Source organism: Cyprinodon tularosa, unplaced genomic scaffold (assembly GCF_016077235.1).
Source record: "Cyprinodon tularosa strain WSP-4 unplaced genomic scaffold, ASM1607723v1 ctg144, whole genome shotgun sequence".
In the NCBI taxonomy this organism is placed as follows: domain Eukaryota; kingdom Metazoa; phylum Chordata; class Actinopteri; order Cyprinodontiformes; family Cyprinodontidae; genus Cyprinodon; species Cyprinodon tularosa.
This window is the reverse complement of record NW_024038265.1, coordinates 143,496-195,555: the sequence shown is the minus strand read 5'-3', so window position 1 is coordinate 195,555 and position 52,060 is coordinate 143,496. Positions and strand designations below refer to the sequence as shown.

Sequence of the window (52,060 nt, the reverse complement as noted above, 5' to 3'; positions counted from 1 at the left end):
ACTGGTCTCCTCCCTGGAGCCAGGCTTACTTTGATAAAAACTGAACTCCCCCCCATAATGAGCCAAAAACCCAGAGGACTCCGGGGGGGAGGAACAATGGACGATCAGGAGACAAGACAAACACTAAAACCCTCTTTCCACTGGCAGCTAGGATCCAGGACATGAACCAAATAAAACTGAAAAGACAGACTAACAAAAAGACAAGCAATGATCTGGCACTGAATGCTCAGGCTGAACTGAATATAAACCAGAGGAAACAGGTGAGGGGAATAAATTATAATTGAGGCAGGGAAGGAAGAGGGCAGGTGAGAGGAATTACTAATTAAGGGAGAGCAAACAGGCCAGATCATGACAATTTGCTGTTTTTAGGGACTGCGGGAAAACGCCTGATAGAAGGGACGTGTTTATTATCTGAGTCAAATCAGACGCTATGACAGGCAAAATTTTCTTAAAGAAAGCTGTGAGTAGAACATTAAGGCAGCAGGCGGATGAACTTAGCTGCTGAATGATTTCCTCTAAGCTTTTGTAGTTTATTCGGCTGAATTGGGACATTTGGTCCAGATCAATTCCAGTTGTAGACAACTTTGGTACTGAACTTGATATGGATGTATAAACTGATCCTCTGATCTTTAGGAAGAAATTGGCAAATTCATTGCAGGCCCTGGTGGAGTGGAGTTCAGGAGCCACGGGCACAGGAGGATTTGTTAACTTGTTGACCGTGGCAAATAATGCGAGAAGAAAGATTCTCTTGCATTTTTCAGTTGTATATCTGTGAAATCTCTCTTTATAGATGTCCTAGTGAACCTGTAGTCTCGTCTTTCTCCACCTGCGTTCAGCTTTTCGACACTCCCTTTTTTCACTTCTAACTGCTGGAGCACTTCTCCAAGGAGATTTTTTCTTTCCAGAAAAGACTTTCACTTTAATTGGAGCAATGCAGATAATGATGTGTGAGACTTTAGACTGAAAGTTATCTACTAGCTCATCTCAGGGGCGGATTAAGAAATTTTGGCCCCCTGGGCCTGACATGGTCTTGGCCCCTCAACCCCCCGCGCGTGCGGGCGCACACACACGCACGCACTATGCAAGAAATACTGTATACTGTGAACAGACATGCACACTGTCCTTTACAGAAGAGTGCACATACTGCACACACACTATTAGGTATACCACACAGACACTGACAAGCACAGGTTTCACACAGACACAGGGGGAGGGGATAAATGGCCTAAAAATAAACATTTTGGAAAATGATTATGCCCACTTCAGTGATGGTGCATTGGGTCATTTGAGAGATATTATGTATTCGAAGTTGGTAGCTATCATGAAATAAACCCCCCACCCCACCCAAAAAACTAAATCGGACATGATTTTTGCCCCCTTTTCCTCCCTTCTATCATTAAAAATAAAATAATATCTTAGGAAAACACTTTGGCATAACGGCAGCTGTGCAGCAAATTGAGGCTCAAAGTCTGTATCTATTTGTGGTTAAGCTTGAGGAGAAGGAGAAAGGTAAAATGATAACATGCATCGGAGAGCACCACAAAGAAAGGTGTAGGCCAGTTCATGGTACAAGGGCTGCATGCAGGTCAAGATAGCCCATTTCCAAGAATGCTATAGTGGCTGGACAGGCACTGGACATGTGTCAGTGTCAGACGTGGCTGCCGAATACTTGGATGAAGTGAAGCAGCTGACAGATCTCATGCTGCCCCATCCGAAGACTGTCCTGGCCAGGCAGAGGATGGATGAGGAGACCTTCCCAATGGACCCCGTCAGTGAACAGGCTAGTAACATTGATGGCACCCCTGAGCACAACATTGGGATGGAGAGACAATGTGGCAAGGTGGACTACAAACTGAAGAAGTTGGGCACACTGAACGCAGTCAATAGGTCAATAATTTTACAGAAGTGCCAGGAGCTTCAGAGGTTTCAAGGCAGCAGCACAAGCAAAAAGGGAGGTTGAACTCAACTGGAGTAAATTCATGAAGGCAAAATTCGAGAGTAGGGCAGATGAGAAACAAGAGATGGCTCAAAGAAAGGAGAGTAAGAGACTAGACATGCTGGACACACTGAAATCTTTTGATGGCCCCTTCACGATAGTGGGGAAGTTGAAAAGTTCCTTGTGGATGAAAGTCTGCACAAGAATGCAAAGCTGCAGAGAATGAAGCTTGAGGTTCAGTTTGCCAGAGAAAGCACCAAGCTTCTGCCTAAAGTCAATCCTATCTTCACAATCCAGGTGACACTTCCCAGAAATGGCGAAAGTGCAATTCTCCAAGTCATAATGGATACTTAGAATTTTATGGTGATGGTAAGTATTCATGAAAACAGGTAGCCTAACATTAGTGAATGGGTGAATTCTGGAAATAACCTAAAAATCTTACACAGTGCACCTTTAAGCAAGGGGTTTCTTTCGTGCTTTCAATTTTGCAAAATCATCCACCACATCATTGAAGTCCAACTCTCTTGTCAGTTCACTCTCAATTGCCATTAGAGATAACGCATTTAATCTTTTCTGAGTCATTCTTGTGCGCAGCTCATTTTTTACTCTTGACAAAAGAGAGAATGAGCGTTCTCCCTCACAGTTACTGACCGGTAGAGTGAGAAAAATCTGTAGCGCAATGTATGTATTAGGAAACGTAGGCTGTAGTCCAAAATGTATTATTGTTTTGAGCAGTCCTGAAGGGGTCCTCTCCTCATCAGTGTTGTTGAGCTGTATAAAAGATTTGAACTGTATAAGCTCCTGTCCAAGACTTTCATTGAGGTCAGATGGGTATGATTCAGTGAGAATCTTGGCCTTGTGAAGGACTGAAGCATTGGACTCTGTATCCAAAGAGAAAAGGACACTGAACAAATTGTTCAGATGTTTGTAGGCCTCCAGACGGTGATTAAGGCTTGAACTCAGTTGATCAATAGAGGCAATAAATGTCTCTATTTGAAACAGTTGACTTCCCTCAAGCACAACATCTGGGGATGCTGATTCATCAGCAAACTTTTTACGTTTCCTCGTCCGTTCAGCCCTGTAAGATGGGGTGCCACCCAACATGTTTAAGGCTTTCTGCTCAAAATGATCAAATAGATCTCTTTGGGAGAGAACAAAGGTGCGCAGAGATTCCAGCAATCTAACTGCTGTACCAAGGTCCATGTCTGCTTTTTGAAGTTGCAGACTTGTGGCCTGAAATCTGGACAGAACAGTGTCCCAAAAGCCTGCCATGAAGGCCATCTCAAGTGAATCCAGCTTCCGCACTAGACTGTCAGCTTCAGTTCGTGTGTCTCGTTTCTCTGTGTCATCAGTGGAAATAACCTGTAGTGCTGCTTTTATTTTACTGTAGTTCTGCCACAGTGCTTTGGTAGATTCTGCACGGCAACTCCAACGCGTGTTGGATAAAGCTTTAAGTGTGAGATCTATGTTGGAATTGCCAAATACCCTGTCCCATCGGTGTGTGGATGCAGTTGTGAAGTTGTAAATAGACTGAATCAAGTCAAAATACTTAGAGACTTCATTTCCACATCTGTCAATGCTGTTGACTCCCACCAAATTCAAAGAGTGAGCTGCACATGGAATATAGTGTATTAATGGGTTGCTTTTCTTTAAGTGAGCCTGCAACCCATTATACCTCCCTGACATGTTGCTGGCATTATCATAAGCCTGCCCCCTGCAATTTGACAGCTCTAACCCTAGATTTTCCAACACAGACATGACACAGTTAGCCAAACTTTCACCTGTATGGCTAGTAATGGGCTCAAAACCCACAAAGCGTTCAACAACACTGCCCTCTTTGCTAACAAAACGGAATATGAATGTCAATTGGTCCACATGAGATAAATCTAGGGTTGAATCCACAATGATAGAGTAGTATTTGCTTGCTTGCTGTTCATCTGCTATAGCCTGTTTGGTTTTTGCACCCATCAATTCAATGAATTCCTCACAAATGGTGGAGGACAGATATGAGGTATTACCTCGACCCATCTGCCCAAACTTTCTGATGTGATCCTTTAGAAAGGGATCAAATTCAGCCAGGACCTCCAGAATACCAAGGTAGTTCCCATTGAGAGGAGACCCTAATGATTCATTTTTACCCCTAAATGCAAGGCCCCTTTCTGCAAGGAATTTAATGACTGCAACAACTCTTTGTAACACCTGCCTCCAATAGCTGCTCTCTGCTTGAAACTGTTTGAACAGGTCTGCATCAACTGTGGCACCTTTGGCGCGATTCAAGACTGCTTGCATGCAGGTTATGTGCTCAGCACTTCGCTCATGTTCACCAAATCTTTCTGAGTGTTTCCAATCACAATAGCCTGTCACAAAAGAAGGAGTTTTTGGGGGAAACAGTTTGCATGCAAAGCAGTAAACATTACCAGTAGAGGGAGAGTACATCAGCCACTCTCTTTGTACTCGTTGTCCATTGGGCAAGTGTGAAGTAAAATGTTCATTGTTTAGGCATCGGGTTTTGCCTCCTAGCCCACTGTTCCTCACAGAAGCTGGATAATGGCTGTGACGGTTGAGAAATGATTTTGCACCTCTTTGAATAAGAACTTCCTACATTGACTCAGTGAGGGTCTCAGCCCATTTAGCGGGATCACTAGGTACAGTTGTCACTGTAGATGGTGTTGAAGAAAGATTCAGCTCATTTTCTATGCTGTCCAGAGGTGCAGTGACCTCACATTCATCCGAGCAACTGGCTACTGCTGAATTGGTTGAATCATAAGCATCGGAAGCATTTGGTTCAGTGTCTACACTTGTAGTGGTCTCAGGATCTTGGGAGCTACATGCTAGCTCAGGTGCATTGCTAACCTTAGCTGAATTTGCAGTAGCATTTATAGAATTGCTTTCAGCAGATGTCTTTGTACTGAAGAAGCTGGAGATATTTGGAACACTCTCAAGTAAAACTGATTCCTTTTTTTCTTTTCTTGCTGAATTTTTTTTCTAGCTCCTCCACTTAAACGTTTATGATCCATATTTCCCTTCTTTCTTTGCACATTGGCTCTTTGCCTATCACAACAGATAAACCAACTATGTGTGTGTGTGTGTGTGTGTGTGTGTGTGTGTGTGTGAGTTTGTTTGTGTGTTTATGATCGGTGCTGCTTCCTTCAAGTGTGTGAGGTGATTTAGAAAACAAGCAACCCAGCATCAACACTCCAAAGCAGAGAATAACAGCTTACTAGCATAGACAATTGAGAGCAGAGAATCAACTGATTCGTCTGATAGACAGCAGGAGAGCAGAGTGGTCAGTGATGATCGAATCAAGAAAATGTCTAAATGGCAAGGGAACAGACTGATTTGTACTGAGGAGAAAGAGAGAGAGAGCCAATTACAGTGAAATATATTCCAAAAGAGCCAAGTGACTAGCTGAAGGCAGGGACAAATGCCTTGGAGTGACCAACAAGAGTGCAAAGTACCAAATGGCAAAATGTGGGAAGACCAACAGGCAGATCTGCTTTTACCACTTATCTTCACAACCAAAAAGTCGCTAAATTATGTTTTTAGTCGCTAGCCAGGTATGGCCAAAAGACACGAAATCTAGCGGCAAAGTCGGTCAATCACACTGACAGTGAAACAAATATTTTGAAAAGATAATAATTGTACAACTTTGTGCACTTTTGTCTTCTATCTAAATATTTTCACAAAGGACACCAAAATGTTGCTATCTGCAGGCAGCTTGCTAGCTATGATGGCAGCAACGATGTCTGCCAGACAGGAGAGAGTGGTCAGTGACGATCGAATCGACAAAATGACAAAATGGGTCAAAGACCAAAAAGTTATTAACTGACAGCAGTGACAAATGTCAGACTGTAAACTTTTTCGAAAGAAAAGGACAAAATGGGAAGATGCTGATAGTAACAGCAAAACGGAAAATATAAGAATTTCCAAGTAATGCTCAACTCAAGTGTGTGTGTGTGTGTGTGTGTGTGCGCGCGTTAAACTTCTTGTTGAATGATTTCAAATTATCTCTGAGTCTGAACTGAGGGAAAGGAAACCAAATTTTGAGCAGTCTCTCACAAGTTCAAAATACCAAATGAGGAGATTCTAAAAGAACAGACCGGTTTATGAAAGACTCGATGGGGGAGGGGCACAGCTAAGAATACTTGAGTGAGATTCTGTGATCCAAATTCGAGATAGAGCTTTTTGATAATGATAATTTGTCAGAGTAAGGTTGTGTAATCAAAATTTGAGAATGAGCTTTGTCAATCAATCAAGAATATTTGCATTAAGTTCTGTGATCAAAATTCAGAAACAACCTTTTATAATTGATAAAGAATATGTGAGTGAGGTTGTGTGATCCATCCAATTTGAGAATTAGCTTTGATAATAATGATTGAGAGCCTCTGGCCCTCTGTGGATCATGGCCGCAGGGCCAATTTTGCCTGGCCCCTTGGGGCCTCTGTGGGTCGTGGCCGCGGGGCCAAGTTGGCCTGGCCCCTTGGGGCCTCTGACCCTCTATGGATCGGGGCCAAGTTGGCCTGACCCCTCGGGGCCTCTCGCCCTCTATGGATCATGGCCGCGGGGCCAAGTTGGCCTGACCCCTTAGGACCTCAGGCCCTCTGTGGGTCGTGGCCGCGGGGCCAAGTTGACCTCGCCCCTTGGGGCCTCTGGCCTTCTGTGGCTTGCGGCCGCGGGGCCAAGTTGGCCTGGCCTTTTGGGGCCTCTGACCCTCTATGGATCGTGGCCGCGGGGCCAAGTTGGCCTGGCCCCTTGGGGCCTCTGACTGTCTATGGATCGTGGCCGCGGGGCCAAGTTGGCCTGGCCCCTTGGGGCCTCTGACCGTCTATGGATCATGGCCGCGGGGCCATGTTGGCCTGACCCCTTGGGGCCTCTGACCGTCTATGGATCATGGCCACGGGGCCATGTTGGCCTGACCCCTTGGGGCCTCTTACCCTCTATGGATCATGGCCGCGGGGCCAAGTTGGCCTGACCCCTTAGGACCTCAGGCCCTCTGTGGGTCGTGGCCGCAGGGCCAAGTTGACCTGGCCCCTTGGGGCCTCTTACCCTCTATGGATCATGGCCCCTTGGGGCCTCTTACCCTCTATGGATCGTGGCCGCGGGGCCAAGTTGGCCTGGCCCCTTGGGGCCTAAGATTATTATTTTTGCAAAAGTAGTTTTGCTTGGGTCGCGGCCGCGGGGCCAAGTTGGCCTGGCCCCTTGGGGCCTCTGGCCCCCTGGGCCTGGTAGGCCCGGTCATTAATCCACCTATGGCTCATCTACTGAGTTACAGCCCAAAGTTGAAGTAGCAGAGTAAGCTTGAATAAAAGTTTCTCTGGCATTTTCCTCAAAGGTGCGTTTTCTTATGATGTCCCTTTGGCTAAATGAGTCACTGAAAATGATGCCCTCAAAGGTAGCAGAAAAGTGATCAGATAGGGCAACATCAGTAACATTGACTTTAGTAATCTTCAGACCTTTAGTGATGATCAAGTCTAAAGTATGTCCCTGTTTGTGTGTTGGCCGTTTAAAATGTTTAGTTAAACAATGGAAAGTAATCAGAGTCAAAACAAATTACAGGTACTTTGGTTAACAGTAACATGTTATGAATAAACCTTGAGAAAGAATCTGGTTTGTTATGGGAAGAAGTTATGTCTGGTCTACAAACAACCTCACACAGAGAATTGTGAGGCCTTGCAGGTGAAACAGACTAAGTAAAATCTTTTATAGTGAGTAAACAGGATAAATTAATATATGAACTAAGAGAAATCTAAATTTTCCTACAACAGAACACCTCTGAAATTTCTGGAACGTGAGGCAGCATCTGAGGTAGCCATAGAATCTGAACCGAGTTTTGGCTGTTTTGATCCAGTTGAACTTTCAGAGATATTAAAACTGTTATCTGTCATGAACCGAGGACAGATGGACCCAGTATTCAGGAGAGACAGTCAGTAGGAAAGTTCAAAAGGTTTATTAAAATAAAAACAAAAGCGGAGCTGTGGCTCGAGGACACTGCAGGCAGGGGGGGAGGGCACCGCCCAATCTCAGACACTCTAGGGAGGAAACACAGGTAAGTGACCACGATCAACCAATAGAAGATTAACTGTGTTGGTCACTTACCTGGTTTAACAGTCCAGACCACAGGTGTCCCAGTGCTGCAGTCCCAGAGGTGATGGTGGAAGCTGATCCTGGTCAGGGATCCAGAACAGACAGGAACAGACAGAGGTGGCAGGATCCAGACTTCCATGCAACCACAGGCTTCCAGGAGGGTTCAGAGTCTGACTGGGACCAGAAGCATGACCAGGTGGTCACGCACAGGAGCAGACAGGATCAGGTGCAGACAGGCAGGCTCAGTGGAAGAGGGTAGCCGAGACAGGACGTGGAACCGGAACTTGAAGCAGACTTTAAACTGGTCTCCACCCAGGAGCCAGGCTTACTTAGATAAAAACTGAACCCCCCCCATAATGAGCCAAAAACCCAGAGGACTCCGCAGGGGAGGAACAGTGGACGATCAGGAGACGAGACAAACACTAAAACCCTCTTTCCACTGGCTGCCAGGATCCAGGACATGAACCAAATAAAAACTGAACAGAAAGACTGACAGAAAGACAAGCAATGATCTGGCACTGAATGCTCAGGCTGAACTGAATATAAACCAGAGGAAACAGGTGAGAGGAATTAATTATAATGAGGCAGGGAGGGAAGAGGGCAGGTGAAAGGAATTACTAATTAAGGGAGAGCAAACAGGCCAGATCATGACATTATCTCTATCTAAGCATTCAACCTGTATGTTAGATCGAGTTCCAACCAGGTTAAAAGTAAAAAGGAAGTATTCCCTCCTATATCCACCTCCATCTTAGATGTACTTAACAGATCCTGGTACAGAGATATGTATCTCAGTCTATTAAGGTAGTTGTAATTAAACCTTTACTTTAAAAATTCCCAACCCACATTACTTTGTCAATTATATACTTTTATACCTGATTATCTAAAATAAACCTTTGGACTAATCTGACTGTGGGATCTGGTTTAATTATCTCTGTGGCTTGCCTTAAGAGGACATGTGTTGTGAGTTAGCACTATATAATGAAACTGTATTGAATTAAACAGCGATTAATCTTTTTTAAGGTTCTAAATTTATAGGTTCTAAAGGAGAAACAACAGGGTTGAAATTATTTTGCAAGCTGCAACAATAGAAACAAAAGCTGCACCAAGTTTTATTAAGCACATACTTTACAAAATCTAAATTAACTTATAGATCTCCCCCAAAAGGTTTCACGAGGTGGAATTCGGTTGGATCTAGCCTTTTAAGGTGTTTTCACTAATGTGTGAGTCATTCTTACACATAACTAGTGTAAATCAAAGTAGCCATTGAAACTAAGTACACACATCATGAAGTAATGCATGTTTGAATGCATGGGAAGGTTGTTGGTTTACTCTAATTGTTCCTCTTGGTTTAAGAGTCTGCTTTTGTTTCTGGGAACTGATACCACACAGTTCACTTCTAAACTTTTTGTGTTTTTTTTGTTTTTGTTTTTGTTTTGCTTTAGAGTCTTGGTATGCTGGAAACTCCCACAAAGTGTTTCCAGAAAACGTGGCATTGTCAATTTAGAAGTGTTTTTCTTGCAACTGAAACAGGATGTGCAAAAGGACATGTTAAATAAAAGCATACTAATGCAAGCTTGTATACATTTTACAGAACCAACCCCTGTCATCAATATTCTTTAATAGTTTTTAATTGTATTTAATATATTTTTTTATATTCTGGTCTGTGTTGTAATGCTGTATGTCATGGAGCTGAACATTTTGACCTGCAGGTAATTCACATTTATTACTATTCTGGGTGGGGGGGGGGGGGGGAACAATGACCAAATGCAGAAAATGCTGTCAATCATTAAACCAGACCAGCATGTTTTCCATTTTCCAATCTACATTTAAAACTATTGAAAATTTAAACAAATTAAAACTATAGAGACAATGCTATTCAGATTTGCCAAAAGAAAGTTACGAGTAAATAATAAATGTATTAATTGAAATAATTTATTCTTTGTTTTTTTAAATAATGCCAAATGATTACTAAGAGGGATGTTAATGTATTTTAATAGAAGATTTTGTGACAATCACCTATTTTTGAAATACTGTTGCAGTTAGTTTTTCAGATCCACTATCTGCAGTTGTTTCCCATTCATCTATAGGAATTAGCTGAAAATTAGTCAGATTAGATCAAGAGCATTTAATGAAAAAAATTTTCAAGTCTGCTCACAGATATTTGATTGGATTATATTTATTATGTTTTGATCTGAAATGCATCACTCCAGCCACGTTTTCCCCTGAGCTTTTTATTTTACTTTAAACATCTTATTTAATTTGTCTTAATTACTTTATTCCATTCAAAATATGTTTAAAGATTTTATCTCTTCTCTAAGCCCCTGGTATTTCTCTAGTTTTTCATGTTCTTTTTTCCTTTTGTTGCACTCACCTTGTATTGCTATGTCAACCACAACGGCTTTCCTCTGCTTTTTGTCCCCCTTCACATTGTCCGGTTGGTTTACCATTACCATTCGGTCTGTCTGTATCTGGAATCTATCGCTGGATCTTAGTTCAGTCGTTCTCTACCACCTTAGGTGTTTCCAACTTTGACCTTGGGGTTTCCAGCCCACACTCTGCACAGATGTTGGAAAGGACTCACACCACAAGAGACTTTTGATGAAATTAAAGTAACTTTTGGCGATGATGCCCGTTATATGACCTTGCAAAATGTTGTACAAGGTTATATTATGGGACATTATCACTATAAGTTACTTTCATTTGATCAAAAGTCTCCCATTGTGTGCGTCCTTCCAAATGCAAAAACTCAGACAGTTTCACTGTCTCCCAGACATCCCCTTGGGGATGGAGTATATATATATAAGCATCTATGTATGTATGTATATGGCTACTTTCTGCTTTTTTATGTGTTTTGCTTTTGGGCTAACCGAGAATGAAGCATTTTTTTTTGTTTGTTTTTTTGCAAGCTTTTATTTTGTCAGGCATGATCCGGAAGTTCCGATATGGTAATTAGTCAGAGGGAACTTGACAGCAGCTATATAACGTTGTTTACCTCCAGCAGCACAGCGCAGCTGATCGCGAGGCTTGAAAGACATCGTTGGCATCATGATGATGAAAAGTCAGAGCAGCGGAACTACCATGACTGAACTGGGTCAGTTCCTGAAAAACCCACCGGAGGGTTTTACTGTGGAGGCCTGCGGCTCCAGGTACCGGATCCGTTCCGGGGAGGACAGCCTGGTTTTTATTGATAACCTCCATGCTGGGGACCGGGGGGTAGTTTTCCAGAACTCACTGGGAAGGTAGATACAATTTTATAACACAGAATTAAATCTGATAAACATGCACAGATTAAACTTATGTGAACTTTATCCTTTTCTGTAATAGGAAGTTTAAAATGCACAGTCTGTGGGAGTACACCAGCATGAGGAAGAGTCTGCTGTCCAAGAAGATCTATGTGTTGGTTTCTCTCTGTGATCAAACCATCCTGGAAACCAACAAGAAGAGGGTCGTAACTTCCAGAGGTAAATAATGAATCCATTTTGCTCTAGTTTCAGAGTTTTTTTTTCATTTGGCTGCATTCAGCATTGGTACAGATGATTCATTTTGGGCTGCTTGCAGCAGGGTGGAGCAGCCAGAATAGAAGGCTGCAAAGAGCTGAGGTCATTTTGACCTTTTCTGTTGTTTTAAACTGCAAACTCCTACTTGCTCATGATAAAATGTCATGTAAATGTGTGTTTGCAGTCCTGCAGGAATACATTCTGTCCATTGATGGTGGGAATCCGATGATCAAGTGGCAGCTGGAGAAAGGCCTGGACTGGACCCTCTCCTCTGTGGCTGGAGAGAGCTACAGGGTGGAGGTAAGCACTGCTTTAGTTTTCTCCTTCAGAGCTGCTGGTGAAAATTATATACAGAGTTTAATAAAACCTTTCCCCCATTTTAGATAGACTTGAAGGAAATCTTGGAGGGCTTGACTGCTGAAGGCTTTATTGCTAAGGACCTGATGAAATATAATCTAACATGGGAAAATGCCTCCTTTACCCTTAAATACTATTCTGATGCCCTGTTTGACTTCCCTCATTGGCTTGGCTTAAGCAAAAGATCATTTAAGGTAAGTAATCTGTTAGAAACTTTTAAAAATTGTATGTTATTTTTTATCCTGTTTAAAACTTTTTTTTTTTTTTTTTTAACAGCTGAAACCAGTAAACACATGAAGGGAGATCATGACGATCCTATCCGCCAAACTTTTCTGCAACATCCGTTGCTGCATTTTGAAGAATGCTCAGCAGGAGTTTTGTCAACAGTGACCAGCTTCTTTTGTTATGCTGGGAGTTTGCTGTTTAAGCTGCTGGTTCTGAAAGCATCTGCTTTTCAATGGGTGGCAAAACGCCACCCTTAAAATCTGGGACTTTTTTTTTTTAGAATATACAGTACAATTGCCTGTAAATAGATCTAACAAGAACAACTTTTTCCAAGTTAAATTCCGTCTGTTTGTGCTGTACAGAGATTTACAAAGAAGGGGTTGAAGTCTTTTGCACTTAACAGTCATTTGTTTTATATTTTTTGTAAATGTTGTGTGTATATTGTAAATATGGAGTATATTTTACTGAATTTTGATGAATAAGATGCAATAAAATACTTTCTACATGCATGTTTGAAGCCTTTTAATTCAGTTTTATGCATATGCAAGTTAACTTTTGAACAGCTGATTTTTGTAAAGGATGATAAACGTATAAGGAACCTAGGTGGCATTAAATTCACATATTGGTAACAATCCAGGTAATACCATTTGAAAATCATCACAACATTGTCCAGAATGTATATAAATGGAGCAAAAAGATGTAGAAATGGGTACCAATGGTCAATCTGAATAAGAAAATTTGTAAAGGAAGGCTTTTTAACCCCTTCTCGAAATCTAATCTTGAGTGTTTTGAGGTCTTTGTCATACAATTCTTTCAAAACTATCAGAATTATTATTTAGCCCATTCAAGCAGTGTTATTTTCCTAAATTTTAAAGTTGAGGTGTTCAGGATCCTTATTTTATTTTTTTACATAAGACGTTCCCATTTCTACCCTCTACTGTTTGGTGTTATCTTCAGGATGGAAGTCTCACACTTTGAGCAGCTTACGGTTTTGATGGACTACCTGCTAATGCCAGGTCTCCTTGATATTATAGTAAATCTTTTCACTCCTCTGCAATCAAGGATCACAGTATACCTGGTATAAGCAAAATCTCACAAGGAGCACATGGTTTAAGGTGTTTTTTTTTGTTTTTGTTTTTTTCAATTATGCTATTTCCATTCCTATATTACAGCACTAATTGCATTCCTGGAAATCAGCATTTTAGAAATATATCTCTATTTGACTTCAGTATAATTTTGAACATAGTTTGCAATGGTCTTGATTCCCACTTCTTGTAGGATATCCTTCAAATTAACAATTTTCGTACTCAATTGGTAATTAAACCAGCCGATATGTTTTCTAATAGGGAAGAAAATTACTTTCTAAATACTATATAAATCATTTCCTGCACCTTTCTTGTCTGTCTTTACCCTTTTAAACCTTGCTTTTTCATCTGTTTAATAGTTATTCTTTGTGGCAATATGCTTTACTAAATCCAGTGTAAGTTATTGGCCTTTTCTTGCATGTGTCAATCATTCGAGTTGCACCAACATGTCAGCCTAGTGGGGGAAGTTATTAGTTATATTTACTGCTTAAAACATGTATTGTTGTGTTGAATACTTAATGTCCATCACTGTATGCAATAAGCTAAACTAAGGGAGCAGAAGGAGAGCAGATGCTGCGCCTGTGATGGTTTCCACGTATTCCTTGTAGTCGCGGCCGTAGAAACGCCACAGCAGATAGTTAAAGATTCCAATGATGCACATCATGGACAGGAAGAAGATGATGCGTTTCCCAAACAGGTACCCAGGAGTGCTGCGCAACAAGATAGCCGGTCAAAGATGGATTCCACATACAAAATAAACAGAGAGCTTGGTGAACTTGGGTACCTTTGAGAGCTCTGTCCCAGGTATCCAATAAAGTACTTCTGCCTGACGAGAAGGTAGATGATGCCAGCAAAGGCAGCAGGAGCTGTAGGAAGAAATTTGATAAAGATGTTGGCTTATAAAACACAGTGTGATTAACAGATCTAAAATATGTTAAACCTGTTTGATCTGATATAGCATTAATATAATGACAAGCATAACAAGCTGAGAGCCTAGGAAAATGGGTTGCCAAATACAGCATTTCAGTTCCAGCGTAGCTGCTTTGCACACACATACCACACATACTGAACAAAGGTAGGTCCTGTTTTATTCCAGGTGTGAATGTGGGATGTTTTTATTGAGGAATAGAAAAGCATAAAGAGCTCTCTTTGTTACACAGCTGCTCATAAAATAATCAGACCACATAGATGTAAAAAAAAAAAAAAAAAAAAGTGTGTCCAATGGCAAGGTTTAATCATTACCTTGACTGAGGCACACTCCGGCACACCACATGACTGCCAGGAAAGTGGGATAAGCATCCATGCAGTTCCGGCTATGATTGAGAAAGTTGAATTTGTTATTTAAGTCTTTATTTAACCAAGGGATTAAAACAAAAACATGATATGAAAGATGTCTTTTCCAAGAGGACAGCAAAAACATTGTGAAAATTATTAGAGAACAAATAATCTGCAATAACTGCTATCAATTATGGGGAAATCATTTGCATTGACAGGCTGAAGCAATTTCTGAGGTGGTTGCTGAGAGGAGCCCCAGCAATAACAAGGAGCTTCTTGTAACTGCTCAGTTGTTGTACCAAAAAATATATGTATTGTTAGAGTTAAAGGCCGGGCAGAAAAGACTGAAGTAAAAAAAAGAAAACTTTCTTAGTCACTAGAGAAAAGAATTTTAATTACACCGTGACAGTTTTAGACGGGTGGGACTTTATAGTATTTTTTTTTGACTGAGTCACAACTTTAAATTCAGTCAATCATCAGCTCAAAGCAATAAAGAAAAACACCAAGCTCTTTATCAAAGGTGTGGCAAATATCAACGGTTAATCTCTAAAGGACAAAATTCCCATTTGTCAGAACCTTTTGGAAGGGTGTCAGCTGGGCTGTGTCAGAAAACTAATGCTGGTCAGCTGGATCTATTCTAAAACACACATGAGTGTGTGTGTGTGTGTGTGTGTGTGTGTGTGTGTGTGTGTGTGTGTGTGTGTGTGTGTGTGTGTGTGTGTGTGTGTGTGTGTGTGTGTGTGTGTGTGTGTGTGTGTGTGTCTGTGGGTGGGGTTGTGATCCCTGTCCTACTGAAACCAAAACGGTCAATCTCATATAAAACCAAATTTGTTGAAAGGTGTTTTAAGCAAATCAGGAAGCACTAAGGCTCAAGCCTGCAACAATCTGGAATATGCCGATAAACCAGGCAACAAAACCTCTAAATAATTGTCATTTTTTTAATGAAAACTTTGCTTATTAATGTTCACTTTTAGTATCTATTTATGTTTTGTGTTAGTTTAACTTCCCTGTTTTCATTTTTTCTTATCTCTATTTCTGTCTTTTCCTCTAAAACACTTTGAATTACCTAGTGTATGAAGAGTGCTATGCAAATAAATGTGCTTTTCCTCTTGATTGTTCACAATGAAACCAGTTCTATATCTACATGGAGTTTAATGGTGATGCCCAGACTAAAGCTTATGCTGCAACTGCATGTTCAAACCAAATATCCTCTAAGGAAAGGTCTGCTGAGCTGACCTCTGATGACAAGAACGTTTGGTCATATCAAAATACAACTTTCCAACTCCAAAACGAGCTCTTTTTTTCCCAGTGAGGCTTTTTTAGTTTGAGAAAAATATTTGTGTATATTAGCTATTTGTATTAAGGCCTATATTATTTGTCATTATATTGACTAGAGAAAATCCACAATAAATTCAAATTTGTGAAGACAATTCCTGCTCAAATGCATCATTTAAAGCATTATGATACACAACCTTACATCAATACCAGTTACCGGTAATGACAATCAGATAAAAAGTCTTAAACATGAACATTTCCATGTTTAAGAAAAACTTTCTCCTTCAAATCTATTTTCTAAAATTAGGAAAGCTTTTGAGATTTGCAATTTCATTGTTGACATATTTCCTGGAATATGGAAGAAAGGATGTGGCCTTAACAATTTCTGTTAAAACAGGAAAGTGTTGCTGCTTGTGAAGTAATCGAGTAACCGGACAAAAGACTGTGATGTAAGTTACCGTCGCACAGTAGATATACCAGCAAATACACTTCCTCTATAGTAATAATTTTACTTTTTTTATAGCATAAATAGACCCTACTATAATAATGCTAAGACCATAAAATGCATATTTTTTCATATAAGGAGCAAAGCAAATGAAGTCCTAAAACAAGCCAGTATAAATTTTATACTAACAATAAACATGTGTGATATTAGTATTTTTTTACACAGAATTGTAAGGGATTTCCATTAAAAACAGAATAATGTGTGTTTTTTACAGAATTTAAACACGTTCCTAATCAGTACTTCTTTCATTTTTTGCTTGTTTTTTTTTTTAGGACACTAAACATGTCCTCCCAGTAAAGTTTCTTCATTGGAAAGAAATAGAACTGAGTAAAAAGCACTTACTTTGCACAAGACACTCGTTCAAAAGCAGACGTGTTCATGTTGCGGTTCTTGCATTCCCTCTCAACCTTTTGGGCAAAAAATACTAAAAACACAAACAGAATCTGTTATTGGCTCCACACATATATATAGATATACATTACTTTTTGTCTTTATCTCACCATTCTGAAGAACACTGATGAGTGTAACAATGACCAGGAGGTAGACGTTTTCCACCACTTTGCACGACTCCATGGCTCAATGATGCAAACCTGCTGGATGCTGAAGCTTAGAAGGACAATGCCTCTCTTTCACATCCAGAAACATCTATTTAAATCTACCTATGCTCTCCCTTTATGGCACCACATACGCTGCCATCTCACTTAAATCAAACACACAAAGTCTCTGGCTTCCTCTTTATGTAAATTATGCACTGGGTCAACTTTAAGGGGGCAAAAAAAAAGGGGTTGCATGCTACTTCCTCTGCGTCAGTGTGGGAATGAGATTATACAGACAGCATGCACATCTACAGCTGCTTATTCATAGAATAGAATAGAATAGAATAGAATAGAATAGAATAGAATAGAATAGAATTCAACTTTATTTTCATTACACTGTCACAAGTGTAAAGCAATGAAATTGACTCTACATTTAACCAATCCCCTTTAGGAGCAGAGGGCTGCCATTGTGCGGCGCCTGGGGAGCAGTATGGGGTTAAGGGTCATTGCTCAGGGACCCAGAGTTGCAGTCTGTGGGAGAGCAAAGTGGTGGAAAATATCTACCTCCTGGTCGTCGTTACACTCATACTTTGTGAATTTTGTTTCATTTCATGAGAGGATCTTTTTATTTGCAGAGACATTTCTGAATAATAGTAGCAATATTTAGGTGAAGGCCTCATCACAGTTTTGGTTCATCTTGGTTTTATTCTTTTAAGAATTTTTTTTTTATTATTCCCATAAAACTCTGTCACACCTCAGGGATAATGAGATATAAGTGTATAATTTTGGAAATGGATGAAAATAAAAAAATAAAAGAAAATGTTTTACATTTGGTTACTGTTAATCTGCTTGTCTGTCTTCCTGCCTGCCTGTTTGTTTGTCTGCCTGTCTGTCTGTCCAATAATTATGCTGCGTTGCGTGAGTAAGCTGGTTTAGCTGTAATTTTTGTCAAACAGCGCCTGCATGTGGAAAACCGGCTTATTTTTCAAATTTCAAAACTCTTGGTCTGCTGAGCAATCAATTAATATAATTAATTATCTTATAGTTTTCAAAATAATTAAAAGCGTTATGTATATAGAAGCCAACTGTTTTTAAATGATGCTCATGTATTCTAACTCCGTGCAACACATTGATAGGAGACGGATGACATTTCAGTCATTTCGGATATGGCCTAATGACGAACATCGAAATTATTCTTTCGATATCCATGATGAATTTGTACTCAAAACCATCAGGTAGTAACAACATCGACATAGATTGATACCTTTTTTTCTGACAATGATGAATAAGTCCCATATGGTCTAGCGGTTAGGATTCCTGGTTTTCACCCAGGCGGCCCGGGTTCGACTCCCGGTATGGGAACTAACTTTTCACATATACTAACTTAACATTTTGTCAACGTATTAGTTTCCTTCTACCCTAAATATTGTAATTCTCATAATGTACATCTTACCTAAGACTCATCTCACCTGCTCCCTGCCTGTTTTGTTGCAATATTGATATTCTCAAAAATACAATATCAGTCCTGTCAACTAACGAAATGAAATAATGTTCATGAATGTACAGGAGCACTATGGATATGAGCATACTATACCTCCTGAATAAGCTAAGGTCCTTTAAGATATTGCAAAGTTCCGAATGTGAATGCACGCTACGCAGCAAACTGCTTCAACAATCAGAACCTGAAGATGTTTGATGCTGGAAGACCATATACCAGTCAATCCAAGCTAGGCAGAAATTCTTTTTTGTTTTTATTTGGTCTGTTGTGACAACCTTATTTTCAGATAAACTGACTTATCAAATTAAATAAAGAATAAATGTGATTGTGAGCTAGACTACAAATTTTATTTCTAAGATAACATTTTACTGATATGTACCTAAACATCTTGTATGATATGAGAGGATATAAAAATTAACACATCAAGTTGCATCTAAAGGATGAAAAAGGAAAATCCAATGATTTGAATCAATATAAAGTATAAATATTTTATTACCTTAACACAGGCGCCCAAAGTGAAAAAAACAAGACATCTGAACCATTTAATGACAATAAAAACCTCTCAGCTTCAAGTCATTTATAAAAAAAAAAAAAAACTAAGTTTTAGCAACTAACAAGGCTTCAGTTTTTGCATACAGTACATACGAAAAACAAAGTGCAATTTTTTGAAGTAAAACCAAAAGATGTAGCACTCCTATAAAACCAAGGAGACAAAGGAAGCCCCGCCTGCCAAACACATCTCATAATTCTACAGTTAACCGTTATTCTAGCTTCCAGTTTAAATTAAAATGAAATTGAAAAAAAGATAATTTTGACAGCTTTAAAACTGGGAGAGGAAGTCTTCTAGGAAATTGTGATCTTCTTGCTGGTTTCTATGACAGACCGCTTGGGACGTGACTCCAGAGCCATTCACTAAACAGTCCAGCTGGTTGGGCCCCTCTGTCCCATTAGCCACCATCTCCAGGAAGCCGGTGCTGTCCGGGGAAAGGTGGCTGGCAGTCGTTGCCGGGGACAGCAGGTCGGACAGGATGTCATCGCAGGTGGAGCCGTCAAAGGTGCTGGAGGTGACGGTGCTTGGAGAGCCCAGGTCGGTGCTGTCCGGTCTGAGGTGCGTCATTCCTCCGTTCTCCAGCAGGTGGTTCAGCTTTGCCAATTTCTTCTTCTTAGCTTTAAGTTTCTTCAAGAGTTTGTATCTGAGGGCTTCAGTGCTGTTGAGAGCGAGAGGAACCTTTGTGCTGCTGGGTTTCTTTAATGAGGAGATTTCCAGGTGAAGAGGGGGGGGCTTCCATGTGAGAGATGCTGGTTGGTTAGGATGGGCGGCTGAAAGTAATGGAGGGATGCTTAAAGGTGATGGAGCAGGACTGGGGTTCTTTGCACCAAAGCCACCGTACATCTCTGCAGCTTTTGGTGGGAGACACTTTACTTCCTCTGTGATAAACGTAGTTTTAGGAACCCCTGAGGGAATCTGCAGCTTTTTCACAGGGTTGGGAGTGGAGTGAACTGGGTGAGATGGCTTCACTTCAGTTGCTACAGGGTTTTGGTTTGGGGGAGGATCTGGAAGCTTTCTGTGTTGTTGGTATCTGCTTAGCAGGAAAGAAAACTGAGAGCTCAGAGCGCTGGATGGAGGAGACTTGTTGGTAGAAGACACCGTGGAAGTGGGCTCTGTAGCAGGATGGGTGTCAATCTGAGCAAGGCTAACAGGCTGCGGTGGCTCTGGAGCTGCAGGAGGTGGAGCATCTTTTGATGGATCTGCTTTTTTTCCTCTCAGCCTGGCGCTTTTCCTCGTATTTGCTCCTCTACCTTGTCCATGTTTGGTCTTGGGCTCAAACGTTGGAGCACCCCCTGATTCTGAATCAGATTTAGGCTCAGCCTGAGCGACCTGATGCGAATCTTCGCCTGCTGCAGGGATGGAGCTGTCAGGTAAAGATGCTTCATTCCCTACGGGAGAACTCAGGTCCTCATTTTGGTGGACATCCTCTGAAGGCTGCATCTCCACCATAGTTAATGTGATGATGTCATTATGAGAAAGGCCCTCGAAGGCATAGAGCAGTGTGGAGGCACCTATCGAAGTGTCCATCTCAGCTTTACCTGTAGTGTCTGAATCGTTAGTGCCGTCGTCTCCTGACAGAGCACAGACTATGTCGGTGTCATTGTGAGAGGCGACAAAAGACTGATCTGGAGTCTGTGCAGTTTGTACTTCTTTCTTCAAGCCTTTCAACCTGGAAACCCTTTTATTCTCAGCTGGGGAGGGAGCACAGGCAGAGAGCGATGGATCCCCCTCCACCTCCCAAAAGACGACATGGATCTCCTGCGCAGGGATCTGCAGCTGCTGGTGGGTCTCACAGGCGGGGTGTTTTAAATCATCATACTCCAGCCAAGATCCTGAAGGAATAAACAACGAGTCGATTAAATTCAAACAAGTTTAGAATCTGATAAACAATGAGGCAGCATAATTTCATTCTGCTAGTAATAAATCTCCAGAGTTTATGCAGGATTAATAGACAAAAAAAGATAAGCACCAATGAGCCTGAGGGGAGGCTTTAAAGTAAATTTTCTTACTGCACAGCGTAGCACCATATTGTTGCTAAGCTCTTTATTGAGTAACTGTGGGAGCTGAACAAGCTGATAATAGCAGGCTGATTAGTCAGGTGGGTAGTCAGCCAGCCTGCAGTCACCTGCTAGAGGCTGTTTAATAATGGAAGTGAAAGGGGGCGCTTCTTAAGTGAAGACTGCCTCTTTTACAACACCAAATAATTAGGTTTAATTCGATTTAGGTTTTGTCTCTTTATGGTGTAGAGGCCTTCCTGCTACCAGCTGAGAGGAAATAAGCAACAAGGAAAACCTTTTTCATCTGAAGTTTAACTTTAAACGCTTCCATTTGACACCAAATGTATCATCCAACAGGCTCAGTTTGAGCTATGCTTCAGAAATGTTTCATTTAATTAAAGAGGCAACTAATGGTGGGACTTAAATTAAAAGAGTATGTAATAAATAAACCGGCTGTCAATTAGAGGGGTTAACTTATTTAAAATGGCAAAATGAATATGAATGAACACAAAGACTTTTCCTTTTCCATTGGCAACAAGTTTTTCTTTTTCATAATTATTGTCATATGTTCAAATAAACTATTTAAATAAAAGATATGAATGAACATCACTACAAGCTCATTTTCTTATCGGAAAGAACAAACAAGAGGAGAATCAGAAATAGTGAAGAGCAAAAGAGAGGAATGTATGAATGAATAAAAAGAAAGATGGAGCAATGAATGGAAAAAAAAATAGGCAGCTGGGTGGAGTTACAGATAAATAAAATCCTGCATTCAACCAATATTTACACATTCACACACTGACAGGTAGCAGAGATCTGATGTATGTTTAATGCACAAGAGTATGAAGACTTTGAGGGAAATCTAACTGACAACCTTCACATCAAAGGACAACCACTAGTCTTTATTCAACACGTACCATCTTCATTGTTGATCCAGGTGACAAAGTGCTTGAGTTGATGGTTGTACTGAATGACTGTGCTCACAGAGTAGCATTTCCCCTTGAAGCTGAAGGTGTACTTCCTGATGTCACTGTCAGGAAGCCCCTCTACAAAGTGCAGTGCAAAGACTGGAGGTAGGCTGCAAAAAGATACAAGGAAAACATTAGTAAGAGGTCCTGAAAAAAATAAGGTGGGTTTCCAGGCTACAGGATCACTAAGTGGCCAATTTTAAACAGTTTTGGCATTTTAAGCAAGATCTTTATATAAATGTGTACAAAATACAGGAATTTTGAGCCAGTATAAAAATCCGCGAGCTGCCTTTTGATGCAGGGCTAATGACATAGTTAGCTTCAGACTCAAAAGAATTAAAAGTAAAATAGCAATCTAATTCATAGCAGATGTCTTTAGGTTACTTAAGCCCGCCGTTCACTGTGCGATTTTCGTGCAAGAATCTTTCGATCGGGCCGACTTTCAGCCTGATTGTGCATCGTAGGCCATGTAGTGTACAAGGGAGCGGCGATCAGCCTCTCACAACCACCTCACGAAATCAGATCAGGAATCCTGAGGTTAGGATAAAATAAAAAATGTTTGATATACAGTCATGGGCAAATCCCTCAGGGCGCATGAGCAAAGAAAGATTTTTCTTTTTATTCTTCCTCTCAGATGTAAACACAGCAGCGTGGAAGGGATGCAATGAGTGAAATGCAGTTCTGTCTGTAAAATTGATAGACCGTAGTAGCCATGTTTGCCCAGCCATGTCCTTTTTTTCAAAAAAGATCCCTACTCAATTCCATAATAGCTCTGCTTTCATTGTAGGCGAACCACCAAACATTATCCAGAGATTTAGTACTACTGGGGCTTTTTTAGACATTGGAGATGGCTGTAGAGGCGGAACAGAACTGAGAAATAGCTGCTGCTTCTCTGTAACTTGATTTTGGTGCTTTGTTTTTAACTCTTCACACGTCTGACTCCACAGCTTTGATTCCCATCATGCTGAGCCTGAATGACTTCTTGCTAAAAATACGCTATTCCTCATATATATTACCTAGTGCTGTTTTTAGCCATGCAGAAAACTCTTAGTTGGACAGCCAATTTTCATTGAAGTTGCACTTCCACAGGTAAAAAGTTATCGGCGCATCACCACAAGGTCTGTGTGCAACATTGTTTTATTGGTTCTGTTATCAGGAAGGAACAAATAATGTTTGCAGCTAAGCCGTTCGGTAAATGTCAAAAACATTATTGTGAATTATCTTAATTTTGATAATATGACTCTGTGACAATTCTAAGATCTATGAAAGACTGATTTAAGACATTTTAATACCAATTAAGGCCTTATTTTTATATTGAAGAATTCAATGCAAGATTTTTTTAAGGATCCGCAGGAACCCTGTAATATTTCTAAAGACATTAGGACTACAATTAAAACAAGTGGTGGCAACATGGTGATGTGGGGATATTACAGGGTTTATACAGGAATAAATAACTCTAACTTATTGCTTTTTAATGCTCTTAGAAATCATTTTAATGCCACCAACAGGTACCCGTCGACAGGCTGCAGCCATGTCTCGAATTCCTCATTTTCCAGCCACTTCTGTTAAAATTGGTATTTCCCCCCATTCTCTAGCCTTTTCTGAACATACAGTTTTGCGATCAACCGGAAGCAGTTCCACACAAATATATCGTGATATAATATGTTTGACGAAATTGTTTTCATAAACAATTTTTTTTTAAAGAAAGCATTTCAAATTCCACAATAAAAACATTTAATGAATTTTAATGCCAATTAAGGCCTTAATTTAAAAAATAATAATTTAATGACATTTAATGATTTTTAATCACCTGCGGAAACCCTGTATTATCACTTAAAGGAGTTTAATTGAGCAAGGCTATGTTAATGAAGCCCAGCACTATTCAACTTTTTTTTTTTAAAACACACAGCTTGATGAAGGATCTAAAACTCTGGCTTTCAGGAAATTTGCCCTTCAAACTTTACTCATTTAACTGAAATATTAGCCAATCAGCAGAGCTCTGTAGATCCTGATCAGATGCTAGGGAGGCAGCTAAGACGTGGAAGGCAAAGACCAGAGTTTGGGACATCTGCCTTACTTTTACTGTCATTACTTATAGGTGTAGAGTTTTAAAACTTACCTCTCCAGCAACATTTTCCTCTTCTGGTTCTTTTTGCAACAATTATTACATGGAGCCAAATGAGCTGCGTTAAGAGGGGTCCAACCGGGGACAATATTTGTGAAAGTCGGGAGAGTTTTCACAACCCTGAAAAGCAACAAAAAAACAAATGAGTCATCCAAATACTGCAGCACAGTTCAGTCGATAAAGTGTTAAACTGCAGCATATCCAGGTACTTATTTTGTACCAGGCCATTTGATACAGTAATTGGTTCAATATTACCGACAGGAAGAAAACTTCTATTAAAATGTCAGGTTCCTTTACTGGTTCTTCACTTCAATCAGTTTCTAAACCCTTTAGGTTTTTAGAAACCCACTCCTCATAGAAAGATGCGTAAAACATCTTAAAATACATTCATATTTTGTCAAATTAAACCTTTAAAGTTTGAGTTAGAAAAAAAAAGCATTTCCAGAAAATTCTTTTTGAAAATACAGTTAATAAAGCGCAGTCTTTGCCACCTCTTTATTCCAATATTACAACAGTAACAAGAAGGGCATTCTTTCACAATTTCTCTCTTATTTAAGGCATCTAATATTTTCCTGCACTCCAATAAGGTCCTAGTGTCCTTGAATCAGACCAATCCATCATAAGCTACAGAAAGCATTGGCTGCTTTTGTATTTGTATCATTGTCAAACCCTCCTGTAGGATTTGTTCCTTCAGACCTCAACCTTTGTCTCATCTCTTCAAAGCTCACAAACCTTCACATGTCTACATTTCAAGGATAAAGAACACTTTTTTTCCCTGGTTTCCATCTTTAAAGATGAAGCAAACTTGGTAATTAACCAAATTGTTTCATTTCTCCAACAGTTTTAGAGTTTTCTCCTACCTCCTCACTGTTATTGGTTACAAGATGAACGTGGTTCATAGTTCACATGTCAGACATTCATGAGTTTGAGTTGGAAAAATAAAAACAAAACAACTCTTAATAGAATTTATCATAGAGAATAGGTCAGAAATGCCCACAGTTGCAGCACTGAGGATAAACATAAAAAAAACAGCCTGGATAAATTCTAGCGATATTAGGCTGCTAAAAATAGAAATATCTTTTTGGTTTTAAGATTTTAAAGCTTCCCTTTGATTTAGTGCAGAAAATAAACCATCACCAACCTTTCTTTTGTGTTCACTTTGCATTTGCTGCACTTGAACTCCCAGGTATAAGTGGTCTGGAAGAGGCGCTCCATCCAGGAGTCCAATGACAGCAGAAGAGGCAAGGCGAAAACAGGCGTTTCCTTTTGACCTGAAGAACGCAGAATGATTACGTGTTAAAGACACTACACTTCATTTCTGAACAAAAACTAAATGTGCAAACAGAAAGCAAGGCTACATAGAGCTAATTTGTCCTTCTGAATCAGATATTTTCTCCTTAACTTAACTAAAAAATAGTTTTGCTTCCCTCTGTTAAGCACGTCAACACACATGAGACTGGATTTTATCTTTATGCAAGAGTGATGCCAAGGCTGAATGAAGTAGAAAATAAAAGCACTTAGTTTGATTAAAGGCTTTGACTGCTTAGACATCTCTCATGATTTTCAGATACATTTAGCAGATTTATGCTTAAAAGAAAAAAATTGGGACATTTTAGAATACATTCAAAAGAGCTTAGAAGGATAAAATATGAGGGAACAAAATGCAAATGAAAGAATTAGTAGGGAGGTTAGAGAAATATTCAGCTGGAGAGAAAAGACGACATAAAGAGTTTGTCTCAATGGTTTAGAATTCTGACTACAGAGGATGGTCAGAGAACGCTGAGGCTCCCGTCTCTTTCCATCTGCACCAAACCATCGAAAACTGGAAAAACAAACGGCTTGTTGTTGTTAGCATCCTCTCTAACGAACCTTTTATTATCGTCTACAGAAACAGTAACATTTAGGTTTACAGGAAACCAGCCCACACAGATCCGTACCTTCTGTTTTACTCTTACTGGCCACTAAAACACAAACTATCTATTATTAGAAATAACACAACATTGAGCTGGATTTGTTCCCTCATAGTCAGGGAGAATGAAGTAGGGATAAAACGATTAATTGTAATGAATCAATTATTTAAATAATCGTCAACTACTTGAGTACTACTTGATTAATCTTTAACTAGAGTGTCTCTAACACATGGCTTCAGCTAATAGAGCAACCCGCCTAGAGCAGTAACTATACCAAGATTGTAAAAATATTTGTAAACATTCTGCAATTACGTTTTAATCTGTCTATATGCTCTATTCTGAACTCCTCGAGTGGAAAAGGTTTAGTTTCACTTGGATTAATTTCGTAAAATATCTTCTTTAAGGAACCTTTGTCTATCTGAAAAAAATAATCGTCAGATTAATCGATTTGCAAAATAATCGTTAGTTGCAGCCCTAACCTGAAGCAAAATTCCTTACATATGTGTTGGAGGAAAATATCTTTTCCACATTTAAGCTTTAAAGTGCCCAAGATGACCTTATCAGCCATGGACCGTAAACAAAACATCAGCATCAATTTGTTGGAGATGTTTCTGCATTGGTCAAGATTTAAACGTTAAGTTGACCGAAACCACGGCTCCAAAGGCCGTTTCAATGTTTTCTATTTTTCCATGTGTGCCGCTTTGAAAAACACTTGTGTACAAAAAATAAATAAATAATCAATCAGGTCCAGTGACATCTTGAACGTCTGTAACGTTTTGCTTTGAGAAGCCCGGGAAATGATTTGGTCCTGAACCGATTTAGGTTCCTGTACTTATTCAGAGAAGGAACAAACTACCACATCACTCAGAAATCAGACATTATAGCATGAAGATCATGAAGACTGAGCTTTAAGAAACATGAAGGTTTGTGAAAAAGGCTGATGTAAACCGTCTTACCCAGCTTGCAGTGGAGTTTGGGCTGCAGAAGCTCAAAAACAGACATCCTGAGACTCTCCAGGCGAACATGGGCGTTCTGCAGCACATGGTTTGGTACCCTCACAACGCCATCTATCCAAAAACAGATTTAAATCAACATAAACACTACATTTTCTACACTGCTGACACGTTTACACATGATGGACCAAATAATTTGGGCCATTCTAACACTACTTTCAGACTGCACGCGATTGAAGCAGCAGGTTTACATGCCAAGTAAAAGGTTGACGTGCTTCAAGGCGCATCAAAAGGCACTGCAACTCATCTTGATGCATCTGAGCAGCACCTCACAAGCTTCTAAGCATGTGATGAGCTTCACAAGCAGCAGCTGCTGGAGTTGGATAAATTGAACTTAAAATAATATTTTAAAGATATAGTGGAGGATGTTCTTTCTCCTGGTGGATCATGAAAATCAGTAGCCTGATAAACCAGACTAAATGGGAGATTAAATGTGTAATTTAGTCTGGCCCCGATGAATGAGACATTGGAAGACTGTTGATGAGAACAACCAGTTGTTTTTCAAACTGTGTCTGTGCCAATTGGCCAACGTTCTGACCAATGGGTGCAACTGACATAACGTGCGACAGAAAGCTGGTGGGGGAGTGTAAAAAGAACAGCCTGTCGGTAAAACGGTGAATATGCCCTTCTCAAAAATGAATGATCGTAGAGCCTCTTCCCGCTCACGTTTCAACGAAAACCCCCAAGTCTAAAGCAGAGTCAAACGAGAACTGTTCAATAGTTGTTGCCATCTTGCTTGTTGTGCTTTCCCCAGCTTCGAGCAGCTTTGTCGTCCCGCCCTAAAAACAGCTTTGCATCCAGAAATTCAAAACACATCTCTGCGTTGTGATTGGTCCGCCAGTTCTAAGGCCCGGGGCATTGAGTGAGGCTAGACCACTTGCAGGCAAAAATGATTTTGGCCGCTGGCGGATGGGGCTCGTCTACTAGGCTACAAAATCAGTGGTCCTCCTAATTGTCAATCATTCTGGTGTTATGTTTACATAAGGCCGTCCTACGTGCTCGTCCCCATTTTCACTTACCAGTGGTGAGTCGAACATAGTGGAAAAATTGCAAATCTTTAGGAAAGTAAGCTTGTACGAGCGACGCAAACAGCAACTTTTAAACCGGCGCTCCCTCTTGGGAGCAGGTACAGAGTTGTACATGTGAATTTTTTTTTTTAAGTTGAAAGGGTGGGTTGTTTTAAAAAAATTTGAAAATCCTCCACTATACCTTAAAGTTTGTAATATTGATGAACTGATTGCACAGAAGATGCTTTTTGAGGTAGACTTTCTCACTTAGAGATTTTTAAAACTACTTTTAACCTCTGATCACAGCAAATATAGCAAAGCCGCTCTCTGCCATTGAACACAGGAGCAGCAGATGCATCAGCGAGTCTGACCCTAATGTGTACAAGCTTTAAAAATGAAGCAGCAGACACTTGTTTGCTGTCCAAAGCGCGTCCTGTGTGAACGTAGCATAATCACCTCTTTGAATGAAGCTTAACTTCAAAAGTTTTGTTTGCTTAAATTTAAAAATAATCCAGACTTTATCTTCAGATTAAGCAAACTGAAGTATAGTTAAACATACCTGTGCTAGTTTGCTGGTGTTCCTGGACGGCAGCACAGATTTCTTCGTATTCTTTCAGGAGCCGCCACACAGACGAGCTCTGAGGCTCGTCTTTAGCTCCAAGTTTTCTTAAACTCTTACAGTTCACTAACACGGCCAGCAGGGAGTCCAGCCAGCACAGGCTGTCGCTGTTCCTCCACAGCAGCTGTTTTGGAACAGAAACAAGATTTTCAGACAAATCTTGGCTCTCTGGATGGAAGCCGTTAACATCTTGACCTGGGGGGATGTCCGCCATGAGTGATTGTTTCTCTGAGGGCGTTGTTTCCTCATTGCTTAGGGCCGATGGGGTTTTAACATTAACTGATTGAACAGCTTCACTGGAATACAGTCTGTTGCATCTGTTTGAAGTTTGATCATTTTTCTGCTTTATTACATCAGGGGAGACGAGGTGAACAAACGAGGCAGGAGGTTCTGCTTTACTACTTGTCAGCAAAACTTCTGAGGAGTGTCCCGGAGAGGGGGAACATGCAGGAGGAGCAGGATCACTCCTGTGCTCAGCATCTGGAGTTTCCTTGTTGGATCCGTCCACCTTTTTAATGTCTCTGTTTGGGTTCCCGCTCTCGCCATTTGTCGCAGGTTTTAAAGAGCAGCTGTGAGGCACACTCTGTGGAAGGAGTTCACCATCTTCGACCGGTCGCTGGCGTTTAATCGGACAAATCGCATCTTCTTCATCCAAAGCCAAGACATTTTTCCTTTTCACCCCCGCAGTAGACTCCACGCGTTTCAAGCTCGCCAAAACATCCTCCAAGGGCCGAGTGACCAATGGGAAGAGACACTGAATGGGGAAGGGAAACAAATTGATTAAAAAAAGAGATGCAGAATATAAGGACATTTAACTTTATCTATCCAAATTGTATTTTTCATGAAAATCAGGTAAAGCACAAATGCTGATGCATCTCTGGTTAAGACTTTTAAAAATCCATTTCACAAATCAATCATTTATAATAAACTCCTGAAATGAATCTTTAAACTGTGGAAGAGATAAAAAGTATTAACGTGTATTCATGTGCAGGAGAAAGGTGAACTAAAGACAAAAAAGGAAACATAAACATCTATACAGCCTGTTTATCACCAAACCATAATAAAGACCAGCCTGCAGGCCTGGGCACATATTTAGCATTGATCTCATTTCCTCTCAGGTGTTAACACATCAGGACCCCCAATAGCAAAAGCAGAAAGCTTTTGGATTTTAAGCATGCTGCAGAAAACATCGCTGTTAACTTAAGACCTTCATCTGTCGGGGAATGAAGGAGTGTCCCCAAAAATCAGACCAGCTTGTCCCTCTAACGCTCCACATGGAGTGACATTTACTCCAGCATGCTGGACACACTAAACGCAAATATGCAAACACAATAGATCAACAGGAGCAGAGCTTACCTGATAAAAGTACATAACAAAGCAAAGTCTTGCACTTCACTACATGTCTATTCTCTTCATTTTAAAACTTTCAAATTAGGGATTTAAACAAACTATCAACCTACAATTAATTGAGGTTTAATGGATTATTAGATCAGAACTGGTTCCAACTGATTCATATGGAAGAGGATTAGGGCCACTGAAAAAAAAAAGAAAGTTACCTGATTTTTTAATTTTATTTCAGTTTAACATGGGAAAAAAGCCAGAATTCTGACTTTAATCTTAGAATTCTGACTTTTTTCTCAAAATTCTTTAATTTCAGAATTCTGACTTTAATCTCAGAATTCTGAGATTAAAGTCAGAATTCCCCATGTCAAACTGAAATAAAATGTAAAAATCCGTTAACTTTTTTTCCCCCAGTTTTTCCTCTTCCGTAAATTCATTTGTAAAGTTTGCATTAAAAAGAATTTCCTTTCAGTGTTCTGTTACTGCCGTCCACTAGAAGGCGCCACTGTTCATTCTGAACCAGAGCTTCACTGTTATTTGCAAGAGAAGTACAGCCAGGAATGCTCCGGTCTGGGATTATTGACACCGTTTAATGGAGACTAGGATGCAGAACCCACTTTATGCACCTCTGTTTGCATATATAAATCCTCCATAAATTCACGTTATCACCTTAATAGTGATTCATGACGTAGCAGCATAAATTCTCTGCCGTGTTGTAAAGGCGAGGATGTGATGCTGAAAAAATAACATAATGGAAGACATTCTAGCAATGCCTTCAATTACCTGAAACATTCATGTTTTGTTACTGCTTATAAGTTCAATAATATGTAATTAAAAATTTTTTTTCAGTATTCAATACAGCAGGAACAATAAAAAGTTGGAATATAACTATGTGCCCTTATAAATCAGGATAGCTTTTCATGTTAAGATCCTCTTAATACAAGAGAAAACTTAGATTTTTAAGAATTCTGCAGTTTATCAATTTATCAGTAATTATCGAGTACATGAAACGACTGTAGACATAAATGTGGACCCTTAAGGCCAACTTATGCATCTGCAAAACTTCCAATGTGTCTCTCTGAGTGAACACCCCCCGCGCAGAGGTTCTGCAACCATCATCGTGCACCTAAAAAAAAATCCTGACTATGCGTCAGATGGTCACAAACCCACGCAGACCTCAAGCGGAATTGCACAAACAAAAAGCAGCTGTGATTGGTCCTTGGTATGCCTTTCCGACTGTCTGTGTGGTCTTGCTTCTCGATTCGGTGCCGGGGCGCGGCATGTTTAAAAACCTGAGGAACAACTACAATGGGCAACTACGATGAAAGGTTAATCGAGGAGGTTCGGAAATACAACCACTTGTACGATGCCTCACACAAATTATATAAAGATGCCAAGGTCTCTGCCAACTCCAGGAGGGAGATATGCCAGAACCTGTTCCTCTCTGTGTCTAGCAACTCTAGATCCATCTTCATGACTGTGATATATCTTGCAGATGCGCCATTGTTGTTTTGGAAGATAAACACTCCCGCTGGCGCCGCCAAAGCTACCTTGACCATCCGCCGAAGTTCTCACGAGTTCTCGAATAGGCTCCCCCTAGCGCTTTGGCTGGAAACTGCTGTGCGTCCCTAGAAATTCCAGACCGACGGTGCAGAAGCATACCAGCAAAACTGGTTCTCGAGCAGACCCAAGCGACATTTGATGTGTGCGGTTGCAGATGTAGAATCTGCTCTTTATTCTGCCTTATGACCAAGAAGGCCCCTTGGTTAAGTCATATTGGTATCCCAAGGAAATAGGGTCATGCATTACTGATTAGAAGTTCCTAGAAAATCTTAAACAAAAGAACATAGTCAATTACATTATAGAATATAGTCTATAATGTAATTGATGACATAAATAGTACTTAAAATAATTGTACATGGCTAAATATCATGTGGAATGGAAACAAGTGTTTTTTTGGTTTTTTAATGTTTTGACAGTTAATTGGTGATAAATTGATAAGTAGGAAAGGGGCAGGACGTTATAAGATGTATCTTCTACCTGCTCCTTTTCGAACAGAAAAAATAAAATTTGCATGTCACATGGGCAAAATAATTTGTTTTATATTTTCATTCTTAAGTTTGTTTCATTCAAATTTTTTTTCCTTCTTGATTGTTTTTACTGTCTGTTCGAAATAAATAAATAAATAAAAAAAGGAAGTAAATTAAATTAAATGAAAAATAAAAGATTTATTATAATTTAAGTGGATTAGTAAAATATATCCACTATTTTGTTAAAGGCTGGATTTTTCAGGGCATAATTACTATAAATAATCATTAGGAATGGAGTATTTGAAGGATTTTTCCTCTTTATCAGGGTACCATCATAAACAATCTCTGTAGATGTGTTTGTGTGTAAACAGTAATGGGATTTACCTGTGGGTTCGTGCAGAGGGTAATGGATTCCTGGAGATTGATGCGGTAGGAACGAAGAGGGTAGTTCAAGCCTTTCGAAGCACACCAAGGACAATAATGCAGTGAAGCAGCTCTTTCCTGGACCTAAAGAACAAAAATTAAACATTAGATTTACTAAGATTTTCAGCTAAGAAGATTCGTTTTTGGTTTATACTCTTGAAAAGCTAATAACTAAATAGTTTATATTCATTTAAGGACAGAAGAGAAAAAAAAGAAAACAGAGAGAAACATTCATATCTTATACACTAACAATGGTTTCGCCTTTTACAACAAGAGTTTTCCACTTTTTTTTTTTTTTTTTTTTACTTGTTTTCCTTATTTTAAATTTGGAGTGGCACTGCCCAATCACAGTGTCTTTCTCAAATACAATTCAGCTTTGCGCAAGTGACAAGGAGAGGAAGCCACTGACTTTTCCCAAATACCCCGCCTGCGGTGAGGCCAAAGCCTCCAAACCAGTGCCTTCACCAGTCATCGGCAAACAGCTGTCGCTCCTCGGTTCCATGGCCGCCTTCTGCCGGTCGACGTATATCACCATGTCACTGCAGCCTGGCTCACGACCAGAGGAGCTGAAAGGGCACAAATAAGGATTTATTAAAAAGAAAATATTGACTCAATTTTCTGCTTCTAAATGTAGACTATAAAAATATATATATAAAAATATAATAATAAAAAAGAAAATAAGAAAAAATAAAACTTTGTTGCTGGTTGCCTACTCTGCTCTGTGATTAAAGTAGCCTGAAAGTAGAATTTGATGCAAGTATTTAAGTTTTTAGGTTCCTCTCATATGAAACAAGAACGGTGCATTTGTCTGTGACGACACAGTTCTTTAAATTTCAAGACAAGCCTTCAAACTTTTCCTTTTCATAACGCTTTTAGTTGGAGCTGTTGAATTTGTCCCACACCATCTCTGTAGTTATGCTGCTATAGAAGAGGTCTACAACAGGGGGTCCGGTAGCATCATGGTCACTGAACCACCTTTTGGTACCAGTATGGGAATGCCCTGCCGGCAAAGGAAAGCAGCATCTCTATAAAACTGAATGAAGCATGCGACGCTCTTAAATTTCCCGGCAGACTCCTTTGTTGACTTTAAACTTGAGAAAACAAAATGGACCAGAAACAGCAGATGATGCTACACCCCAAATCATAGGTCTTTGGAAACCTCCAGTGGGACCTTAAGCAACATGGATTTGTACATTTTAAGTGAATCTGGTTTGAGCGTGCATTTAGTAGGGTCACAAATTTTATTCCATTTGCAATATAATCATAATTGTAAAAACTGCCATTTCTAAATTGCGGAGACACTCAAGCTTTGGCATTCAACAAAAAAAAAAAAAAAAAAAGAGACACCAACTGTCTTACTACAGCCCTTAAGGCGGTGGTCATAAGCTTAAAGAGGGTTTAATACCACAAAAAGGGGAAGAGTTGCAGCTAGCATGCAGATCAGTCTAGCTGCCTGCCAATATTTTGGCAGGGATAAGCTATTATTTCAGCTTATCTTTCAGCTTCTTCTCAATTTTGCATTCTAAAATTGACACAATGATAACAAATGTTACACTAAAAGAAAAAAAAAAAGGAAAAAAAAAACATTAGCAAAGTAGAGCGAATGAAGGGAGCAGAAATGCATGCACTTCACGTGTTCTTAATGAATTGGCTAACGCATGCGTGTATCAGCCTACCTATACCGCACTAATACTGGCTAAAGGTATCGATCCATCTCTACTCTGTGCATGGTGAAAAAAATATATGAAATATTTGTTTTTGATCAATAACAAAGGGTTATCAAACAAATAGTTGTATTTATTCATTATTCAGTTTCCTTGCAGGGTTGGGGAAAGCAGGACGTATCAACAAAAGGCAGTGTGCATCTTTAACAGGTTACTAGTTATATAATTCTCAGTAAACAACACGCAATTACTAGGTTATCTCATTGTGGCTAAATTAATTAAATGGCAGAGTCTGAGCCAAACCATCAACACTCCTAGCATGCACTTTATTAGATTGGACATTTTTTGCTTTTATATATATTATGCTAGGAGGTTTTTATCTCTCTTCTCAAGTGTTTGGCACTGGTGAATATACTTGATCATCTCTACGCCCTTGAATCTACATAGTGTAAATAAGTCTGAAAATGCAATCTGATACGCAAAAAAACACAATTTAAGGTTGTTTATGTTGTATAATTACTAGGGCTGCAACTAACGATTATTTTGCAAATAGATTCAACTTTTGATTTTTTTTTTTTTCGATTAATCGATTAATAATCGTTTAGCCAAAGATTACTTAAAGAAGACTTTTTATGAAATTAAAACAGCTGAAACTAAAACTTTTCCACTTGAGGAGTTCTGGATAGAGCATAGTGACAAATGTTTACATTTATTTTATTTTTTTATATTCTTGGTATACTTACTGCTTTAATTGGGTTGCTTTGTCAGTGACGAGCATATTTTAGTCTCTAAACTCCAGTTAACGATTAATCAATTACTAAATCATTTGACTATTATTTCAATAATCGATTCAACCGCCTAATTGTTTCATCCCTAATAATTACTTAATTAAAACATAGATATATCACTAGCCATTAATGGATAACATTTAGAAGTTTTTTTTAGTAACCTATTTAATCACTTATAAAAATTAAAAAGAAACACCAACTTTAATTAGTAATGGAGAAAACACATATTGCTTATGAGTGTTGAATAACATATTTGCGACATTTCATCCAAAACTGAAGTGAATTTCTTCTTTATTATATAATGCATAATAAAGTGCACTTGAATGCCTCACAAGGATCAACTGCGACAAAAAAGCTTTTAAGAAGTGAGAGGAAAGCAGCAAAAAGTGGGATGTGCCATTAATTAACTAATCATAAGTCAGTAAGACAAAATAAATGGATAAAACACAGACTTTTTTCCTTCTGACCAAACCGAGACAATTTCCATTTAAACATGTATTCATTTGTCTTTATTCAAATTTTTAAACAGCATTTTGTTCTTTTTTATCCCACTGGGGGGAAATAAAACAAAGAAACAATGCTCCAGGTTTTATTAAAAAGACTTTGGCTATCCCACCACCTGAGGTGTTAATTGTCAGTAAATTCTACCACTTGTCAATGACTTTCACAACAGCACACAGTGTTAACGCTCATATCACGTTTTATATCAACTCTAGACAATAAATGCTGCTGGGAAAAGCATGTAATACTTAAAATTGTTTAAAAAAATAACGCATAAGTAGATATGAAGCTAACTGAAAATGCACTTTGGACAGGTAGCACAATGCTAACCCTATTAGCTTACGTTAACCTCATGCTATAAGCCGTAAGACCAAAATTTTCTTGCCTTTTTCCTCATAAAACATAAACGCAATACATACCACCTCCCGCGTTGAACTGGTTTCGATTCGATGATTTTTAATACAGAAATCCATACAAGCAGCGTTTAATTTCAAACGTCCAGCGGCGGTGCGACTCCATGTGCATCTTCTGACGAGCTCGTATCAGAAACGTTCTACATCCGCCCGCCGCCGGTGCGGTCCGTCCGCCTTTTCCTTCCCCCTTGGTTGAATGACAGAGTCATCTGGACCCCTACCGGCGGTTCGCTGCAACTGCAAGATCTCAACTTATATTAAACCAGCACCAACCGGTTTGGCTGAACTGAAAGACCAGTATTAATATTGTTTAATAAGATTTTAATATTTCAATTGCCAACTTGACCACATGTTTGGTAAGGAAGTGTTTTTAGTGATATTTCTGAATGGTAAATCAAAAAAAAAAAAAAAAAAAATCCTGAAATCCCACATCAACAAAAACTGCAATAATATTAATAGTTTCTTACATGTTACATTTAATACTGAAATAAATACAGTCATTTAATAAATAATTCAAAAGCAGTTGACCTCCAGAGGCCCAGCTTTTTAAAGCTACATTGTGTGATGTTCAGCAACATCTGCTATTGCAAGTGGAGTCAGCTTTAAGACATTGACTTCCCCTACTGAGGTTGTTGGTTCGAGACCCACCTTAGACTATATAGGGAGTGTTGGCCTAGTGGTTAGAGCAGTAGGCTTGAGCTCTGAGAAGGTTCCAAGTACCCAGTTTAATCCCCACAGCCTCCACCCTGGGTCCCTGAGCAAGACCCTTTACCCCACACTGCTCCCTGGGCGCCACACCATGGCAGCCCATTGATCCCTGAGGGAATGTGTCAAATGCAGAGAGAGGATTTCTCTAATGTGACATCAATAAAGTTCAATAATTATTATTGTTATTAAAGGAAAAGTCTGGTCAATTTCAAACTTCAAACAAATTCACGGCGCAGTATCAGCCGTTGAGCAAGTCCCAGTGCTGTATCTGGTGTTTTTTTTTACAATGCACTATTATCCAAGTCATCTTGAAAACATTCTTTTTCGAAATGTTGACTACATATTACGTGTTTTTTCTCTGGCCAGAAGAGTGATGGCAAATCCTCCCTATTCAAGTTGGCGGGGAATCATGAATTGGAAAGCTGAAATAACATTTTTTTTTTCACTTTGACCCGATGTATTACAACATCCATCTGCGATGCACGTGGGAATTGTCAGTTTAACTATAGCTCTGGCGAATTTCAATGGTGAAGTCCTCTCAAAATCTTAAATAATTGTTTTTGATTGCAGATGTGTCTACTAGTTCTGATTGATTTTGCTTGTAAAGTGGGCAGAATGGCGCTAGGCTTACTGCACCATGACTTCACTGCCGAAGATGTCAGGAATGAGGTTTCACTATATGTGGGCAAAAATGGCCAGTCCCGGACTCAGTGATCAAATTGATTGAAAATTATTGTTTTTTATTTTTTTTACCGATTAACGCTAAATTAATTAAATCACAGTGAGCGTATGAGTTTTAGGTATAAATAATGATCCATTGATTCTTCCTTGCTGACCGGACTTTTCCTTGAACATCTAATGGTCATACTACAAACTGCAACATTAATACCTTCATGGTACAAAAAGGCTTCTGCAACGTCCCCGTTACCTATCTTTTCAAGTGATGATGGATTCTATTTACATTAGATCTTGGCATCAAATCCATAAATTCTTAAATGCTTTTTTCCTCCCAGCATTTTTATTGTTATTATGCTGTTACCAGTGCAATGAAATTTACCCTCCGCATTAAACCCATCCCCCTTGGGAGCAGTGGGTTGCCATTGTGCGGCAATGTGGCGTTAAAGGTCTTGCTCAGGTGCCCAGAGTGGCAGTCTGTGGGACCACTAGGCCACCACTCCCCCACATTGACAAGTATACAAATTAGGAGATTAAAAAGTATCATGAATTTACCTCTATTTTAGTGAATGAGGCCACAGAGAAATGCTTTTTAAAATCAAAATGTCAGCTTTAGTTTGTCAGCTTTAAAGATGTCTGCATCCACAAATACAAACCCACTCCTATATAATTATAAAACACAATTACTGAGGCAAGTCAAACATAAAAATTAGACTTTCAGTTCATAGATGATAATAAATAACATACATTTAGATAATATATTAAATTTATGTCAGTAAATTCCAGCAATTATTACACACTGTACCTTTAAATACTTATGACTTGTATTCAATTATGTATACATATAAGACACCTTTTATTAACTTTCTCTATATCCACTCTATATATTTGTACCTTTCTAAATAATAATTGACATAAATCTAAAGACAATACATTTCTGTGGGCTTTATTAATGTGTAATCTGTCATGGGAAGGGTGGGGGTGGGATAGGGTCTACATATGTCCCTTACTGTGTGCCTACTTCCATTGTGCCCTTGACCCCCATCACACATTTATAACAGACTCACAGACGTGCAAACTCACACACAAACACCTCCCTCAACCCAATCCCGCCTCTTGCGCTCACCCTCCTCCCTTATGCCCCTCCTGTATCTGCAGCTCTCCTGTCCTCTATTTTCTTCTTGATGACAAAATGAATTTGCATATATTTCCCAGGGTGTGCTCATTAGAATGCATAAACATGAGCCGGCTATAGCTTTCCGCCATGGCATCTCCTGATGCAAAAATGAGGCAGAGACAGGCAGCATAGGAGAAAGACATGTGGTTTGGTCTGGGTTGTGATTGGCATTTGGAATCAGTTCCTCTTTCTCATTTTCATTTCAAGGATATGATAAAGTCTTTGTCAGCCATTCTTTCTTTGTTTGCATTAAGCTGTTAGAAACAATATTAAACATGTAGGTTTATACGGACAGAGTGGACTTTTTTTAAGCACAGATTACAAATAAACATAATCATAATAAGATAATCATGACTCCCTTCATTGCTTAAAGAAACAGACAACCCTCTAAAGTTCTATTAACCAGCACAAAAATAAGGCTAGCCAAGTTTATTTGCATACCAAAATTCAATACATGGACAATTAAAGGTGCTTTACATGAACTAGATAATAAAAAAGAAGAAAAATAAAAGCAAAAATATTTTTAAAACAAATAAAGCAATTGCATCACAACTTTAAACTAATAATAACTCGGTTAACAGTTTAACTTTGACGCTCAAAGGCAGTTCTAAACAAATGGGTTTTTTAACTTCTACCTAAAAGGAGCTTTCAGCACTTTTACAGTATTCTGGGAGTTTTATTCCAGATAAGTGGAGCATAGGAACTAAATGCTGCTTCTTCATGTTTGGTTCTAGTTCTGGGTGTACAGAGTAGACTGGAACTAGAAAGCCTGAGTGGTCTGGGGGGTTGATACACTGACAACAGATCTGTTATGTATTGAGTTGCTGATCCATTGAGTGATTTGTAGACCACCAGAAGGATTTTAAAGTCTATTCTCTGATCTACATGGAGCCAGTGGAAGGACTTCAGAACAGGGCTGATGTGCTCTACCCTCTTAGTTCTAGTGAGAACACAGGCAGCAGCGTATTAGATCAGCTCCTGCTGTCTGATGGACTTATTAGGCAAACCTGTGAAGACACTATTGCACTAATAAATTCTACTAAAGATAAATGCATGAATTTGTTTTTCTAGATCCTGTTTGGACATTAGTCCTTTAATCCTAGAGATGTTCTTCAGGTGATAAAATATTGACCTGGTAACTGCCTGTATGTGCTGAAGGTCCAGGTCTCAGTCCATCATGAATCCAAGATTTTGGCCATAATCAGTGGTTTCTAGCTGCAGTAGCTGAAGCTGTGAGCCAACTCTGTGTTTCTCCTCCTTTGGCCAAAAGATTATTAACCCATTTTTTATTTTATTTGTTTGTAAAAAATTATGGTGCATCCACATTGATCAGTTCTAAGCATCAAGCCAACACTCTGATAGGTTCAGGGACATTGTGATGTAAAGCTGTGTGTCGTCTGCATAGCTATGGTTACTGATTTTGGTTGTTTGCTATAATCTAAGCTAAGGGAAGCATGTAGATGTTGAATAGGAGGAACCCACCATGCGATTTTCTTACTCTGATTTAAAGTTCCCCACTGACACATAGAGGTCCCTGTCCTTCAGGTGGGATTTAAACCAGTCCAGTGCTGTAACAGAAAGGCCGACCCAGGTTTCCTGACACTCTAATAAAATCAGGTGATCAACAGTATCAAACGCTGCACTGAGGTCCATTAATACCAACTCTGTGGTTTTTCCAGAGTCTGAATTTATACTGTTGTGATTGAACACCTTACGCATCTCAATAAGGCACTGACCTCTCATTATTTATATGTACAATTTTTACTAATGTCAGGAATTCATATAAAAAAAATTAACAACTTTTTTTATTTCAGCACTAATTAGCAGATACTAATGAATTTATCAATTTATTTCTATCACTTTTACATACTTGAACTTTAGCACTTCAGTTTATTCAATATAAAGTAAAGTATTTCATGAATGAATAAATAATTGGTTATTAATGATAAAAATAGCAATCTCCTAAGTTGTTCAATTTAACAGTATATCATTACCTATAAGCTTGGTTTTCCTTTATTTTTTGGATCAATCCCAATTTGGTCCCCTTGATTGTAAAGTATGACCAATTGGGACCCCAGGTGAAACTAAAATAACTATAAGCAACTTCCTGTTGGTTAAATAGTATTAGCTGGAGTGATATAAAAACATTTCCTCATAGTAGACAATCAATAAAATATTAGATCATCAGGAGTAAAAGGTAGATGAGGGTTGTGGACAGGGGTGGGTACAGTACCCAAAAAATATAATCAACTAACAGTAGCAGTATTTTAACTTTTTTTTCCTCAAGTAAAAAAAAGAAAGTAGTCATCAAACAAATTAGTGAAGTAATAGCAAAAGGCACTTTTAAAAATGGCAACTGGAGTTCTGAGTAATTTTTGGAATGTAACATCTATTTTGGTGTTTAAAATCAGGCAATCAGACTGAGTTATGTGCAGATTGTAGTTGTTTTTCAAAATATTAAACAGGATTTACAACAATAGAAACAAGATTACAAATTAACAATATGGGTAAAATCATTTTTTTAAACAATTTTGTTTTTTTACCATAAACTGTAAACCAGTCTTTACAGTAGGTAATGCATATACGTCTGAAAAAGGATAAAGAACAAATTGTAGCCATCAATAATGAACATTATTATAAGCTAGGTAATATCAAGGGAACATTTGTCTTTCTAAGTCTATCCATCAATCAGTATTCTACCATTTGTCCATCAGAATCAGAGGCTAGTGTATATCTCCACTGATCTATGTGCAAAAGGGTGGGGGTGACAACAGTCCATCACAGCCCAACATAGAGACACACAACCCGCAGACACAAATATAGAAACTTCAGATTTTGATACCAGGCTGATAAAAAAAGGCAAAACAGAAACATGACCTTTTCAGTACCTCTTGATTATGCAATTAGTTCAAGTAGTGTAACAGCAGTACATCAAATTCTGATTTTAGTTTATTTTTGTAAAAGATACATTCTGAATGATAGAGATAAAACTCTTGAAATAAATGGTATTCAGGATAAACGTTTCATAGTCCTGTGACAACAAGTATTAAAGCATATCATATAGTTCTATTTTAAACTCACAACCTGCTTCCTCTTTAAAGCAGACCATTTTCCAAGTTAATTTTATGGAAATATTGTCTGTATTAGCCATAGGTTCAGTGATCAATCCCCTAATCACCCATATCTCACAGTGAACTTGGGCCAATACAGTTATAGAAATTGTATTAAATATCTCATAGATATTAAATAAATCTTGAAATTGTCAATAAGCATTTTTATTATTTCCCATTAAATTTTTCATCTTTTAAAACAAGCTCGACGGTTGGAAGTCCTCTTTGACATAACTACGTTGATTTCAAGGGTTTCTCCATTGAATTGAATTTTGTACTCTGGTTTGTCCACTTCAAAACATAAATATTACTTCTAGTCAGAAGAAAAATTACATATTACTTAAACATTCACTCTAAACTAAATGAGTGGAAGAATTTTTCAACACATATTATAATGTAATGTAATGTGAATCCCTTTATTGTGCAACAATGGGGAAAAAAATTCTCAACATTTTGACCCTCCCCCATCCCCTAGGGGAGCAGTGGATTTTTAAATCGGATTTTTCGTGATTAATCAATTTTTGAACTATTAGTCAACTAATTAACTATTCAATTAATTTCGATTAATCATTACCTGGGGTATACAGACTCTAAAACATGCTGACAGAGAAACTCAGAGAAAATAGAGCTGTTGTTAAACCAAAACTGTAAAAAAAAAAAATACATTTTTCATTTAAAAAAAAATGGTGTCTGTCAATATGCTCTATCCAGAACTCCTCAAATAGAAAACAGTTAGTTTCACCTGGTTTAGTTCATTAAAAAAATCTTCTTTGAAAAACCCCTTGATGTCTGATTAATCAATTAATCAATATATCGAAAAAGTGATCAACAGATTAAAAATCATCAAAATAATCATTGCAGCTATAGTAATAATACAAAAAAGTCAATAAATTAAAATGTCACTTTATAAGAAAATATTGCAAAAGTATTAATATCTCTTTAAATTTAGCACATTTTCTTGCTATGTAGAACTCCTGGTGCTTTTATATATATTTTAAAAAAACACCAGAGTAGTAGATAGTTTTGAATAGAACAGAAATTCAGGTGAATATAAACTATAGCTTGCATATGTATCTTAGGAAGGAGGTATTGATGAGAAAAATTTTTTCCTTCATGCAAAGCGAAAGTGTGACTGGAAACAAAAATTACACAGTACCCTTAGAACACATCGCATTAGAGCACCGTTAGTGTAGCATCATGCCAAGGGTATGCTACTTTCAGCTGGCAGTGGGAGGCTGGTCACGGTAGATGAAAGGATGAATGGAGTAAATTTGGTGATGACATCTTATTTTGAATCAAAAGTTTGTCTTCTAACCTCTATCAACACTTTCCACCCAATGTAACTGTAATTTGCTATAAAAAAATACACAAAATTGCACTACAAATTACAATCTGACATAAACATACTCAAAGACTTGCAGCTGTAACTGTAATAAGGGGTTTCTGCAAAATATAGCTACAAATGATTGGCACAATTTTCTGAGTTCTATTTGCAGAAGTATTTTTAAAAGCATCATTGTGTTATTTTTAAACCCAGCTTACTCTTGATTTGTTTTGGTGACATGCTTTAAAATATGTACATTTGTGGTTTTAGACATGTCAAAATGTGAAAAAAAGGTTCAAAGGGTATGAAAACTTTTTCCAATACATGCTCTAAGCACCAAGTGTTATTTTGTGCACACAAAAAATAATTAAGAACTCTTATCCACCTAATATACATACACCACTATTTGTTTTTTAATGCAAAATATCTACCCTTATTTGAATACATGGTTATGGAAAAAAATAGTAAAAAATGAACATATGTCTGCTGATACTAAATATGTTTCTTTTGCATCTATAGAGTTTAAGAACATGTTTTCCAGTTCAGCTGCTGTACTAATTTATTCAATATCATCATCTTTTAGGAACATTGCTGAAGGCATTCAGCAAGAAAGATAGAAATAAGAAAAGATTTGGATATAGATAAAAAAATATATTGTTTTATATCAAGTTATCACTTAGAGTGGGGACAGCTATTTTATGCGTTCTTTAGATTAGAACACGCAATTATCTTTTATGTATTTTATTAGCATAATTTGCAAATAATCTCAGGTGCACTCAATGGAATGCACCGTGGAGTAGTTAGCCTGAGAGGGTTGAAGTCCCTCCCCAACACGGTCACGCAACGTTTAGCAGTTCCCCTGTTCATAGACCATAAGCGCTCCCCGTTCTCCCATTCATTTAGCTCGCCTACTGTACACTGTGCTCAACGTAGTGAATTCAATACTATGGCAAACACTACACTACTACCAGCTTCAGCAGCATGCTCGAAACACCAATGTTTTTGTATCCACCCGCCTTGCAAAACTTCAATGACGTTTCACAAAAGAGAACCAATGGGAGCTCTTCTTCTATTACAACAATGAAAAGCTTCCGACCAATCAGGACCTGGAACGCGCGGGCGCCGACCAATGGCGTGCAACCCCCATCGAGAGTAATGTTGAGCGAGCTGAGGACTGAAGACACTGCGTATCGCCTGTGTTCCCTCATAGACAGCCATTGCAGAGCATTGAGATCCAGCGATAGTCAGTTGGTAAGTATCGTACACACAAATATTTAAGTATTTTAAATGATGAAGATGGATATAACAAATCCTAAACACATTTCTTATGTGTTTACCTTATCTAAAGTGAAACGACGTTGTGTTATTTGAATATATATATATTTCGGGAAAGCTTTAAAAATAAAAAAGCCGGCTTTAATCAGGTAACATCACATTACTTTGCCTGAGAGAGTAGGGCAGACGCTATGTTAAAAAAGGGAACAAATAAAAATGAATCCTGGTTAAATTTGACGTAAAATGCGTATTTTGGTAAATATGAAAAATTTTATATATTATAATGGTCTCGGTTTCAAGATATGAAGTCGAAACTAACAGTAGTTATTGTTTTAAAAATCCAGAATGTATAGCGGACAACACTATAGGCGACAATGTTAGAAGACTCACCGTTAGCTAGCCATTGCAGTGCATTGCGAAGCTCAATGTCTGTCATGAGAAGAGTATAGATCAGAATTAAAGCGATTTAAAAATACAAAAGCGCGAGAAAAACAGAGACCATCTCAAAACATATGTGGACGATTATTTTTTTTGCACAACTTCAACCGATAAGATAGCGAAAAAAAAAATTACCTCGCGAGCTGCGCTTTACTGTAATGGCTGACTGTATTCGCATAGGAAACAAGGCAGCGAGGCAAATGGGAAGCCAGGGACAGAGGCGCAGTTCACTTCAACTTTTTCTACCCGTCTTTTCTCGAGAAACAAACCGATAACTATTAAATTTAACCCCGGCAAAATAAAGTTCAATCTTTCCTGAATCGAATGCCACCTTCGGTGTATTTTTCCGACGTTTTTAAAGGGTTTAAATCGGGGTTTGAAACGAAGTAGTCGCCGCGGTCGCTCTGCCCTCTATCGCATGCAGTGCAAATGGCTGCGCGCTGACACAAAGAGAAGGAGCCATATTCTCCATGTTAGTGGATGAAGACGAGCGGCCATTAGGAGCTCATAGAAACCAAGTCAGTAGCACAGCCCGCTCATAGACACAGCACAGACCCAATGTATTACTATACGAGGCGGCTGGTGCAATAGGAATCAATCGGGGGAAATATTTAGTCAGGTTCGGCGGCTTTTTGGACGTTTTCGTCGCGTTTTAAAGCAGACAGGGAGGCGGGAGGAGACATTTGAGGGGGACTTTCTTTCATGAAGAAGGCATTCTCACAAAATGGAAGAAGAAATATTGCCGTCGTTGTTGACCTCCTTTTCCTCAACCAGAGCCTTATATGCGCCATTACTACTCCGCAGCTCACTATAGCTTTTAACGGGCGGAAAATAAAGGTTTTTAACGCAATTTGAAGCTTATTTCCAGACAAAGAAAAATAGCACACCTTTTAACGGGGAGTTGTTTTATCATATTAACACTTAATTTTAAGTGTTATATCTAGAATAAACACACATTTTCTAAAGAAAATGAACTTTTTTCTCGAACTTATTTATTGAATAAAAACATCAATTAACGTCACGGACGGGTTATTTTTTGTCATTTTACCCTTTTTCATATTCTATTGAATAAGAAATCGATGTTCAATTTATTTGAACTTGAAGAAACGTAAATTTATAAACTACAAATTTGAAACCCCTGAAACATTTACTGTTGTCGCCATAATAAGAGCGCGGATCAGTGAGTTTTATGTTTGGGGGGCCAGTGTTAGGATTGCGTCAATAAATAAAGTCATTTTCATCGCATCACCTCCGTCATTGCTGGGCGGTTTATTTGAGTGGGCTGCTAAGTGGTCCTAACTCTGTTTGACAGCAGGGGGAGGGGGCTTCCTTGGATGCTCTCACTTTATGATGGGGTGTCTCACAGGCTGGAGGAAGTGTAAACAATAACACACTTTTTTATTTATTACTTAAAATAACTTGATTGTTTTATTTCAAACCAATTTTTTTTTTTTTAAGAAGCAGTAGGTACTATAAGGTATTGCAGCCTTTGTTAGAGATGATTTTATCAGCTTTTTTTGTGCTTTAAATAAAATTTCCAATGCATTTTTTAAAATATAAACAACAAAAATGTGCATTTCTATAATTTGAAGATGCTCAGTGTATTTAAACTTGTCATTTTTTTTTTTTAGATACTGCCATCAAGATGGGGAAAGATCCAACGAAGCCGAGGGGGAAGATGTCCTCTTATGCTTACTTCGTCCAGACCTGCAGAGAGGAGCATAAGAAGAAACACCCTGAAGCGTCTGTGAACTTTGCAGAGTTCTCCAAGAAGTGCTCTGAGCGATGGAAGGTAGAGGAAGTTCATAATCTTGCAACTATCTGGATAAAAAAAAAAAAACGTCACTAGAAACTCGTTTGAGGGTTTTTTAGGTAAGTCATGAAGTTTCTTCTCTGCTTTCAGACAATGTCAGCCAAAGAGAAGGGCAAATTTGAAGACATGGCAAAGCAAGACAAGGCTCGCTATGAGAGGGAGATGATGAGCTACGTGCCGGCTAGAGGTGGCAAGAAGAAGAAGTTCAAGGACCCCAATGCTCCCAAGAGACCCCCGTATGTATTGCTTGTTAAAGTTCAACTCTGCTTCTGTGTTTAGCTAAGATTTTTTTTTTTTAAATAACAAATATTTTGTATTTCCCACTCTTCCGCAGATCTGCTTTCTTCATCTTCTGCTCAGAGTTTCGCCCTAAGGTGAAAGGTGAGACCCCCGGTCTTTCCATTGGAGATGTGGCCAAGAGGTTGGGCGAGATGTGGAACACTACCTCTTCAGAGGACAAGCAGCCCTATGAGAAGAAGGCAGCTAAACTGAAGGAGAAGTACGAGAAGGTAAATAGACAGAAATCCTGTTTCTCCGCACTATCCTGATACATGGCCGACCATAACTTCACAGTTCGATTATCTCACAGGATATTGCAGCGTACCGCGCTAAGGGCAAAACTGGCGGCAGCGCACCAGCAAAGGCCCCCGCCAAGAAGGAGGAGGATGACGACGATGAAGACGACGAAGAGGAGGAGGAAGAAGACGACGATGAGGATGATGATTAGAATGGCGGGCAATATAGAGTGGTCATTTTCTTGTTTATAAAGCATTTAACCCCCTTGCCCACACTTCACTTGCTAAAAGAAAATACAATAGTAACAATGGGGTAAAAAAAAACAACAAAATGAATAAAACAAAAAAAAATTAATGCCAACATAAAGGCTGTGTATATCAGTTGTTTTTATGCTGTACAGTTTGTTTTCTTTTTCCTTTTTTGTATAGTTAACACTACACAAGTATGGTGTCTGTATCCTTCTGCCAGTCTTATTTTCTTCCCAGTGGTAGATTTTTCTAGACCACTATCCTGCCTGGTACATTGTAAAGGGGTGGGCCTACAGTATTTCCCTTAGCTAGCCGTGCACAGCACATTAAAAACGTCGGAGTTAGTGTGTTTTTATTTCAAACATGAATTGACGTATCACAGTTATTTTACTGACCTTTATGTACCACTGTAATCCTTAAAAAACAAAACAAAAAAAACTATTGTTAAACTTTAAATTGCTTCTGATGTCAATAAACTTTTTTTTTTAATAAAAGTTGGGCGGTTTTTTTCATATGTGTTGGGAAAATTTTATCCAGTAAATTAAGTGGGAGGAATGGTGAAATACAATTATAGAAATGGTTGCTAAAAATATATATATTCTCTTTCTCCCTTTACCTCAGAACTCCTCAATTATCTGCTTTAGTTATAAAACAATGGGCTGATTGCCTCTAAATGTTGTTGCGCATAACCAGCCAGTTTGTCCTAAATGTGCTGAGACCTATGAATTTATGAAGTTACCGATCCATTTTCCATATCCAATATCTCTATTTGTAAATTTAGTGACATATTATGTCCTACTGGATTGCTATTTATTTTGTTATGTGTTTGTATGTAACTGTTGAAGCAAACTGCATATTTACTCTCAGATATGAAGAAAAAAGGGTAAGAAACTGATATACCATATATTTACATTAGTTATGGTTTTAGTTATATTTTAATTCAGGGTACTGCCTGCTGTTTGATTATATTTACTTGAATCATATGACCATATTTCTCCCTAGTACACTGTTCAGAGTAGAGATAAATTACTTTCAGTGATGATAAAACACATTTTCCTTACAAAACAATTTGATGCAAGATTAGAAAGACAATGAACTGGAATCCAACTAAAGAGATGATTGCAGATGCTACTTATTTGACTCACTAAACCATATCCTGTTTAAGTAGGCCTTAAATCACTGGGTGTAAAAGCAGGTGTGAAATATCCCCCTTTCAATGGATCTGAGGTGATCTTTACATGTAGGTTCATTTGGATGACGGCCCAACATAGAAAGAACTTCCTATGGCTGCTCAGGAAAGACAACCTTCCAGCAGAGCTGCTGATCATCTGTATGGCGGATATTCAGCCTGTTTGATGGATTATCCACAAAACAGGACAGGTCCAAACTTCAATAAGCAATTAAGTCATCTGAGAGGATTATCAGACCATTCCTTCTCTTGTCCAGGACTTTTATTGGTTCAGGTTCAGGAAAAGAACAACTAACACCTCTGCTGACATCACAGCCATGTGCTGCGAAACAAAATGAGAATGCAGCACTATCACAGGCAGCCTTTCTGCTTTCTTTTTATTTCTAGTACAGAAAAGCTGAGACTACATCCAAACATGATTATTATATTTTTTTTTTTCCCAGAGTTTTAAAAATGTAGCTAATGTTGATATTAGGGCGGAAATTTAGTGATCTATTAATAGTTAACTGTAATATAGAGACTCTAAAACATGCCTTTAGCTGACGGAGTAACTCAGAGGAGTAATTACAGCAAAATTGTAAAGAAAAATGTATATATCTAAAAAAAAAAAAAAACTTTTCTGTCTGTCACTATGTTCCATCCAGGAATCCTGATTTGGAAACGTCTTACTTTCACCTGGGTTAATTTAATAAAAAAAAAAAAATCACCTTTAAGGAACCTTTGCTATCTGAATATTAATCGATTAATGTAAAAAATAATCTCCAGTTTAATCAGTTTGCTAAATCATCGATAGTTGATACCTTAGTGGATATGTTGAGAGCAATGGGGGTAAAAAAAAATTTTTTTGTTCACAAAATTGGCTAATAAAGAGGATTAAATGAATGGATTTAAAAAATTTAAATCTGCTCTGGATTTTATATATTTTAAATCCAGAACTAATTGCATGCCTGGGGTGTTTTAACTATGGTTTTCTTAATGCAAAAAAAAAAAGAAAAACCTCCTCTCCTAAAGCCTTGGGATCTGTTAGAGAGTGAGAAAACATTGAACAACCCAGGCCTTGATAAACTTTTCCTATGAAGAATGACTCATTACCACAACTGTATCCTGTGTCTCAGCTCACTGAGGTTGTATGCAAACATGCAGCTTTGCCACTTTTCCCTGCCATGATTGGTGGGTGGTTGCAGGGTACTAAAAGTTGCAGCGTAATAGCATGCCAGCATGAATCTCAGGCTGTTGTTTTATTTAGTTGTAGCCTCATCTCCTCTCCAGGTCCCATTCAGGATATAAAAATAAATAAAAAAAGGCCATTTACATAAGAAGGATTACATGCTTTGAAATCCCAGTGACATAAGAATATAACAGGTCTGTGCAAGCCACTTGCAAACCAGACTCTGAAACCCGCATAAACAAAAGGAGATATTTACGTTTCTACATTTTTAGGCGTCTGACCTCTGCTGTAACTTACAAGGATGCTCTCCTAGGCATGCCTTTACCCTCCAGCAGGACCTTGATAGCAATACAGAAGAAGCGACATGGCAGCTGCTGACCTCTGCACTGCTTTGATAAAGCCCCATATGACCCTGAATATCACGCCTTCTCTTTCTGGGCCTGAATATTTCTCCCACTTTTTGAAATAAAGGATCCTTTGTCTGAATTATCCCCTGTAAATTAGATTTATTTGCTTTGCAGGGTCTCTAATTGTTCCTCAAAGCTAACTTGACGCAAACACAGTTTTAAAATATTTGGCAGGCTAGACTCCCCTCCCCTTCTATGTTAGCAAAGGGCCTAAAGTTAGACAGAAAGGGAAGTCAATGTTGTTTACACTCTGAACAGTGCAACAGACTGTGCTTTCTATATCGTAGTAGCTGATAATGATGTGTTTCAGGAAGGGGGATCAAAATGAAACAGCAGTCTTGGACCTTCATTCAGTTCTTGATGGGTTTATATGTGAATCTATTAATGACCAATAGCAGGCCAAATGTGAACCAGGCAGGTTTAGCTGCATTTCTGCTACTGCTACCACTCAGCTAGTGGTGGGCTCCATTTGGGCAAAATTAGTGGTCTCATAGTGACATCTAGTGGCCACTTTCTGCAGCTACAGCGCCAATTTCATAATAAAAAACAAAAAACAAATTAATAAATAAAAAAATAAACATGTCTTTAAAGAGACACAACAGGAAAAAACTGTTAAGCTTCTCGCATAACGTTTCACAAGGTTGGAACAAACAGAGAGAGGAATATTTCATAATTCCTCTGTGCAAAATCTGTCTCAATCTAATAGTTTCTTGCTGAAACTATTAGATTTCAATATTAAGTCTTTATGTAATCTAAAAGATTTTATAATGTAATGCATTTTCACAATGTTCCCAGGGCTTCTGGGAGAGGGCCCACAGCGTAACAAATCCCCCTCCATACTTGGCACAGGCCACAAAGTTATTTTTTAAATATCCATTCATTCCCTTTCTAACCTTTTTTTTTGGATCAAAATATCTCTCCTCAGCACATTTGAATAAAGTAAAAAGGATCTAGTTAAAGTTCATTTATTTAACTCAAGTGCAAAGAGGTTGTATTTAATTGAATCTGTTACAGGGAGACGCGCGTGCACACACTCATATGTGAGGGATTGCTGTGGAGTCAATACCACAATGTAAACAAAAATCCACTGTTTCCACAGACTGGTCCAGGAGGAGCGAATCCTGCAAAATACTACGACTAGATGCAAGCAGCCTGGTTAGCATAGATCAGGAATGTCCAAAGTCAGGCCTTAAGGGCCGCTGTTTCAGTGTTTCTCAGCTTCAGCTGATTCTGATGATTGCAGTTCAGCAAAAGCCTATTAATAAACTATTAAGTGAAATCAGCCCTGCTGAAGCAGAGAAATCTCTAAAACATGAAGGACAGTGGCCCTTGAGGACCGACTTTGGGAATGCCTGCCTGTGATCTGATTGAATTGTCTCTGTAAACTGAATTGAGATGACATGTGTTTTAATCTGTGCTAATTAGATCAAAATATATCAAATACTAAAAAAGTCTGAACTAAATACCTAAATACTAAAATCAGGGCAGTAGGACATCCCTTACATTGAAATATGCTGCCTCATTACTGCATAATAAATCATCATTAGTCAGTTATATCATTGGCTATTCACTCAACATAACCATATTTTTACTAAAGAGAAGTAAACTGGACTTTAACATCTTAAGGTTGCAAACTGGTGCCTCAATTATCTCCTGCAGGATTTTCTATTAGAGAGCAGGATTCTTAGTTTCAATAATAATAGCAAGCCAAAAAGCCCTAAAAAAGCATGTTGATGTTTCTCAGGAATTTTTCTGACCATTAATATAAGGCATTCTGCTTTACATATATAAATACACACTCTTTGGCAATTTTACTTTCTAGAGTGGGTTTAACTTGTCTTCTTATAAGAATATATCTTTTTAATAATAAAATTGTTTAGTGACCAAAGCTTTGCTCCTGACAAGGTAAAATCAAAAGAGTATATTTTCATTTTTTACATGAAGCAAACATCCTGCTTTTTTTTTTAGACATTTTTTTTTTATTCTAATGAGCAATATTGTGTAAGGTTAGGCTAGGGTTTATTTCTAATACATTCAGTTAACACAGTGCTTAACACAATTAAAATAACAATGAAAATACATTCAATCTCAAAAAAAAAAAAAAAAAAAAAGATCTTTCTTTATATCTCTTGTATATGAAATGCCAAAGATATCTGATGAAAATGAAAATATTTAAACCAAAGAGCAAGTCAAATATAATTGAAAACATCTTCAATGCCACTCAGTAGTTTATATCAGTAGTTTCCAAGCTTGTAAGCATGTCTTATGATGTGAGTGTATTGTCCTTATCAGATGATGGATGGTGCCATCTACTCTAATTCGCAATACTGGAGCTCCTGAAAGATTTAAAGCTGCCACCTAGTGTTTGAAGGACAAGAGAAGGATGTTCC

General features: G+C 38.6%; 4 protein-coding genes and 1 non-coding gene across 5 annotated transcripts; 3 read left to right on the top strand and 2 right to left on the bottom strand.

Annotated features, from left to right (window-relative positions):
- The first annotated feature begins 10,983 nt into the window (after nucleotides 1-10,983).
- Nucleotides 10,984-12,347, top strand: LOC119779232 (mesenteric estrogen-dependent adipogenesis protein-like). The gene is made up of 5 exons (XM_038278818.1): nucleotides 10,984-11,259; nucleotides 11,345-11,481; nucleotides 11,702-11,817; nucleotides 11,901-12,068; nucleotides 12,151-12,347. Exons 1-5 carry the CDS (start codon nucleotides 11,066-11,068, stop codon nucleotides 12,169-12,171), a joined length of 636 nt encoding a protein of 211 aa, XP_038134746.1. The 5' UTR covers nucleotides 10,984-11,065; the 3' UTR covers nucleotides 12,172-12,347.
- An 894-nt stretch (nucleotides 12,348-13,241) lies between these two features.
- LOC119779231 (arachidonate 5-lipoxygenase-activating protein) lies at nucleotides 13,242-16,963 on the bottom strand. Its single transcript, XM_038278817.1, has 5 exons — nucleotides 16,740-16,963; nucleotides 16,582-16,663; nucleotides 14,427-14,497; nucleotides 13,969-14,050; nucleotides 13,242-13,894 (listed from the first exon to the last, which is right to left on the bottom strand). The coding sequence occupies exons 1-5, from the start codon at nucleotides 16,810-16,812 to the stop codon at nucleotides 13,732-13,734; spliced, it is 471 nt and encodes a 156-aa protein (XP_038134745.1). The 5' UTR covers nucleotides 16,813-16,963; the 3' UTR covers nucleotides 13,242-13,731.
- A 1,102-nt stretch (nucleotides 16,964-18,065) lies between these two features.
- On the top strand, nucleotides 18,066-18,137 carry trnae-uuc. Its single transcript has one exon. It is a non-coding gene; the product is annotated as a tRNA-Glu (tRNA).
- A 776-nt stretch (nucleotides 18,138-18,913) lies between these two features.
- On the bottom strand, nucleotides 18,914-35,785 carry uspl1 (ubiquitin specific peptidase like 1). Its single transcript, XM_038278756.1, has 9 exons — nucleotides 35,629-35,785; nucleotides 32,666-32,822; nucleotides 32,218-32,340; nucleotides 28,403-29,216; nucleotides 26,780-26,890; nucleotides 25,055-25,184; nucleotides 23,908-24,033; nucleotides 21,738-21,898; nucleotides 18,914-20,655 (listed from the first exon to the last, which is right to left on the bottom strand). Exons 2-9 carry the CDS (start codon nucleotides 32,789-32,791, stop codon nucleotides 19,094-19,096), a joined length of 3,153 nt encoding a protein of 1,050 aa, XP_038134684.1. The 5' UTR covers nucleotides 32,792-32,822; nucleotides 35,629-35,785; the 3' UTR covers nucleotides 18,914-19,093.
- A 7,928-nt stretch (nucleotides 35,786-43,713) lies between these two features.
- On the top strand, nucleotides 43,714-47,392 carry hmgb1a (high mobility group box 1a). Its single transcript, XM_038278755.1, has 5 exons — nucleotides 43,714-43,867; nucleotides 45,961-46,121; nucleotides 46,233-46,378; nucleotides 46,477-46,651; nucleotides 46,732-47,392. Exons 2-5 carry the CDS (start codon nucleotides 45,975-45,977, stop codon nucleotides 46,867-46,869), a joined length of 606 nt encoding a protein of 201 aa, XP_038134683.1. The 5' UTR covers nucleotides 43,714-43,867; nucleotides 45,961-45,974; the 3' UTR covers nucleotides 46,870-47,392.
- Nucleotides 47,393-52,060: the final 4,668 nt, after the last annotated feature.

What these genes read in the sequence shown, in the direction of transcription:
- LOC119779232 (XM_038278818.1), top strand. Translation starts at nt 11,066, where the DNA reads ATGATGATGAAAAGTCAGAGCAGCGGAACTACCATGACTGAACTGGGT. An exon ending in TTCCAGAACTCACTGGGAAG is followed by an intron (nt 11,260 to 11,344) that starts GTAGATACAATT and finishes TTTCTGTAATAG; the next exon opens with GAAGTTTAAAATGCACAGTC. An exon ending in TAAGCAAAAGATCATTTAAG is followed by an intron (nt 12,069 to 12,150) that starts GTAAGTAATCTG and finishes TTTTTTTAACAG; the next exon opens with CTGAAACCAGTAAACACATG.
- LOC119779231 (XM_038278817.1), bottom strand. Translation starts at nt 16,812, where the DNA reads ATGGAGTCGTGCAAAGTGGTGGAAAACGTCTACCTCCTGGTCATTGTT. An exon ending in CGGAGTGTGCCTCAGTCAAG is followed by an intron (nt 14,051 to 14,426) that starts GTAATGATTAAA and finishes TTCTTCCTACAG; the next exon opens with CTCCTGCTGCCTTTGCTGGC. An exon ending in CTGGGACAGAGCTCTCAAAG is followed by an intron (nt 13,895 to 13,968) that starts GTACCCAAGTTC and finishes CTTGTTGCGCAG; the next exon opens with CACTCCTGGGTACCTGTTTG.
- uspl1 (XM_038278756.1), bottom strand. Translation starts at nt 32,791, where the DNA reads ATGGTGATATACGTCGACCGGCAGAAGGCGGCCATGGAACCGAGGAGC. An exon ending in AGGCGGGGTATTTGGGAAAA is followed by an intron (nt 32,341 to 32,665) that starts GTCAGTGGCTTC and finishes TTTGTTCTTTAG; the next exon opens with GTCCAGGAAAGAGCTGCTTC. An exon ending in CTGGATCAACAATGAAGATG is followed by an intron (nt 20,656 to 21,737) that starts GTACGTGTTGAA and finishes TTATTCCTTCAG; the next exon opens with GATCTTGGCTGGAGTATGAT.
- hmgb1a (XM_038278755.1), top strand. Translation starts at nt 45,975, where the DNA reads ATGGGGAAAGATCCAACGAAGCCGAGGGGGAAGATGTCCTCTTATGCT. An exon ending in AATGCTCCCAAGAGACCCCC is followed by an intron (nt 46,379 to 46,476) that starts GTATGTATTGCT and finishes ACTCTTCCGCAG; the next exon opens with ATCTGCTTTCTTCATCTTCT. An exon ending in TGAAGGAGAAGTACGAGAAG is followed by an intron (nt 46,652 to 46,731) that starts GTAAATAGACAG and finishes ATTATCTCACAG; the next exon opens with GATATTGCAGCGTACCGCGC.